The 72089-nt window shown below is 39.2% G+C and overlaps 1 pseudogene; it reads left to right on the top strand.

Annotated features, from left to right (window-relative positions):
• The first annotated feature begins 15020 nt into the window (after nt 1-15020).
• Nucleotides 15021-61729, top strand: LOC124231914 (fatty acid desaturase 2-like protein FADS2B; annotated as a pseudogene).
• The last annotated feature ends 10360 nt before the right edge of the window (nt 61730-72089 follow it).

The following is a 72089-nucleotide window of genomic DNA, read 5'->3' as shown; positions in this document are numbered from 1 at the left end:
CTCTGGAACCTGCCTATTCAGCAGAGTCACCTGGGGAGCATTTGGAAAATGCAAGCTCTGGAACTACTCCCCAGACTAATTGAATCAGAATTTCCATGGTTGATGCTCAGAATTCAACATTTACAAAAACTCCCCAGGTAACTCATGATTATCTAATACACTCAAATGAACTCTGGCCATGTTTTTCAAAAGAAAATATTCCAAGTTAAATGATGGAATCAGCTGTGGCAGTCAATTATATCCCTCCAGGATCTGTAAGACCTCCCAGCATCAAGCTAACTGGGACCACCTGTCCCTTTCCTTGCTCCAGCTGTTTCCTCTGTTTAGGACTCTACTTATTCATTCACTGAACAAATAATTATTAAATTCATACCATGCTAGACCTTGGCATATAATAGTGAACAGAATATAAATGGGCATTTTATCATGGAGCATGTAGATCTCAGTCACTGGAGAACTACAAGAGATTTATCCAGAAATTCTCCTGCATTTAAATCTTGACTTATTTTCCCTGGAATCTCGTTACTTTTCAAACTTACTACGGAGAAGTCTTTTTAGGTTCCTGGCCCAAATGGTGGTAAATAACCACTGCCAGCAACTCTTAAATTTAAATCTCCTCCATTCAAAACAATAGCCAATTTCCCAAAGAAGCTCACTGATGTGAGTTTGGTTGGGTAGCTCTCTTGGACCAGCCACTATGGCTTAGATGAGAGAGGTCACATTACAAGTTCATAGTTGCTCCAATGGAACCATATCATCAGAGAGATTTGGCAATTCCATTAGAAAGAGATGACAGACAGACAGTTCAATGCATTTAAACACATTTCTGTGAGGGCAATTTGTGCACTTCAGAGCACGAATGCTGTGTCATTCATTTAGTTTGCTCAGAAGCTGTATTCTACTTATTGTCTGAATTTCTCTCTCTTCAGAGAATTACGTTACTGAAGTCATTCTTTCATTATTCACTCGTAAAACATTTATTAGGCATTGACTTGGTCCAGGTCCTGAGGATAAGAAGAAGAAAGAAGCATAGTGCTTTTCCTCTTGGAGCTCACAGTTTAGTGAGAGAAAGAAACTTGTAGACACATAATGAGAATTAAGTGGGATAGAGGCATGTACCAAGTACCAAGGAAACACAAGAGAGTTAGAGAAATCTTCACAGATTTCCTTAAATGGGTCTTAATGGATACAAAGGATGTATCCAGGTTAGGTGCAATGAGGGGGCTCCCAAACACAGCATAGTATAAAAACAAGCTTAACGTCTGTGTAGTAGAAAGAAGTTTCAGAGTTGAGAGGTAAAGTAGTAACTGTAACAGTAACTAGGAGATTAACTCTGGCATAAGTCACTTCCCAGCTCTGCCCCTTATGAACCGTGTAAACCTGGACAAGTTCCTAAAACTTTCTGTTACGTTCTCACAGGGTTGTTGTGAGGATTAACTTTTCTAATGCATGTGAAGTCTTAGGAATAATGCTGGCACATCTTGAGTGAATAGTAAATGTTTTATTATTGTTGTTGTCATCACCATCATCACCATCATCATCATCATGTCAAACAAATGTACTACTCCTGGATGTGTTTGTTTTACTCATGAGAGAAGAAGCCATTTTATCATCATACCACAGAGATGGTGATTTGGACTTGGCCCAAGGTACAAAGCAACAACCTCAATGATCACAGGCATTATGGTGCTGGGAAGTTCATGGGGAGCTCATAGGATTAGCAGAGGAAATTCCAGTGTCACCATCTCCCCAAAAAGCTACGGGCTGCTTTTCCCTAGTTGCAGACTCTGATCATGAGATGACAGTTCCACTTTGTTTAGTGAAAGACTCTCACTGGCTACACATGTCATTCAGCCCAGTCCCCCTTGTAAGACTGTAAACCCAAATGCAATTACATTCTTCCAGAAAAGTCTTTGAAAACATGAGCCAATCTTAAAAAACACACCACCACACCACATGGACAGCTGCACCTGAACTTTAGAACAATTTCCTACATGTTCTTAGGACTGTGGCTCAAGAGATGAGATCAATATCTGCTTAGGTTTTGGTAGAAATTTACAGGATTCTTTCTATTCCGACCTCTCCTTTCTTTAGCTCTTCAATCAATTACCAACAATGAGTATGGTAACATGTTGAACCAGAACATTCTTCCCAGAGCCATATTCTTTGCTGATTCTATTCACATTTTCTCGTGGCTCGGCCCAGCATTCCTTCTTTTTCAGACTTGCTTCTTCTGCACAATTATTGTTTTCCCTGCTAAAATCTGCCAGTCACTGTTCAGATCTTTGAGAATGCAGATATGAAAGTCATGATCTCTGCCCCTAAGTGGAGGTCCCTGTTTCAGAGCAAAGACAGGTGGTTAAAGATAGACACATTCAATGTAGTAAGAACCAGCACAAGGCTGGCCAAAGTAGACGCTCATCAAGTGCATGTTCCACTGATATAACTTCACTTATTACATTGAACCATAAGAAATTCATACTATTTGACTAGTTTAATGTCCAAGAAATGGCAGTTTTGTATGATTCAACCTAATACAGGTTCTTATATGATGAATCATTGGGTATTGTGAGGATATAGTGGGATGATTACATGGACAAAGAGGCTGCCTCTCTAAAATTCAGTTTTGTTTTTTTCCTGATTAGAAAAGCAATGTATCAGAGCAGAATCCTGAAGAATGAGTCCAGCAGTAGAATCTCTCCATTTCCATGATCACTCTTATCTGATCCACCATCACCTCTTACCTGGACTATGGCAAGCTCCCTAACTGGTCTCTCCACTTAAATTCTTCTCCAACCTCACTCTACACAGCATCCAGAATGAATGGTCTTTGAATATCTCAAAGCAGATCACGTTCCCCAGCTACATAAAAGCTGTTGATAGTGACCAGTTGTACTTCAAATTAATCCAAACCCAATCAAAGTATGACCATGATATTGCATCTGTTACCTCTTTAACTCTCTCCATGCCATTGTTCCACTCACTTAAAAACTCAAGGCACACAGCCCTTCATTTTCAATTCCTCTTTCAAGCTTTTTTCAGATCTGTGGCTCAAGCCTCAGAGAAAGTTTTCTTTGAAGAATAGCAAAAAAATTATATGAATTTCAACTCCATGTCAAAACCTTATCAAATAGGAGTTATTGTTGTTATTACTTAGGCTGCACCAACAGAAAGCAAAGAAACATGCCATTTTTACTAATCTTATGGTAAAAGTACATTTTCCTTCAGGCATTTTGAATTGGTGAAGGTGGCTCCGTTTTTTCTCCTTTGTGTTCTCATCTTTGCTACACTGTTTTAACTTTTGTTTTGTTTTTTGCCCAGAATCAAAGTAACAAAGGGCATTTAATAAGCCCTGGTCTGGCAATCCTTCCTGCCCCTCTCCACCTGTATGACCTATGCTATCATTTGATCCTCCTTCTGACTTTTGCATAGACAGAATAGGCTGCTTAGATAGCATAGCTCACGTCACATCTCCCTTGCATACTACAGCATTGTCTGCATCAATGACTATTTGTGAAAAACAAGTTATGGGTTCAGCTTCAAACCCTATCTCTGTGGCCTATCAAGAGATCTAAGCTAAGAACCTACCTTCTAAGTATTTTTAGCTAGATGTGTTTAGGGTAGGGGGATCAACATACAAAAAACCATACAATATTTGGCCCAGGAAATATTTAACACCTGCTCTGTGTATCTAAAGCCCCAGGAAATAGCCATCAAGTGCAAAAATCTTAACTGGAAGGAAGGAAACTTGGGAGGAGAAGCATGAGTCTTGTATCAGAAGACCTATGCTTGCGTTTTCATGTAACAGGATGTGTGAATTTAATCAAGTATCTCTCTGAAATTGTTTCCTCATCTATACAACATCACTAACACCTACCTCCAAGGAAGTATTAACGTATGTGAAAGAGTTTTCTAAACTCCAAAACACTTGCTCTGATGGTGACAATGTGGATGACGAAGTGTTTGCTGTGGGGCAAGCACTGTGCTAAACATTTTAAATACATTATTTGAATTTAATTCTCACCAATATTTCTATGAATTAAATTCTATCATAACCTCCATTTTATAGATAACGTTCAGAGAGGTGACAGATTTTCCCCAAGGTCTCATAGCCTGTTCAATTGTGGAACTGAAATCTGAACCCACATCTATCTGGCTCCATACTTAACGCTTAACTACCATGCTATATGGCTTATCAAACACCCTTACCTTTGGGAAATACTTTTACTAAAAGGTCACTAACCCTGGATTATAGAAGTAGAGTATGCCCTGGGTCGAGCACTTATTCCATATATGACATTGAGTGACTCCCAATATCTCTATACTTCACCTGTTAAATAGTTGAATTCTAGGCCCTCTCAGGTTTATTCCTGTTAGCTCATTTGACATTCTAGATCTTTATTTGAGTTGGTACGCTAGACATATTTCGTTAGAGAATTAGCAATCCAAGGCTTCCTGACTATATGCCAAATGAATGGAGCAAAGTACAGATACCAGAGGGGTAAAAGGGAAAGATCTCTAAGGGATATAGCAGGTGGGGAAGGCTTTTTGGAGGAGATGGGCCCGAAACATGTATTACTTTCCTCCATATTCACTATATTTACAAAGATTTTGTTTTTACTTAAGCTAATGTGGTGGCATGGCCTGGTAAAAGTTGGCAATTACAGCCCCTTCAGTAGAGAAGAGGAATCCTATAAGCCACAAAGAGAGTCAGGCAGAGAGACAAAGTTGGTGGTAGAATGACCTACAACTAAAATATACAACTATTTACTGGGGGGATTTGGGGAAAAATAGCAGAAAAGAAAATAAAAGGTTGACAACAGTTGTTAGCTCAGGGGCCAATCTTTAAAAAAATAAAAGTATAATAAAGCTGCTATTAACTTTTGTCTTCAGGCTTCTATGTGAACATAAGTTTTCATTTCTGTAGAACAAATACCTAGGAGTGCAGTTGCTGCATCATTCATGTGATAAGTGTACATGAAGCTTTATAAGGATGTGCTAAAGGATCTGTACCATTTTACTTTCCCATCAGCAATGCATGTGAGATCCACTTGTGAGACTGATGTTGCAAATGAAAACTGCTGTATCTTAATAGCCCATTGGGATTATTTTAATACACTAAAATGACTGTACAGCTAAGGTATCTAACTGCAATCATATTAATGACTTTACTGCCCACCTGGAAAGAGCCATCCCAAAGAGCACAGTAGGTAGCAGTTATTACAGAAAATAAAACAATTTATTTTTATACCTCAACAAGTAGAGACTGCTCAATCAAACATTCTGTCAGTAAATATCATTTTATTGGAAAGGTAAATTTCTGTTCCCAGTTTGTCTTTCTTCATTTCTTAAGATTGGCACCTGAGCTAACAACTGCTGCCAATCTTCTTTTTTTCCCTTCTTCTTCTCCCCCAAACCCCCCAGTACATAGTTGTATATTCTAGTTGTGAGTGCCTCTGGTTGTGTTATGTGGGATGCCACCTCAACATGGCTTCACTAGTGGTGCCATGTCTGCGCCAAGGATCCGAACCAGCAAAACTCTGGGCCACCGAAGCAGAACATGCAAACTTAGCCACTCAGTCAGAGGGCCAGCCAACCAGTTTTTATTTCATAGAACAAAAGTTACTGCTACTTGGAGCTTCAGGTCACCGTGTGATAACTCACAGTATGATTCTGAGATCAACGAATTTCAGCCAAGTGTCAAGAACCTGACTTCTTAGTGAGTCTGGTTGACCTTATGTGAAAAATTAGTACTTTTAACAAATCTGGAAACAACTGGATCTGCCAGTTAATGATAGGAGTATGATTTCATACAAGGGAAGTTATTTAACCTCTCCAGTCTGTTACAAGTTGTAACAAGAAATAGTTCCTACATCATACTTTTTGGGAAAACTGATAATGTATAGAAAGCAGTTAACATTGCTCAGACATAGTGAATATTTAATAAATGTTTTCTATTTTTAGAAGAAAATGGCATGTAAGAGGGTGGAATTAAAGATGAGAGAGATTTTGATTCCTGGTGATGAATAAAGCATTAATAGTACAAGAAGATGTCAGAGAAGAAGCTGTTTTAAAAGAGGAGTCAATTAGATTTGAGTCAGATTGAGTATAATTTGCTGTTATCTAGCGGGTATGAGGAAATATTTAAATCTGCACTTATCCAATGCACTAGCCACATATCACTATTTATGTTTAAATTTGAATTAACTAAATGCAATTAAAAATGTAATCCGAGTAATCACATATCTACACTAGCCACATTCCAAATCCTCAATAGGCACAAGTAGCTAGGGCCTACTGTCTTGCACAGCACAGATATAGATCATTGCCATCACAGCAGAATGTCATATTAGACAAAGCAGATAGATCCTCAGACCTTTAGTCATAAGTTTAGTATACTTGAACTTTTTAATAGTATTATATGTTTTGTTTTGCGTGTTTAAAAAGTCTTTCCTAGAAGAATTCCATAGGTTTTACTAGAGTACCAGATATGCTTTAGAGTCACAGTAAAAGATCAGAACTGAAGGTAGAGATGTTGGGACACCCTTGTGGTGAGGTAATGAGAGTCAACACTGTTGTACAAGGAGAGAAGCTACATGCAAAGGAAGCAGAATCTTAGGAAATGCTGACCTGATGAGAGGAGAAAATCAAAAATGATTGGAGCAGGCCAAGAACCAAGAGAGTTCTGTATCCAAAAGCCAGGAGAGGAAAGAGTAGAAGTTAACTGGGCCAGAGGCTACACAGAGATGAAGAGGTTGAATACTGAGCAGGAGGTTGAAAATTGAGCAGCTAAGCAGTCATGGTAACCCAGGGGAGAAGTTTCTGTGGTAGTGGGGTAGTAGCCAGTTTACATGGAATTCAGTGGGTTCTTTGGAACGGTAGCAATACCTAAAGACTATTCTTTCAAGAATTTGGCAAGAGTGAAGGAAAAGAAAGGAAGGTAGCTTGAGGATATTGAATGAAACATTTTTTAATGGACTTGCAGTTATGTAAGACAAAGGAAAATGAGTTCATGGTCCAGGAAATACAAAGAAGCTTCTATTAGGGGTTGGATAGAGAGCAAGAAAATAGGCTGTGTCATAGCCTATTTCTCTACTTGCCTTTCATCTCCGTGTGAAGGAAGCCCCTGGTCTTAGGACCATCCCTGAAAGTTAGATTAGGCTAGAAGGCAGTGATCATGTCCCAGTATCAGCTTTGCAGGACACATCTTTCTTTTAGGAATCTCCATTTCCAAAAAGTCTTTTCCGGGGCCCTTTCTTTCTTCTAAGCTCAGCTTAGCGTCTCCTCCATCAAGGCTTCCCTCAATTCCCAAAGACAGTGTTGGGCCCTCTCTTTCTGTGTTATCATAACATCCTATAAATGTTTCTCTCTCACCTTGAACCAAGACTCTTGAGAGTTAGCATTTTGTCTTGTTCTTATTGGTATCCTCAACATCCAGCTTGTCAAAGGATCTTGGCAAATATTTAAGTAAATAAACTAATGAACACTATGTCTCAATATTTCTCCCTTTAGCCTTTCAGAAAGCCTTCCTGAGAAACATGTTCCATCTTTGCCGAGGGGAATTCCATTTACCAACTTGGAATTACTAAAGCAAAGAAGGGGCAAAATAAGAACTCTTGCAACCAATTGCAATGATTGACAAATCCCATGTCACCCAAATACACTTGGCATGAGTAATTTAACACTATCCATATTAAGTTACCTATGGTAAAGTTAACAGAGCACCTTGGATTCATATAGACCAGGGATCACATCACACTTCAGTCCCTTGCTCTAAGATCCAGAATGAGGTGTTTTACCTCTCAGACCTTCAATTTCCTCATCTGTAAGATGGGAGTGAAAATACCTAGCTGTCTATTGTGAAGAAAAAACAAAATAACAGATGTGAAAGACATAACCAAGAGTAGACACTCCATAAATGTTAGCTGAATATATGTACCATCTTGAGTGTTTAATCCAGAAGGTACCCCTTGTGAATAATGCCATAATGAACAAAGGGGTGCATATATCTTTTTGAATTAGTCTTTTCATGTTTTTCGGAGAAACACACAGACGTGGAAGAGCTGGATCATATGGTAGTTTTATTTTTGATTTTTTGAGAGCTCTCCAAACTGTTTTATATAGTGACTACACCATTTTGCATTCCCACCAGCGATGTACAAAGGTTCCCTTTTCTCCACTTCCTCTCCAATGCTTATTTCTTCTGTTCTTAACAACGCTTCTACTAGGTGTGGGGTGATATCACCATGTTTTGATTTGTCTTTCCCTAATAATTAGTTTTGTTGAACATCTTTTCTTGTACCTGTTGGCCATCTTTATATCTTCTTTGGAAAAATGTCAGTTTAGAATGAAACAACTTTAATTGTGATTTTTTGGGGTTTTGTTTTCTGTTGTGTTTTTTTACTGTTGAGTTGTATGAAGTCTCTAGACATTTGGTTATTAACTCTTTATGAAATATATGAATTGCAAATATCTTCTCCCTGTTGGTAAGTTGCCTTTTCCTTTTGTTAATGATTTCCTTGGCTACGTAGAAGCTTTTTAGTTTGACATAGTCTCATTTGTTTATTTTTTCTTTTGTTTCCCTTGCCTGAGGACACTTGATATTCAACAAGATCCTGCTAAGATCAATGTCAAAGAACATACTGCGTATGTTTTCTTCTAGGAGTTTTATGGGTTTAGGTCTTCCACTCAAGTCCTTAAACCATTTTCAGTTAATTTTTGTGCATGGTGTAAGTTAATGGTCTACTTTCAATCTTTTTCGTGGGGCTCTCCAGTTTTCCCAACACCATTTATTGAAGAGACTTTCTCCATTGGATGTCCTTGACTCCTTTGTTGAAAATTAGCTATTCACATATGTATGGGTTTATTTCTGGGCTCTCAATTCTGTTCCATTAATCAGTGTGTCAGTTTTTCTGCCAGTATCATGCTGTTCTGATTACTATAGCTCTGTAGCATACTTTGAAATCAAGGATTGTGATGCCTCTAGCTTTTTTCTTTTTTCTCAGATTGCTTTGACTCTTTAGGGTCTTTTGTTGCTCCACATAAATTTTAGAATTCTTTTTTCTATTTTGGTGAAAAATGTCATTGAAATTCTAATAAGGATGAAATTATTAAATTTTTAATGAGACAAATGAGCATAAATTCTCAAAGGATATTTGATAAAAGGTATGAGTAACTTAAAAATAGTCAAACACTTTGACAGAGCACTTCCCATTAAAGACATTTCTCCTATAGAAATAGTGCGGATATATACTTATCTAAAGGGATTTCCTGACTTCATTATTAATAATGGAAATAAGAATCACCTAATCAATAATAGGTATATTGAAAAATAAAGCATGTTACATCCTTAGCGTGGAAAATTATGTAGCTGTTTAAAGTGGTACTTTCAAAGAATATTTTACAGAGAGGAAATGATAAAGAAAAATATTTTAAGTAAATAAAACCAGGAAACAAAATAGCATATGTCATTTAATTGGCTCATTTTTATTAAAAAGACATACATACATATCTGCATATATATGTACGTATAAGTGTCCCTGTGCATAGGTGTGAATATGATGCCCTATCTAAAAGCAAGATGACCATCTCTGTGTGGTAGAATTAATGGTCATTTATTTTCTTCTTTGTATTTTCTATAGAGTCAGACATCTGTTGTTTCATTCTTTGTTCCACTGGCAATAGTACTCACACATTTTCCTTTGGGTAACTACCTCTCCTGGATTGACATGGTGTGACTCTAGGGAGTTAACCTCATCAGGTGGATTCATGACTTCTTGGGCTCAAGTCATGAGTGGGGTTCAAGATCCAGGTCTCTGAACCTGGTTTCTCTCTTCCTGGAGCCATAGAGTGAGAGTCAATCTGCGTCCCTTTTTTGGCACTATTGGTAAAGTGATGCACTTTATATGGATTTAAAGCTCAAACTGCTTGCATTTACCAAGGAATTAATATGGCTGAGAATGAGGGCAATATGGAGAAGAACCAAGTTGAAGGTTGAGGAAAAATGACAAGGACCAGGTCTTGAAAAATTGACTTTAGCCTATTAGATCTAGTTGTGCTTAAAGGCATGTGTAGTTCTGGACTTTTTTTTTTTTGAGCTAATGAATTACCTTTTTAACTTAATTTTGGGGGAAATACGTTTCATTTTTTCTTAAATCAATTTGATTTGTGCTTGTCTTTCAACTCATGGAGTCATTACTGATAGTACTGATAGAGATACTTCTTTCAGGAGTCTAGTTCAATTTATTGAATCATGGGAGAAATAGGTCACTTCCAGCCTAAGTGATTGTGAAAAGCTTCTCAGAGAAGAAACTATCTGAGCTGGACCTTGGAGAAATGAAAGAGACAGCAAGCATAAGAATCATGAGTAAGCTGGGTTCTACAGAGGTGTCATGTAAGGTGTTTGGTAAGTTGCTTCTTCTGAAGTAGAGAATATGTTTGGGAGAAGTAAAAGATAGAGTGGGGCCAAAATTTTGGCTGCCAGGCTAATTGGTTTAGAAATGATCCTATAAATAATGAAAGATCCACTAAAGGTTTTTAATAATGGTATGTGACCTTTTGAAAATTATCCTCCCAGGAAAATAGTTTATTGAGAGAGTCATACCTAATAAAAGTAAACATTGAGGGTTTCTCTTTGACACCCTCATTCACCCTTATTTTCCTTCTATAATCTCTTCTTAAGGATATTTACCAGCTAATCTCCTAGCCTTCCATCTACTGTCTGATTTATCCTCCGTAGTGTTTTTAGATTGACCTTTTAAAAATATCTCGAATTGAGACACCTAAAAAGCCAGGGTTTTTCTCACCATGCTGATAAGATAAAGTCAAACCACCAACAGGGAGATAATATTTGCAAATCATATATCTGGCAAGGGGTTAAATTCCATAGTATATAAAGAACTCGCACAGCAACAACAACAAAAAAACCCCATGAAAAAATGGGCAGAAGATATGAACAAACATTTCTACAAAGGTGATACACAGATGACTAATAGGTACCTGAAAAGATGTTTAACATCACTAACCATCAAGGAAATACAAATCAAAACTACACTAATATATCACTGTACACCTGTAAGAATGGCTATAATCACCAACACAAAAATAGCTAGTGTTGGAGAGGTTGTAGAGAAAAGGAATCTTCATCCACTGCTAGTGGGAATGCAAAATGGTGAAGTCACTATGGGAAACAATATGGAGATCTCTCAGAAAATTAAAACTAAGAAAACCATATGACCCAGCTATCCCACTATTGGGTATTTATCCAAAGAGCATGAAATCAACCATTCCAAGAGGCTTATGCATCCCTATATCTGTTGCAGCATTATTCAGAATAGCCAAGACCTGGAAGCAACCCAACTGTCCATAGACTGATGATTAGATAAAGAAGATGTGGTATATATATGTATGTATATATATACACAATGGAATACTACTCAGTCATTAAAAGGACAAAATCATCCCATTTGCAACAACACGAATGGACGTTGAGGGTATCATGTGAAGTGAAATAGGCCGAACAGAGAAATACAAAAAGCATATGATTTTGCTCATACATGAAAGAGAAACAAACACATGGACAAAGAGAACTGTTTAATGGTTACCAGGGGGACGTGGGTTGAGGGGTGGGCACAAAGGGTGAAGGGGCACACTTATATGGTGCCTGACAAACAGTAATGTAAAACTGAAATTTAGCAAATATTTAGTGAGAACCTAATACTAGGCCAGACTCTACAAACAGTGTGACAAACCAAACAGGCAAAATTACTGTCCTCCTGGACCTCAGAATTTAATTTCCTGCTCTGTCCTCTAGCAATTCTCATCTCTTCTTTGGTGAGTCCAAGAGAAAAAATCTTGGGTGTTCCTGTTTTCCTATTCGGGATTATGTCTCCAGTTCTCCATTCTCTGCATGCAATAAGGCAGTAGCTGAGACAAAAACCTAAGTGATTTTGATGAGGCTGTATGAATATGAGGCCATGCAGCCCCACTTGAATCCTGCTCATGGCAGGACGAGACCAGGGCCAGCCAATCACCAGCTGTCAGGAGTCCAGCTGAGTGCTAGGAGCCTCTGTGACTAAAGCAGTCCTTCCTGAATCTCTGCACTGAAACAACGAGACTCTTCAAAGCCAAAGCACCAGTAGCTAATTGGGGTGTTTTTCACACAAACTTTGTTGAAATGATAAGGCTCCTTGGCCTTAATAACCATGGTCATTTAAAGGACATTCTTTTGAAAAAGCAAACAAAATGAAGTGAAGCCCAGGGAGCTGAGAAAATAACTAACAGACACAGGTGACTACATTCCTGAGCAAAAATGGAACTGTTTCAACTGTTTCAGTTGAGCAAAAACTGAAACATGCACAATAATAATAATAGCAGCTGCTACATCTATTGAGTAACTCCAAGTATTAGGCAATAGCCAAGCGTCGTGCAATATATAACAATTTAACCATCTCTCCAAATTTATAAATAGAGTTTTTGCTCATCCTTTTTAACAGAAAGAAAGCTGAGGTACAAGGATGATAAGAATCTGGTGCAAAAACGCTCACCTTAGATTTTTCTGGCTCCAAAGTTTATGTTGTTTCCAGCATTGCAAACAGCCTCCCTGCCTCCAAAATAAAACCTGAGCAAATGTTTTAAAGGAATGGGTAGATATCTTTGCAGTCTAGTTGATATCCGAGCAGGCACAGACAGGAAACTAGCAATTCCAGAGCCCCTGCTATGCACCAAGTGTTGCCAATGGTAACACCAGAGGAGGGATGTGAAGGTCGTTAGATACCTCCCTCGAATAACACACATGCATGCTTCCCACCAGTGTGTCTGCATTGTGTGTTATGACAAAATGACATGATCTCAAGATTACATGAGGTGTCTGCCATCTCCCCTGAACAAGCCCCTTACCTGTCACCAACAAACTTCCAACCAGACTGTTGCCCTCAAATGTCACTTACACTGAAATCCTGGAGTTATCATGAATTGATGTATTTAACACACCAAGTGAACCGAATGTACATATGAGGGCTTTGTGAGACTCCTGTCCAGAAATCATGGAAACTACTGAGGGTTTTTGTAAATACCATGGCACTTATGTTAATTGACTATAATCCTGAAAATTGTGCTTATTCTTTCATTGTACAGATAGGAAAACCAAACCCCGAAGAAGTAAGGGAATTTGCATGATGTTCTACTGATAATAAGTGGTAGAGCTGAAAAAGGATCCCAGGCCCAACCAGCTCCAAACTCCATGCTTTTCTTTCTTTCTTTGGTGCCCTATTTTATTTTATTTTTAAAAACCTTGCTTTTTTCCAAATTATAAAAATAGCATGTATTCATTTGTAGAAAATCTGGAAAATACCATGGAGAATAATAAGAAACAAACTTCAATAACATTATAGTCCAAAGAGAACTAATGCCAACATTTTGGCATTTTCCCCTCCAATCATATACTATTCAGTAAATAGCATTTTATCAAATGATTTCTTCACTGGTTGTATCTCAAACATGAATCCACGCCATTAAAAATTCTTAAAGCTTTGTTTTTAATATCTATATAATATTCAATATATGCATAATTAATCAGCCTTGTTCTTTATTGTTAGACATCTAGGCCATTACTGATTTTTAACAATTATTTTATCATTTTATTTTTTTTGAGGAAGAGTAGCCCTGAGCTAACTACTGCCAGTCCTCCTCTTTTTGCTGAGGAAGCCTGGCCCTGAGCCAACATCCGTGCCCATCTTCTTCTACTTTACACGTGGGATGCCTACCACAGCATGGCTTGCCAAGCAGTGCCATGTCCACACCTGGGATCCGAACCTGTGAACCCTGGGCTGCGGAGAAGTGGAATGTGCAAACTTAACCACTGTGCCACTGGGCCGGCCCTGATTTTTAACAATTATTAATAGCACTAGAATAAAACCCTTAGTACATAAATCTTGGCCCGAGTTACTGCTCATTCACTTGGGACTGATTCCCAAATATGAAAATGGGCTTTTTCTATTATTTCATGATGCCTGTTGTCTTAAAATTAAGACCCTTGTCCTAACCCCACCTCCACCACCACCCTGGAATGTCTCTTTCTGCCTCTTTTCTAAACCGCTGAATCAAGTTGTTATTACATGTATATGTCTAGACACTTGGTTTGGAGAACAGAGTGGAAGTAGTTTGGGATTTTAATCAGAAAATCTGAATTCATGCCCCCGTTTACTTCTCACTGGCAGGGTGACTCTGGCAGATACCTGAGATCTTCAGCCTATTTTTTCTCACCTGGAAAATGGGACACTAATAGCACCTTCCTGAAAAGAACACTGTGTAAATTCAATCAGACACAGCATGTGACAAGGGTTGTGAAAATCATCCTGTGTGCTAGCAAATGTGAGTTGCTATTTTCTTTAGGCATATTGATAGATTTAGTCAGCTTTCAAAGGGAAGTAAAAGAGAGAAACTGGTTTACTGTTGATTTTCTTTTTGGGTAAACCTAAACCTGTCTTTGAAAAAATGTTTTTGAAGAAGATTAGAAAGACTCACATGTTCAATTAAGAAATCTAAATATCTCCATTCACATGCAGGTCAGAGAGCAGGTGAAGCCAACCCAGCAAGACACCTAACAGGGCAGTCATGTGACCCGAGCCTAGCCCCTCCTTCCTGGGTCACACCACAACATTCAGCCCCACTGCCATTGGCCTCAGATCCATACTAAGGGACATTTAATAAAGAAGGAGGATGCTACTAAGAGATCAGCCAAGAAGGAGAGAAGTGAAGAGAGACAGGTGGGCCAACCTCCCAGGAGAAAAGGGGACACAGGCTCCATCGGGGCAGAAAAGATTCAGGATAGAGAAGATAGAGGCCGGGAAAGTGTTTACTGTCAGGTTTGTGAGCAGACAACTAAGCTGAAATTTTTTCTGTGTAGGCATAACATGGCAATGGAATAAGAGGAGAGGAAAAGGGTCATTTTAATATTCCAGTCACAGGGGAGGATTAGAAATTTCAAGAGTCAACTCAGAAATCCCAGAGGTTCAGTGATGATGAAATTTGAGGAGAAATATGAGGGCAATGGGAGACTTGTAGGAAAGAGTCAGCCTTACCTGTATGAAAAACCTCAAGGGAACTGGAAACCAGTAGCAAATAAGAAAGCCAAGGCTTCTGTAAAGCAGGAGGCAAATGGGAAGTGCTGTGACACACCCAGAAAAATCCTTAACACATACAGCTGGCAGGAGATCCAGAGACACAATCAGGAGTCTGACCAGTGGCTGGTGATCAATCACAAGGTCTACGATGTCACTGGCTGGGCCAAGAGGCATCCAGGTGGCCGCTGGGTCCTCAACCACTATGCCGGGGACGATGCCATGGTAAGGAACTCAAAGTTCTGTCCTCTCTGTCTTCCAGCTGCTGTGTGATTAGGACATTGGTTCTCTTCCCAAAAGTACTTCGAGAACGTGTGCAGGCACCACAATCGCTCCTCTCCCCCAAAACCAATTTTTCAGGATTCCTATCCAACAGGAATTTGGGTGCAAATTAAGCCTTAAAATCTAGCACTAGTTTGGGGATGGACTCAGAAGTTGTGGATAGCATGTTTGTGTATTCTGAGTTTTGTTGTGTTCTTGACATTTTGTTTCCTTTTGAAGTGGAGTCACTTTTTTTGTAACAAGAAATTTACCAATAGGTGATTAAAATCCGGACAAATATGTCTACACACAAGTAAAAATTTCTCATACTCTTATAATTGGAGTGTCTAAAGTAAAGACAGAGGTTCACCTGTTAGGCATCAAAAGGTTAACATCAATGATGAAAACCTAGAATTACATAGGTTTTTAAACTTTCTAGAGCTCTCTTGCATCCTGCAGCTGATTCAGTGTAATACAGGTAATACAACGCTCTTTTACAGATGAAAAAATTGAAATGAGAGACATTACGTGACTGGCCCAAGGTCACCCAGCAGCAGATCTCAGATTCAAAACCTGTATCTTTCTGAAATTCTAGTCTTTCTACTTTTCTTCACTGCTTCTCCTCATCACCGTCCGCCACCAAAATGGCTAAGGAAAAAACAACTATAAGTTTATTGGATGCCTAGAATACTCTAGACACATTCAAATGATTCACCTCACTTTGACCTCACCATGAGGAAGGTGGATATTATCCCATATTACAGAGGGAAAATTAATATTCAAAGAGGTAAATAATGTGTCATACAGCCAGCAAGTAATAGTGCCAAATTTGGAATTAGGTAGGTTTTTGACCAAAGAGCCTTTTACAGCTGAGTCCTTACCAAATTAAATTTCCATTTACTCTTTCATAGGGAGCTCTCTCAAACCCTTAATTCACTTAGGAATCTCTTTTACAATATTCTACAAGTAAGTTTGTTTTATCCCAGTTAGGAATTTTATTCTGCACATTGTACAGATAGAGAAACAGAGAATTAGAGGAGCCAAATAAATAACCCAAACTCTGAAAATAATATGTAATTGGGCAGAAATATAAAACCTGGCAGTTTTTTACTTTATTACCTTTGTTTTCACAGTATAGTATATAAATTCTCCAGCTGGTTTCAAAGCATAGGATTGAAAACACTGATTCACTAAGCACTACTCTGCAAATGGTACTGCGCTAACAATAACAGACTAAGTATTCGCTGGGCAAATTTGCAAAGTAAGCAAGATTTTGTCTTTTGATGGGATCTGCATCTTTTTTCCACAATTCTCATCTCCTTTCTCTGGCCAGGATCTTCTTCTAGCTTTCTGTCTTGATTCTGCAGTCAGATTTATTCCTTCATGAACATACCTTGCTAGTTCCTCACCACTTCTGTCAGATCTGTTATTTCTTAAACAAAGTTCAACCTTTTCCTGGGAAAAGGAGCATGAGCTTGGAGCAAGAGAGGAGTATTGTGTGTGTCAGGAAGATACTTGCTGTGTAGGAATCCAGAAAGCTGAGGGTAGAAGAAGCAAGGTGGAAAGCAGTTGTGCAAAAATAATAAGAGAGAGGGGCCAGCACAGTGGTGTTGTGGCTAAGTTGGCACACTCTGCTGTGGTGGTAGGGGTTCACAGCTTTGGATTCTAGCCATGGACCTGTACACCTCTCATTAAGACATGCTGTGACAGTGTCCCACATACCAAATAGTTGAATATTGGCACAAATGTTAGCTCCACGCCAATCTTCCTCACCAAAAGGAAATTTAAAAACTAAAATAAAACAATAAAGGAAGAATATTAACAAAAATAAAATGAGAAAAAAATACTACAGATCCCTGTCTAACCCATCCCATTATTCCCACAACTCGGAGATAATGTGGATAATGCTTTTGTGACACAAGTCAGACCACCATGAAAATAACTGATACACTCATTCATCTTGAGGCAGGTCAGCTAATAAATCTGTAATTTGGTGGTGACTTTCATCTCCCAGAACTTAGGAAAAGACCATGATACTGAATCCAATTCTAGTCAACAGGAGGAATTGATTAATAAAATCAAATCATCGGAACCTTAGGGAAAAATATCCATTTTTTTTAGAATTTTCTTTAGAATTCATAACTTTAGAATGAAAATTCTGGGCATGGCCAGCAATGTACCTCAGACTTTAGGAATGTAAAGCCAAAAACGTTCATAGACAATCTACTCCAAAGGAAGGTGACTCAAGAAGAATGTGAAGGTGCAGGAGAATTCTGACAAGCACCGCACTCCAGGGCTCCTCAGAGTATGGGGACCCTGAGCTTTAGAATTGGTTATGTGAACCTGGGTAAGATATTAACAGGGTCTGAACCTCAGTTCCATAATCTTCAAAATGGCAATGACCTTCCCTATAACTGGTTTATGGTAAATATGACTAATGCTCATAAAGTGATTAGCATAATGTCAGACACTTAATAAAGTTTATTAAATTGTAACTATTATTATTCATATCACCACTATCCGTACCTCAGCTTGTGAATTTTACATCCTGTTTAATACCAGCTTAGAAATCTGATTATATTTGTTGTCATCTGATTGGGAACAGAGGGGTCCTGGAAGGGTGGAGAGGCATCGTGCTCTCTAGTGAAGGGGGCAGAACATAAAGTCAGAGGGCATGAGGTCAATGCTTACTCTAGAACTTAAGAGGTGTTTACAGGTTGCACCCTGAAAGGCAAATATGGACCAAAGTATGGACTCTGTGTGCCAGCCCTGGACCCATGGCTGCATCTTCCCAGAATGAGTACCCTTTTCTTATTTACACAGAAATATTCTTCAATCGTCCATCCTCATCAAAGGTGAATCATAATACCTAAGTACTCTGTCCCATAGGGTCATTAATTAATTCATTCATGTAGTCACCATTCTAAAATCCTTATTAGGTTTCCAGCCTTTTTAAGGATAAAGAGTAGAGGTTTGGGAATGAAACAGGACTGTTTTGCATCTGGGCTCCATCACTAGGAATCTCCTGAGGAGGTTACTAAAGCTCTTGGAGCCTTGGCTCCTTTCTCTGGAAAGTGGGAACAAGAATACCTTCATCTCAGTATTGTTATAAAAATCAGTGGAGATAAAATAAAGTGATCCCTTTGGTGCTTGGCACAGCTTAAACACTCAAAAAATGCCCCTCCTGTGTTTTATTATTACTTACTTCTCCTGAGATGGGTTGTAATTTTCTCCAAAGACCATACTGAGGGAAATAAGTTCATAAAAAAAATTGGCATATCAGCTCCTATTGTGGCACATATGAGTTGTCTGATTGTTTCCAAACTACATGATTTAAAGCTACCGACTCAGTGCCAAAAACTAGAGCCTAGGCCAGGTCTTCCTACCTGGAATAGCTCAACTCAGAAAAGTCAGAAACAACCTATAAGACCAAGAACTGATTATATGGATCACAATATATCCACATGTTGGGCTATTTTGTAATCATTACAATGAGGATCACGAAGCATTTGATGACAGGAAATACATATAAATAAATAGCCACAATAATTTTTTTTTGCTTCTTTCCCCAGAAATGCTTGAATTTAATCAAAGATTTTTTTAAGTGGGATATAATAACGTATACAAAACAGTTGCAGTTTTCTTAGAGAAATTTGGGCGCATGCATTTCTTTTCCTTTAAGTCATTTTATTGAGGTAATGTTGACTTATAAAATTGTGTAAATTTCAGGTATACATTATTATATGCCAGTTTCCATGTAGACTGCATCACGTTCACCAGCAATGGATAAAGAAACAGATAGATAGTTACCAGCGGGCAAGAGGTATGGGGAAGGGCAAAAGAGGTAAAGGAGCCCATACATAAACTAGCCGCAAGTTTTATATACAGGAATGGTGTGTTCCAGCCTCCCTGAAAGAGATAATTGCAGTCTTGTGATGTGTGTCCATGAGCAGCACGTTTGGAACAAAGGAAGCAGGTTTATGATCCTATGTGCTGATCAGCCCACACCTGTCTCTGGACACCACAGTCAAGGAGGGACACTAAGAAACTCAAGTTCTTTCTCATGACAGCCAAAGCTCAATATAATAGGGAAGGGAAGACAAAAACTTAGAGGAAATACAGCAAAGTCCATTTCAACTATTTGGAGGATTTATTGTGAAGGAGGGTAGATTTGTGTACAGCTCCAAAAAAGAGAATTCCAAATTGCTTGAAATGAGTAAAACCAATAGAGGCAAGACTAGGGCAGTGGGAAGAGAGGATGTGTACAAAGGTGGAGTACACATATGATTTGTGTCATGAGTAAGCACACAGCCAAAGTGGGCATCTCAGCTTAGACACTCCCATAAAAGGAAGTTTATGGATGCCACTTTGTCTTAGCACAATATCAGCAAATAGTATGTCCTTAGTGAATGTCAGTGACTGTCATGGTGTGAGTATGAAAAGAGGAGAAGGAGGAGGAGAAGATGAACCGAGGGAAGAGGTGGGGGAAGAGTAAAGAGAAGGAGGCGAGGGAGGAAGTGTCTTGGGTGCTGAGCTAAGCAGTCTGCATTTTATCCTGACTGTATGTCTTCCTCTCCTTCAGCTACACATGACATTTCTCTAGCACAGCATCGCCCCCTCCATCCACAATCATAACAACAAAATCCACCAAGGTTTCTAGGCTGTTGATGAAAGGAAAGCTATAAATGCATCTCCTCTGGGTTGTCAAAATGTCTTAAATACTCTGATTCTCGTTTGAACAGTGATTCAAACTGAAAAGTAGGTAGAGCAGTAGAGAGAGAAGTACCAAAGGGCTAATAGGTGAAAGTGAGCCATGAGAAGACGCTGCCTTTCTGACAACGCAGCCTGGCAGTTAAGAGAAGAGTCATTCAAAATGAAGGAAGGAGTCCAGGGAACATGTTGAAGGCCTGAGGAAGGCATGTGCAACAGGAAGGGAGAAGACGGGATAAGTGCCAAGGATATCTAGGAGACATAAATTATAACAAATGATGAGGGAATGGATGAGTAAACAGGCTGGAGGAGTCTAAACAGACATGAATATCTGGCTTAGATAACTTCACCATTCTAGTTAACCTTATTCACTCTAGGAGCACCTTCTTATGAATAGAGTTGTATATAATTCTTCTTATACCATTTGAAGATGGAGGACTCATTATGTTCACTAAGTCAGAACTCACTCTCCATTAGGCACTCAGGTTTAGGAGTAAAATCTCTGGATTGCTGTATTGAACAGATGGTAGGCAGTGAGTTCTTATCACTAGAGGTATAAATATAAGAAAGATAGCCATTATACAAGGAGAATTTACTATATGCAAATCAGATTCTAATTAAGTCACATAATCCTTACAATAACTTAATGAACTGAATTATTTTTATCATCACTCCCATGTTGGAGAAGACAAAATACAAGCAGGGACAGGGCAAGAGACTCATCCACCATTACAGAGCTAGTAAGTTGCCAAGCCAGATTTTAGATGTAGGAAGGCTGCGCCAGGTTACACTTTCTTAGTATTATGAAACACCAGCACTCCAGAGTAATGTCTGTGGCTTCCACGTACTCCAGTTACAACATTGGTCATATTTCATTTTTAATCACTACTGTCCCCAGTGCCATAATAGCAAGAACTCTAGCATCTTTCTCTTAGAGAATCAGCCTTCCCCCAAAGCCATTTAAATCCATAGGCTGGAAGAGAATTTCTCTTCCTTCCAAACATAAGCAGGAACCACTATATAGGAACCACTGCTGCTTCTCATAGGCACTTGTTGTTGCTACCTACCATGGGACCTGAGAGAGAAAAATCCTAAATGCAACAGAAATACATGGAAGAGTTGTAAACAACGGAATGAAATATAGTTGGTCAACTGTGTTCTGTGCCTGATTGTCACAAGACCCTGCAGAGACTGCCCTAGTGCTTTTTAGGAAGAGTGAGAAGACTCCCTCAATAACAAACTTAGCCAAGAATGTGCTATTTTGGACAACCTAGAGCTCAAGGGCTTTGCTCCTAGGCTCTCTTATGCATTTGTTTTAAGCTACCATCATCAAATTTAACCTTTCTTCAGAAAGAACTTAATTCAAGAGTCTCATTCCCCTGGGCCTTTGGCAAGACACAAGAGGGAGACTTTGGTGGGAGATATGATTTGCACAGACAGTCTTGGTTGCTGCATGCCTCAGATGGTGTAAGCAACTTCCACACCAACCATGATGTTGGACATTGAAGTTTCATCGTAGCCCATTAACTCAAGCCAACAATTTCTTCTGGTGCTCAATAAAATGAGCAGTGATCTCTTCTAACACTTGGGGATAACCTGGACTTGCCTAGTGAAGCAGTGAATTCAGTAGGTGGATCTCCACCATGAGGTTTTCAGAGAGGGTTTCCAAGGGTAACATTGATAAACTTGAAGCATCAACCTGCAGTGAGAAACAAATCCTCTATAACAGAGCTGGTATTGGTTCCGAAGTTGGGCAGAGGATGAGATAAGGAAGGGGACTAATTTGTGGATAAACAGGTCTCTTTTAAGCCTCTAACAATCCTCTCTGATTTACAGGATGTCTTCAGAGCCACACACCCGAAGCTTGACATTGTGCAGTTGTACCTTAAGCCCCTGCTCATCGGAGAGCTTGCTCCAGGAGAGCCCAGCCAGGAGAGAAACAAAAATGTGAGTGAGGTCTAAGGACTCAAGAGTATGGAGAGGATGGGGACAAGGTATATTTCAGGGCCAACTTATCGTTTTCTGTGAGAAATCAGTCAACATGCCAAGGTGGACCTACCATAGCATGAAGGAGTGGATTCTGCATGTATCAAAAACAATGTCCTCTTCCTTAAACCCTCAGAGCTCTTAAACCTCTGTAAAACAAAGGAATGGAATTTTTGGTTCCCACCCAAACAGTAACTGCAGGTCTCTAAGCACCTACTTGATGTCAGGCAAATTGCGGCTGTATTTTTTCCCGTGACTGGTTGTAATTATTTGTTTGACGTTTGTATCTATGTTTGCTGTGAAACAAAGGTCCGTGAAAGCAGAGAATATGTCTATTTTGCTCATCTCTGTCTTCAGGATCTATCGGTGCAAGATCAGACATGCACTAAGAACTTTATAAATAGCCATTGAATGAAAGATGTGAATATCTTATCTACAACCCTTTTTACATTTGAGAAAATATAGTTCAGGGCAAATAAATCACTCTCTGAAATTCCCATAGCTGGTGTGTGAAAGAACTGGGACTCCAAGTCACTTCTTTCTGGACCAATTCCTTAGATATCCCCAAGGCAAGGCACAACTCTTTCTTTGTCTAACACTTCAGCTACCTGATATATTATCTTTCAAAGGACAGGGTCACTAGAAGACTAAAAATTCCCTAGGATTGTTTTGCATTAACCTTGAAGGGATTTTTATTAATATTGAACATTTCATTTTATAACAATGTGTTTTTTGAATTAGCTTACATTTGTATAATTCTTGTAAAATAATTTTCACAAAGTGCTGATAATATATCACTGTGAGGCAGATAGAATAAAGATTATGTTTCTGCTGTAAGAAATGAGGAAACAAGCTCACACAGGGACAGGAGGCATCTGAGGTCACAGAGCTGGTTAGCTGCAGCCCTGAGAGGAACACTCAGGCTCCCTCCTTAGGTCCCCATGCATCCCGTTCATCCCACAAGGCTGTGTGTCAGGAAGCTCAGCTCTTTATTTAGATGAGTGTGCTCTGTGGGTGGACAGCCTGGACTCACAACCCAGCTCAGTCACAAGTTGTGTGCGTTTAGGTCGGCTACCAAACCTCTCTGTGGTTCTGTTTCTCTGCCTATAAAATCGCAACAACAATAGCACCAAACTCACAAAAGTTATTGGGAGATTGTTGAAAGAGTTAAAGGCCTTAAAAGCACAGGGTCTGGAACATAGACAATGCTAAACAAATTTTAGATACTGTCAATAACATGAACTCAGTGGTGACACTAGTAGTCGATAAACCTCTAGATATGTCCCTATCATTTAGGGCAGGTAGTCCTAGGTTAAAAAGGGAAGAGGATGCAAAGCACAATTATTTTTCAAATAAACTTTCTCTATGAAAAATAAATTACCACTAGTGGCTGAGAGCTATGAGATAATCATTCATAATCTAAAACAGTGTTAGACTCTGGGGCTAAAAGTCTACCATAAATTTTCTTTAGTACGTCTACATATATATATACAGACAGAAATATGTATATAGAGAAAATTAGTGTTTGAGCATGCAACTGGGGGTCAGGAAGCATAAGTTTAACTCCAGGATCTGTCACTGACTTGTTGAAAATTTCAGATCTGTCACTTTTCTGGGCTTTGGTGATCCCCTACTCCGTACAATAAGTGAGTTGGAAAAGATGACAAGGCTGAGAGGCACTCTAGACATGACATTATAATTATCGATGGCCATCAGAATTTCAAGGTTGATGGGGTCTTGAGAGATTAGCCCATCCAGACTTTTCCAAGGCAGATGTTTTAAAAATTGCATCAGTAAATTTTGAAATAAAATTTTTGCCTTCTAGAATTATGTTCATAACTCTTTCTCTTTTTTGTTTCAAATTTCTCACCTTTGTTACATCTGAACAATCCTGCTCTCTTTCTTATACCCTGGTCACTTTCTCAACTGTCCTGATTTTAAACCCATTCTAGTCATTAAGCTAAGATATAGTTCTTTCCAGCCTTTGCACTGACTCTCCAGTATAATGTGGCAAACTTGTAAATGAACGCTGGCATTATACCTACACACACACGCACATATACATACTACTTGCCCACAGGACCAGGACCCCTTCAGCCAGCAGACACACACTAATGTCATTGGATACTCTGTATCTTGTTTCTGTAGATCCATTGAACAGCTCACGGCAAAGGCATCCTTTGAGCTAATCTAAGTGAATTACATTTGTCTTGTTCATCTTCTATGCAAGAGCCATGTGCACATATAAACAGGTGATGACATTGAAAACGCTTTGTAAACTGTACCACTAACTACAGTAACACAGGTCCATATAGACAACAGAGTTCCCCAGAGCCTAGCCAGAGATCACTCGACACCTGAAATAATACTGATGATTTTATAGACAACTGTTAGACTTAGGTATGTCTTTACTGACCAACCCCCACTCAGTAAAAGAAACTAACAGAATTCTGTAACAGTTTGAGGACAGTTTACAAATCACTACTCATCTTTCTCTCCTCCAGAGAAAAAAATTATCATAACATTTTGTGTCCGCGTGCGTGTGTGTGTGTGTGTGTGTGTGATGAAGATTTGCCCTGAGCTAACATCTGTGCCAATCTTCTTCTATCTGTTTTTCAATTAATTTTATTGAGATCATACTCTTTATAACAATGTGTAATTTTGGGTGTACTTTATTATTTATCTATTTATGAATATACTTCCTTGTGTTCATCCCCAGTAGCCTGATTTTTGTCCATCACCATACATATGTGCCCCTTTATCTTTCGCCCACCTCCAAACACCTTTTCTGGTAACCACTAATCTGTTCTCTTTCTCCTTGTATTTGTTATCTTCTACATATTATTGAAATCATGCAATATTTGTCTTTCTCTGTCTGACTTATTTCACTTAATATCATACCTTGAATATCCATCCATGTTACTGCAAATGGGAAAATTTTGTCTTTTTTATGGCTGAGTAGTATTCCATTGTGTGTGTGTGTGTGTGTGTGTCTGTATATATACACACATCTTCTTTATCCATTCATCAGTCGATGCACACTTGGGCTGCTTCCATGTCTTTACTATTGTTAGTGCTGAAATGAACATAAGGGTGCATAAATCTCTTTGTGTTGTTGATTTCAAGTTATTTGGGTAAATACTCAGTAGTGGGATAGCTGGGTCATATGCTACTTGTATTTTTAATATTTTGAGAAACATCCACACTACTTTCCATAGTGGCTGCACCAGTTTGCATTCCCACCAGCACTGGATGAAAGTTCCCTTTTCTCCAAATCCATTCCAACATTTGTTGCTTTTTGTCTTGGTAATTATAGCCATTCTGACCCATGTGAGGTGATATCTCATTGTACTTTTGATTTGTATTACCCTAATAATTACTGATGTTGAACATTGTTTCCTGTGTCTGTTGGCCATCTGTATATCTTCTTTGGAAAAATGTCTGTCCATATGCTTTGCTATTTTCTGATTGAGCTGTTCGTTTTTGTTTTTTTTTTTTAAATATTTTATTTTTTCCTTTTTCTCCCCAAAGTCCCCGGTACATAGTTGTATATTCTTCGTTGTGGGTCCTTCTAGTTGTGGTATGTGGAACGCTGCCTCAGCGTGGCTTGATGAGCAGTGCCATGTCCGCGCCCAGGATTTGAACCAACGAAACACTGGGCCTCCTGCAGTGGAGCACGCAAACTTAACCACTTGGCCACAGGGCCAGCCCTGAGCTGTTCGTTTTTTTTATTGTTGAGTTCTATGGGTTCTTTATATATTTTGGAGATCAATCCCTTGTTGGATAAATGATTTTCAAATATTTTTCTCCCAGTTGGTGGGTTCTCTTTTCATTTTGTTCATGGTTTCCTTTGCTTTACAGAAGATTTTTAGTCTGATGTAATAACATTTGTTGACTTTCTCTTTGTTTCACTTGCCCGAGTAGACATGGTATTCGAAAAGATCTTGCTAGGAACAATGTCAACTTGTGTACTGCCTATATTTTCTTCTAGGAGTTTTACGGTTTCAGGTCTTACGTTCAAATCTTTAATCAATTTGAGTTAAGTTTTGTGTATGGTGCAAGATAATGGTCTAATTTCATTCTTTTGCATGTGGCTGTCCAGTTTTCCCAACATTTACTGAAGAGATTTTCCATTCTACATTGTACATTCTTGGCTCCTTTGTCAAAAATTAACTGTCCATATATATGTGGTTTTATTTCTGGGCTGTCAATTCTGTTTCCTTGATTTGCTTGTCTGTTTTTGTGCCAGCATGATACTGCTTTGATTACTATTGCTTTGAATTATATTTTGAAGTCAGGGATTGTGGTGCCTCCAGCTTTGTTGTTTTTCCTCAAGATTGCTTTGCCTATTTGGGGTCTTTTGCTGCTTCATGTAAATTTTAGGTTTCTTTGTCCTATTTCGGGGAAGAACGTCATTGGGATTCTGATTGGGATTGCAATGAATCTGTAGATTTCTTTAGAGTGTGGGCATTTTAACTATGCTTATTCTTCTGACCCATGAGCATGTGATATCTTTCCATTTCATTATATCTCCTTCAATTTCTTTCAATAATGTTTTCTAGTTTTGAGTGTAGAGGTCTTTCACCTCTTTAATTAAGTTTGTTCCTAGATATTTTATTCTTTTTGTTGTGATTGTAAATGGGATTGTATTCTTGATTTCTCTTTCTGGTAGTTCATTGTTAGTGTATAGAAATGCAACTGAGTCTTTTATGTTGATTTGTACCCTACAAGTTCACTGCAGTTATTGATTATTTCTAATAGTTTTCTGGTGGATTCTGTAGGTTTTTCTAGACATAGAATTATGTCATCTGCAGACAGCAAGAATTTCAGTTCTTCCTTTCCAGTTCAGATACCTTTATTTCTTTCTCTTGTTTAATTCTTCTGGCCAAAACCTCCAGTCCTATGTGGAATAGGAGTGGAGAGAATGGGCACCCTCGTCCTGTTCCTATTCTGAAACAGATGGCTTTCAATTTTTCACCATTAAGTATGATGTTCACTGTGAGTTTCTCATATACGGCCTATATTATGTTGAGGTAATTTCCTTCTATACCCATTTAACTGGGAGTTTTTATCATAAATGGATGTTGGATTTTGTCAAAGGCATTCTCTGCATCTATTGAGATGATGTGATTATTATTCCTCATTTCGTTAACGTGGTGTATCACATTGATTGATTTGCATATTTTGAACCATCCCTGCATCTTTGGAGTAAATCTGACTTGACCACGGTGTACAATCCTTTTAATGCATTGCCATATTCGATTTGCCAATATTTTGTTAAGGATTTTTGCATCTAAGTTCATCAGCAATACTGACCTGTAGTTTTCCGTCATTGTGACATCGTTGTCTAGTTTTGGTATCAGAGTAATTTCAGTCTCATAGAAAGAGTTAGGAAGCATTCCATCTTCTTCTTTGAAATAGTTTGAGAAAGATAGGTATTAAATCTTTGAGTGTTTGGCAGAATTATCCTGAGAAGCCATTGGGTCCTGGTCTTTTGCTTTCTGGGAAGTTTTTGATTACTGTTTCAATCTCTTTCCTCGTGATTGGTCTACTCAGATTCTCTGTTTCTTCTTGACTCAGTTTTAAGTGGTTGTATGAGTCTAGAAATTTATCCCTTTCTTCTGCATTATTCAATTTGTGGGCATATAGCTTTTCACAGTATTCTCTTATAATCTTTTGTATTTCTGTAGTACTGTTTTAATTTCTTTTTTTCATTTCAAATTTTATTTATGTGAGGCTTCTCTCTTTTTTTCTTGGTAAGTCTGGTAAAAGGTTTGTCAGTTTTGTTTGTCTTCACAAAGAAACTGCTCTTAGTTTCCTTAATTCAGTTCTACTGTTTTTTGGTCTCTATTTCATTCATTTCTTCTTGGTTTTCATTATTTACCTCCTTCTGCTGACTTTGGGCTTCTTTTTTTCATCTTTTTTTTTTTCTACTTCTATTAGGTGCATTTTAAGAGTACTTACTTGGGATTTTTCTTGCTTGTTGATGTGGCCCTGTATTGCTATGAATTTCCCTCTTATGGCAGACATTGCTGCATCCTGTAAGACCTGGTATGTTGTATTTTCATTTTCGTTTTTCTCTAGGTATTTTCTAGTTTCCTTCCACTTTGATTTCTTCCTTGATCCAATGGATGTCCATAGCATTTGGTTAGTTTCCACATATTTCTGTCCTTCCCAGTTTTTTTCTTGTAGTTGATTTCTAGTTTCATAGTTTTATGGTCAGAAAAGATGGTCAGGATGATTTCAACCTTCTCAAATGTATTGAGGCTTGCCTTTTTTCCCAACATATGGTCTGTCTTTGAGAATGATCCACGTGCACTTGAGAAGAATGTGTTATCTGCTGGTTTTGGATGGAAAGATCTGTATATATCTGTTAAATCCATCTTATCAAGTGCTTCATTTAAATCTACTATTTCCTCATGGCTTTTTGTCTGGATGTTCTGTCCCTTGATGTAGTGGGGTGTTGAGATTCCCTACTACTATTGTGTTGCCGTTAATTTCCTCCTTTAAGTCTGTTAATAATTGCTTTATGTACTTTGGTGTCCCTGTGTTGGGTGCATATATATGAATTAGTATTTTGTCCTCTTGGTGGAATGTCACTTTTATCATTATACACTGCCACTCTTTGTCTCTCATTGTCTTTTTTAACTTGAAGTCTGCTCTGTCTGATGTAATGATGGCAACCCCTCCTTTCTTTTGTTTGCCATTTGCTTGGAGTACTGTCTTCCATCCCTCCACTCTAAGCCTATATTGGTCTTCAGAGGTGAAATGTGTTTCCTAGAAGCAGCATGTTGTTGGGTCTTATTTTTTAATCATCCTGCTACTCTGTGTCTTTTGATTGGAGAATTCAATGTATTTACATTTAGAATGATTATTGATATATGAGGTCTTAATACTACCATTTTATCCCCTGTTTTCTCATTTTTCTATGTTTCCATTGTTTCTCTCCCATTGTATTTCTGACTGCAATTTCATTTTGGTGGTTTTCTAAGGAGGTTTTCTCACTTTTCTCTCTTTTTGTGAATTGTAGCTCTGCTCTGATTTTTTCTTTGGTGGTTACCATCAGGATTGTATAAACGATCTCATAGATGAGATTGTACATTTTCTCATAGCCTCTTACCTCCAGTAATCTAAGCAACTTCCTTCCCTTTCCTCTCCCCTTGTGAGTTATTGCTGTTACAAATTGTTCTGTTTTTAATGTTGTGAGTTTTTGAGACCAAGTTGAAGTGTTTATTGTTACTTTTGATGCCTAGTTCCCCTTTATCTTTTAACTTACAATTGTATCTTTGCCTCCCAGTTCTGATACAGGGCTGCAGTTTTATGATCATGTCTGTCTATTTGTCTCCTTGCTCAGAGCTTTGTAGACCTTGCCTTTTTGTTTCTGGTGTGAGAGCATCTTTAATTATTTCTTGTTGGTGAAGTCTAGTGGTGATAAAATCCCTCAGCTTTTGGCTGACAAAACTTTTATTTCTTCATCACATCTAAAGGGAAGTTTTACTGGATAACGTATTCTTGGCTGAACGTTCTATCTTTCAGTATTTTGAATATATCATTCCATTCTCTCTTAGAATGTAGTGTTGGTTCCAAGATATCTGCTGAAAGCTTGATAGGATGTCCTTTGCAGTTTATTTTCATCTGCCTTGCTGGACTTAATATTTCTCCTTTGTAACTGACTTTTCCCATTTTTAGTATTATATGCCTTGGAGAAAGTCTTTTAGCATTGATGTAATTAGGCATTGTATTAGCCTCATGTATTTGTAAAGTTGGAACCTTCCCCAGGTTTGGGAAGTGATGAGCTATTATTTCTTAGGTCAAGCTCTCTGCTCATTTCTCCAACTCTTCTCCCTCTGGAATACCTGTAATCCTTATCCTGCTTTTTCTAATTGTGTCATATATTTCTCAAAGAATTAGTTCTTTCATTTTAAATCTTAGTTCTATCTCCTCTTCCACTTATAGAATTTCTATATTTTTATTGTCTAAATCACTAATTCTTTCCTCCATACATCAGCTCTACTTCTTAAGGAATCTAGATTACTTCTTTTCTCATTAATTGCATTTTTCATATTAATTTCTGCTTCATCTTTTTTTATACTTTCAATCTCTTTGTTGAAGAGGTTCATTTTATTCCTGAGCTGCTTGAACTGTCTTTCTGTGTTCTCTTGTAAATGGTTGAATTTCTTTATGACAGCTATTTTGAATTCTCTGTCATTTAGGTTGTTAACTTCTATGGCTTCAGGGTTGGTTTCTGGAGAATTGTCATTTTCTATCTGGTCTGAATTGTTGTTGCTTTTTCTAATAGTGTTTGATGAACTAATCTTTATTGATTGATTGATTGATTGATTTTTGAGGAAGATTAGCCCTGAGCTAACACCTGTCACCAATCCTCCTGTTTTTGCTGAGGAAGCTTGGCCCTGAGCAAATGGCTTACCCATCTTCCTCTATTTTATATGTGGGATGCCTGCTACCGCATGTCTTGATATGCAGTGTGTAGGTCTGTGCCCAGGATCTGACCCAGTGGACCCTGGGCCACCAAAGTGGAGAACGTGAGCTTAACTACTAGGCCACCCTGTTGACCCTGAAACCAATCTTTTGTCACAGCATTTGTGGTAGTACTGGGTCACAGACTCCATCTGTCACTGCTGGGAAGAAGCTGGAACAGAGTTTCTTGCCCCACCTCATCTGCTGGGAGCTGTGGGAGTACAATGGGTGCTTGCCCAAGCCTGAGGTGCATTCAGGTGCTTGTGGAGACTGTGATTGGTCGGCAGGATTTTCTTTCTGGACTGAGCTAGTGCCATTCCTTGGTAAGACTGGGCCATGGTGGGCTCCCCCTCCCTGCCATGAAAGTGATCACCAGCAGGCTAAGGGATGCCGCTGCCTTTTCCCACAGCCACACTGGGACACATTTCCTCTTTTGGTGCTCACTGTGGGCACTTGCATGGGCCTGGAATGTGCTTGCCCCAGCATGTATATCTGATGTAGTCTCTGCTTGCAGTCCACGGGGCTCCTGTGCTTGGCAGGCAGGGCTTCCTCCCTGAGACCAAGCTAGGGCCAGTCTTTGGCACTGTAGGGGCCCAGTGGGCACCACCTCCCTGCTGGGAAAGTGATCATGAGCAGGCTAATGGCTGTCACCACCTCCTCCTACAGTCGCCCTGGTGCATGTACCCATTTTCAGAGCACTCGTTCCAGGTTGGGAAGTGTTTCTGTGCACACACAGGGCCACCAGGGGAGAGTAGGCAGTGCTCACCTGTCTGTCACTTCCCGTGGGGCCAGTCTATCCATGCTCAGATGTATAGCTGCATGTCTCTCAGGCATCCTGTTGTGCTGTGTGGACTTCCTCTATTGGTCAGTGAATGTCAATTTACTTGTAATTCAAAAGAGGGAGAGACAAAGGGAACAGTTCACTCTGCCATGTTGCTGCTGTCATAGCACAAGAACTTAACCATAACAACCCTGGCCGGCCCCTATCATAACCTTTTTAAAGGTTTTATTTGTTCATTGTTTCTTGCTTATACTTCTTCCCAATTAAATTTATTAATATTAACAAGTTTCTATTCACAAAGTTAAGGCATTAGTAAGTTAATAAAATAAACTCTTAATTATGTTCATTTGTGTTTCTTTTCCCCTTATAGCACTAATTCATTCCTTGAACATTTATTTCGCAGTCCCAGTTGGTGGAAGATTTCCAAGAATTGCGGAGGAAATTAGAGGCTATGAATATGTTCAATGCCAATCTCGGGTTCTTTTTCCTTCACCTTGCCCAGATCTTGATTTTGGAAGCCCTGGTTTGGCTAATGTTGTGGCATTTTGGCAATAGCTGGACTATTACAATATTCATTTCCTTTCTTCTCACAGTTTCTCAGGTAAGTGGCACCCTAAGCCCAGGCAATATCTTCAGGGGAAAGCTTAGACATTTTTCTTCTCTCTTTAGGTTGGTTTCAGCTGCTGCCTGCTGCTTCCTAGCAAGCTACTCATCAGTGTCTCACACCAGCAAGTCACGAGATCTTACTGGGCCCCAGTTCTCTTGTCTGTAAAGTGGGCATAACAATTTTTTTATGGAAATATTCTAAACAGAGCTAACCAAGTTAATGTGTAAAAGACCTAGTATATGGTAAATATTTAATTCATGACTGTTGCTACTCTCTGCCCAATTTTATCCACACCACTTCAGTAACTGAAGTTCTACTCTCAGCCAGGTAACACTCATTCTTATTTTTCATTCATTTAGCAACCAAGATTTATCAATGCATCGAATCATGAATTGTTCAAGAGCAGAGGTTATATCTCATTATACGAAAATTAAGAATGCATAGATTTTGCCATAAAGGACAACCAGCAAGTGGCACATAGCAGGACATTTGATGAATCCTTGTTGAATCAAATATGAATTGCTGGGAGCCGTGGCTACATCATTTGATCGGCTGTTTGACAGGGTCCAGCCAATTAACGCCGAGGGGTGCAGGGTCGCCCCTTGGTGAAGAATAACCGGCCAGCCTCTCACGTAGTTCTGAAACCTGTGCTGCTTCTAATTGCCCTTCATTCCTTTTCCTTTCTGAGCCTCCCGTTTTCACTCCTTTGGGTGGCTGCTTGGGAGGCACTACCTCCTGGGAAAATTAAATATAGTAAGAGAATGTGACCACCTGCAAGTAACTTTCAAGATATTTTTCAGTTAATTAACGGAGGAGCACACAGTCCCACTTGAGACAAGCAGAAAGGAATCCTGTCCAGATAAGATGTCGAATTAGGTTTATGGCCTCTGTCTGGTTAATGTTTCCTTCTCCCTCCAGTTCTTTGTCTAAATATATATATGCATTGTCCTTCTAAGTTTGTTGGTTAATTGGATGATCAAGAAGTATCTATATATTATTCTTGACCTTCTGCTTTCTGTTAAAATGTTATAGAGGTTTTCTCCTAAAAGCAATAAATAATAAATAATTGATGAGTAGAAGGGCCGAGGGGTGCAAGGATGCCCCTCGGTGAAGAATGGCCAGCCAACACCCCTGATATTTTCTGAATTATATGCATGCTTTCTAGCAAGGTTATGTCTATACTTATTTCTGTTTTTTATTCTTGAAGATATACAGTTTAGCTTAGCTTTTCAGCCCTTTACTTTACTAACAAAATGATACTTTCTCCGGCAGTGTGCTTAAGGGACTGTTAGCTCCACAATCTAAAAGACAAAGGAATGCTTTCACCCCCTAAAGGGCGCAAAAATGTAAAGAGGTTTAACTGCCCGCTGAGAATGCAGATAGCCCTGGGGATAAGACACCCTGGAGTCGCCTTTTGTTCCCATTAACCATCTACACTAATGGCATAAATGATTGAGGGAGGCAGGGATGGCTCCACCAGGATGTAACCAGATAGACTGCTGTCCTGTCCGGAGGCCTGGACCTTCTCTCTTTGATTTAACTTTACCGTGAATCACAACAGATGCCTAGGTACCTATCTCCTTTAGCTTAGAGACAACAAACACTAGTTAATTGCGGAGAAGACTACCATTAACCATATGCTCTATAGAATAGAATGCTAATAAATATTCTTGTGCTCGTCTTCTACTTCCTTATCTCTCTGAGAATATTTGTAGAACTATTTCTGTACTAATCCTGAAAAATATATAAACGACACTTGTGCACAGTAAAGTCGGACTTGCTAACACTAACCCAAGTCTCACGTCCCCTTTATTTTCCCCTCATTGTGCTGACGCTGTCCATCCCTCAGGAACCTGGACTCCGCCGGGGCGGGACCCCGGCAATGAATCTCTGAGCATGGCCTTCTATGAGCACAACATGGTATTAGGGAAAGAAATACCAATGCATCTAGACCCTGCCTGTGGAAAATAAGTCATCCACTGGAGGAGACCATCATTTAAATATCTAACATACTATATGACACAATGACATGGATGTCAAAGAGAGGAAAAAACATGTCCTATTGTGGCAGAAAGAGGCTTTTAGTTCTAATTGGAATAACTGTGGAAGGTTTTACGGAGAATTAACACCAACGTTCATTCCAGAATTTCATACGTTAATTTTTTTTTGAAAAGCTAACTTGCTTTATTCCTTGAAAAGCAACTTTTGGAAACAAGAAAGGAAGCAAACATTTGTTTGGTGGTTAGCATAAGCCAGTCACTTTACATGTATTTAAGTTGTGTAACAGCTCCATCAGTAAGATGGTATTATCCCTGCTTATCAGATGAAGAACTGAGGTTCAAGCTACTAATGACTTACCAAGAGTCTTACAGCTCATAAATGGTGAAGAAGGTTTAGAACCCAAATCTGCCTGACTCCACAGGTCATGCTCTTTCCACTCCACACTGAAAGATTCTGACGGTGGCAAGGAGAGCACTGTCAGCTGGAGAATCATCTGTGCAAAAGCACGGAGGTGGGAAAGAAAGCGACATATGTGAGAAATACAAAGTAAACTTAGCTTGAGGTCAGAGAAGATCTCACACTCTTGTTCTCAAACTGACTCCTGAATCTACTAGCAGGCGGATTTATTAATTACCTCTTGACTTCCCAATTTCTCTAACCACAATTTGATCTCTTCTAGGTTCAGAGTGCGTTTTTACAGCATGATGCAGAACACCTATCCATATTTAAGAAGTCCAAGTGCAACCGCCTGATGCACAAATTTGATGTGTCATCTCGAGGTATGAGATGTTCAGGGAGTGTGATGGGATTCTTGAATGTCATTTGCTAAGGCACCAGTTTCCAAGCTTCCTTGACTGTTCACTGATCTCAATAAAAACTGTTTTTACAACCCCACAAATAAAAATAAATATGCTAACAATGTAGGTATTATATATACATATATTTATATATACTAATATGTAATATAACATTATAATATATATGCTAAAATTAGAATTTTATAAGGATAAGATTTATTTTTATTCAAGAAATTCTAATATTTTTCCTTATCCCAGTAAACTATTTGGCCCAATCCCTGGTACCTCATTAAGGAGCCACCTCACGGGAGAAGGATTGCATCTTTACAAATGAAGGTGTGCCTGTAAAATCATGAGAGGGAGTATTCTTAGAACGGGTCTGGACATTTATCGTTGGGAAGCTGAGGGATGCCAGCAAACGTGATTAATTCCAGAGGGCTGGGACTATGAAGAAATAAAGGAAAAAATGCAGGAAAATAGACAAATATGAAGAGAAAGAGAAAGGATGGGCAAGAAATTACAGATGGCTCTGTTCAAGATTCTTGGGTTACAAAACCTAGACTGCTGAAAAAAAGGTGATGATGATGGCAGTTGGTTTTATACCCCCTAACGTAGCTCCAGGAGGGGAGGCACACACTCCTACGCAATGCACATTGCAGTGCAGCACCTAGCAGATTGCCTGGCACATAGGAGGTCTTCAATAAGTATTTGTTGAATGAATGAATGAATGAATGCATGCATGAATGAAGAAACTTTGGTAACAGAACAGGACTGCTAAGAATGGCTTCTAGCCCTGCCTCTGATAATGCTTATCGTGTGACCTTGAGTAAGTCACATACTATCTCTGGCCCTCAGTGTTCCCATCTCTCATATTAGGAGCTAATATTGAGGAGTCATTCTGGCTCCTCCTTTCTGGCTGTCATTTACAGTCATCTGAAGAGCTTTTAGAAAACACTGCTGCCCAGGTACAGGTACCCTCTCTAGAGGTTCTCATTTAATTCATCTGTGGTGGGGTCTGGACGTCAGCACTGTTTTGAAAGCTCTCCAGGTAATTCTAACCTGCAGCCAGGATTAAGAACTGTGGCTCTAACATCAGACCTGCCTTCTGTAGGAACTCAGCCACTAGTTAGCTGGGTCACTTTGATCAAATTACTTAATGTCTATGAACCTCAGTTTCCTCAGTTGTAAAATGGAGATAGATGATGGCTTCAACCCGACAGGGATATTGTTAGGATTATATGTCATATACCTGTGTTGTGCTGAACACAAAGCATGACATATGGGAAATGCTCAATAATGTTCAGCTGTTACTAATATTATTAGTAACAATATTAAGCACAATCTTTCCATAATCAAAACAAGAACCGAGAATCATTAAGAAAAATGTTGAATTATGTCACTAAGAAGATAGGGAATTAGACCATAAATCATGGCATCATTAAATTGGAAGAATCTTAGAATCACCTAGTCTTCTCATCTACTCTCACTCTGGTTGAGCAAACTGAGGCTTAAGTAGATTAAACAACACAGGGTTGGATCCAGATTCATATTAGAAATATGTCTGCCACTCAAAGTGGTTAAAATGAATAATATATTGTCATTATATGTGACAAGCTTCATTTTACCAGAAAATTTATGTAGGCACCCTATTCTGCCCTTTATCCACCAGTGTAGGATAGTTGAAGTGTTTCTGGGTTCACTCAAAAATCCTTATCACAGAAATAATGCAGAGATGGTTTCTTACGTCATCGTGAGATCCAGGTAATGGACACCTCCACCCTCTCTCCCCAGTTCTGAGGACGTCAGAGGAAAAGTGAGACTCATCTGCCCTGGAGTTGGTTTGGTGCCAATGTATGGAATATTTCAGATCAGCCCCACTCTTGCTGATGCTTTTTAAAAAATCCCTGCTTTCTCATTGGTTCAAATTTGTACACAGTTCTCTCAATCAATTGTATTTTCAGAAATAAGTTTGCTCTGGTTGAAATAAATATGACTTTGATGACTTGTGAACAGAGTAATGGGAAATAGCTCTGAAAGTAAATCAAGTAAACTCTGCCTTTTTGTAGAAAAACCAATGATTCATGAGCAATATGAACATAGGCTTCAGCTATGTGAGGAGAGCAATTACCTGTCAGAAGGAAAAGTGAGCGGAAGGGAGGTATCAAGGAAAATTAACATATAAGCATCAACTTCTCTGCCTTATATACACATCACAATTTCAAATTTCAAAACCTGACTTCGTATCAATTTGCCCTCCCCCTGAAAAATGCACAGACATGGAAATTCTTAAAATTTTCATTCAGTAGCTGTGCAAAAATATGTATGTTCTGTTCTTTGCAGTGTTTACACAATAAAAGAGCCCTTTTGAAAATAAAGCAGGAAATGTCACCCATTAGGAACTTCTGTGCAATCCTAAAATCAAAATGGACTCCCTGTAGCATATTTTTCAAGTCCTCCCCAGTGTGTATATTTCAGAAACTATAAAAATCTATTGTTATTTTAGGGATAAAGAGGCAGAACCTTTAAAATGAACCTTCCTTGAAAATCTGGCCCATACTGTTTCCATGACTACATCCTAAAACATTTTTGGGGGGAGGAGTGTTAAGCATGTCATTTCCTGTAATCCTTCCGGTAACCTCATCCATTTTATCGATAAGGAAATTGCACGAGGCCATGCACCTAGTAGCAGAGATTTAAACTCAGGATGGTTTCAGTCCAGAGTCTAGATTCTTTATACTTTATGAAGAAAGGATCTACCTTGGAAATAAAGAATGACTTAGGGTGATTTCTGCATGGAACTTGGTGCAGAAACAGCCCATTTTGCATGCAGCTGATAATCCTTACTTCCTTATGGATCACACTCTCCTTGGTCTCCAGCAAGAGTGCCTTCCAGATAGAGGGGCAAGGGTGGGGCCAGCAGCTTTAGATCACACCAATAATTACTCTGATCACTGTTCTAAGCTCCAGGACCTTGAGTTGTCAAGATCTGCTCCCTGACCTATCACGAATCAAAACGTTTTTCTCATATTAGCAATTTCCACAGTTAGTCATTAGCTAAAAGTGTGCAATCAGCTAGTGGAAGAGGCCAAATGATAGCTCACAGAAGATTTAATCGAAACAGAGAATCATTGCTTATCATACGGTCCTTGTTTAATTGCCTACTACTCCCATTAGATTGAATGTTTCATAAGTGTGGGAACACTATTTTATCATGTCTATATTCCAAATGCCTAGCTCAGTATCTGATGTATGAGACATACTTCAGAATAAATAATGAATGGGTGAATAAATGAGTGAATATGCGATTTTAAGAGTGAGTGTGGTATGCTCTTTGACAGCAGTGTGGAGTGCAGTGGGGCCTCAGAAGGGGGAATAGAAATTGAGTAGCACACGTTGATTTGAAATATCATGAGACATCCAAAAGAAAATGTTTGGAAAGCGACTGCCATTCAAGCATGAGATTCAAGAGAGACATCCGGACTAGAGAGACAGACATTCCACTGTAAGGATATTAGAGAGTGTTAGAGGTGAGAAGAGAATCCCTCTCCCAATGGATCGGGGTAGGGGGGTGGGTTGCTAAGAGAAGATTCAACGAAGACTACGAAAAGGCAACACTTGCAGATTTTGAAGCATACTCACCCCACTCTACCATAGATGAATCAACCAACATCAGAAAAATGGTGCCAATCACACTTAAATGACATGTCATTTTAAATTTTCTAATAGCCACATTTTAAAAGGGAACTTTATTACCATATATATATTCAAATATTATCATTTCAATTTGTAATCAGTATAAAAATTTCTAATATGATATTTTACATTCTTTTCTCATCCAGAGACTTCAAAATCTAGTATGTATTATACACTTCCAGGTGACCTTAATTTGGTCACGTTTCATGTGCTCAATAGCCACATGTGATTAGTGGCTACTGTATTGCACAGTGCAGATCTAAAACACATATTGGCCACTTATTGAGAGACATCAAATCCTCAATGAAAAACTACTGCTACTGTTTATTTTTCTGTAAATGATTAACATAATGGGAGAAAGGAGGAGAAATTAAATATTTCAATGTGCCAACATTTTATGTACAGCGTATCAAGTCTCCCTAAACGACCCAAGGATATAAATGTCATTATGCTATATTTACTGGAGATGGAATTGAGCCTCAAAGAGGGTGAGTAATTTGTCCAAAACACATAGCAGTATTTACACATCTAGTATACAAAACTAGGTTGATGCGCCTCTAGATCCTTTGCTCTATTAAGATCTTCAGACTTTCATTAAGAGAGATAAAACCACAAACAACCTCGTCAGAGATGACTCAGGCTTGACATCGCTGAAATATTGTTATTCTAATTTATTTTTATATGAAAACATTGAAGCCTGTGAATACAATGATGTGAGCCAAGCTCCCCTAGGGGATCACTTCAGATCCATACTTCCTTGAAATATTCATTGAAGTAGGATTCTTCAAAATGATTGGGCCATTTTTCCCCCAGAACTAATTCCAGTCTTGGAGCTGAGCTTGCTTTATTTGTCAAATGGGAAGAATACTCTCTGCCCCACCTACCTTCAGGCTTTCATTTAAGTGAGAGTCATGAAACAGAAATATGGAAAAACATTTTATTTCAACAGGTTTTTATGATTTTTCATTATCCAGAGTTGTTTAAGCCTGAAATTATGTTCCTGAATCAGATAATTATTTGTTTGTAGGCTTGGAGAGCCTCCGTCTAGTGAATCATTCTGTGACCCAGCTGTGGGGATAAGTTTGAGAAGGTCAAATATCTTATTTTGACTTTGGAGATGCATTCAGAAAACTGCGGTAGTGAAGGATATTTCAGGAAATAAATCTTGCAGCTAATGAACTCTCTCTTCTCCTCAGGGTGTATCAAGAAATTTGTGGATTTCAGCACACCCCCAGCATCATGGAAAACCGAACATCTACTCCAAAGACCCAGATATTAGTTTTCAGCCACTGTTTCTGTTTGGAGATTTACTACCTGTTGAGGTATATTTTGAAACAAACAGCATCAGAGAAATGTTCCTGGAAGTGGTTCTTGGAAAAGCCTACAGCCTTGTCTTGGAAAGATCAAGCTGGAGGTTCCAGCTTCAAGCATATTCTGAGGACGTCACTCCTTTGAATCCAAGTTACAGATTTCAAATAACTGAATCGGGGGATGTAAGAATAGGAGATGTGGAGCGCATGACTCTATGACCATACAGGTCATTAAGTCCAACCTGCTACAGTGGGGAATATGATAACTCATATCACTCTGCTTCAATCCTGGTGGCAGAGGGATGCCTGCCCAGTGCCTGTCACTACCTCTGAGAGAACTCAAGATAATGTTAGATAGTGAAACTAGATGACTGAGGTTGACAATGACTCTTCAAAATTTAACAATCATATAGAAACATTCACTTAGAGAAGACATGTCAGTGTATTCAACAATCGCTAAATCACAAACAACTAAATATCTAGTCATCTCACTAATTCCAGCTCAGCTAGAAGATACTGTGCTGTTGTTTTTAGTTAATGTTCCTTTTGGTTCATTTACACATAAACCACAGACCAAATGCCTTGTAAGACACTTAGAGACCCCACCTCTGGACTTCTTAAACCACAGGAATAAAAGGGGAAAAGTCAACTCCAGAAATTATCACATGTTGATTTTTTTTTAAACCTCAACTTAAAGTCATTGTGTAAAGGACAATTGCCAAGGTTGTTAGGAGGTAGTCTTCTTTCAACTCCAAAGGAGGTATAAAGACAGCCACAGAAGTATCACTCCTCAGGAAGAAATGATAAATCTTGAGGATCAGGTACTGAGGACAAGGGTGCTATCTCTTTCTAGAAGAATTTAGGACTTTTATAAAAATAGGAGAACATAGTTTTACCACTTGCTGCCCAAGCCCTGTGGTAGGTACGTAAACCACAAATTATGTACAACTCTTTGAAAATAGGCTTTGTCAGCTTTGGGGAACTCACCCTCTTCCCCAGCTGAATTAGGAGATGAAATATGCTGCCTAGATTTAAAAAGAAAATCATTGGGTGTGATCACAAATCACTTGCTTTTGACCATGGCTCCGCAAACAATTTGGACCAACTTGATGTCACTGGACTCCTATGCACATCACAAAACTGTGACATTTTAATTTCTCTAATCATTCCCCCATATAGTGAATCTGTGAGATTCATCTCACTGAAGTTCATGAAGCGACCTGACCTTCTCCAGAAGTTCCTTCATTAGAGCCATATTCAATACACATGCTGGCCCTTCACAAATGATGGTTACCTCTCTATGTTTTACAGATGCTCTTGGGAGTTTTATGCCTTAAAACATAGACATCTGTACATTATAGTTTCAAAGCTACCATACCAGACATTACTTAAAATTATTTAAACTCTAAAATTCAGTTATTTCACATCAAAAAAAATAGTTCTGATGAGTCTTGAACTTATTCTTTCTTCTCATTTTACTGTGAATCTTTCTACCAGTTTCTCCAAACATTCAGTCCTTCAACAAGTATGAATTAAATCTTCAATGTGCCATGTCATGTGCACCTGAAAGACACAGAGTCCTCCTTTGGAGTGATATTCAAAATCAGCCCTTCACCTCGGTTTGCTAACTCCCAAGCATTTTCTACCTACTCTTTCTTCCATGCTTCCCACTTCTTAAATATTTGTAAGTTTGAGAGTAACTGAAATTAGCTATTATTACTTCATCACCATGATATTTCTTTTTGTTTTTGACAATAAGAGAAGGATGGAAAAACTCTACTATCCACAAGATAGGAAATCTGTTCGTAGGAGTGAAGTTATCAAGGGAATAAGGAAAGCAAGATCTCATGGTGTCTTGATGTTGTAACCACCCATGGTGTTGTAACTCAGTGAACACACAGCAAAAATACAGAGTGAATGTGAATTATCATTTATTCATTCATTCCTTCAATTCAGCATTGATTGAATGCCTGCTAGTTACTGGAGATATAACCATTACTTCTATGCTTCCTCTCAGGGTATTTGCTGTCTTGTGCACTGAAAGACTAAATTAACTGAGGAGACCGCAAGAAAACTAATCAAATTCCCTGTCATGAGATTATATATAATATCATCATGTCTTAGAAATAGAAAATCACAGCATGAGATCCATGATGATAACACAAAGGAGGAAAGATGAGATAAATAGGAAGGCCCATGCCTATATCTTTGCTGACATTACCATTCAATAAATATATTTTGAATGAATAAATATAGATGGAGACTCAGCCTCAAGAAGAATTCTATACACCCCAGTTAAAGAAGAGCTAGGAAAACTCATCAGAAATTTCCCTTCCCAATCACCACTCCTCTCTACAGAAGGACAGAAAATTTCAAAATGGCTTCCATGGGAATAAAAAAGAAAAAAATGATTGCAATCCCCATGGTCAAATTTAATAACCCATCCATGCAAGAATTTCCCACATTTAATTAAAGCAAAAGATCCTACAATATTACCTCCCATTCCAGGTCTGGTTCTTCTACTACCTCAAATTTGACCACCAGTGAACTTCGATCAGATAGCTCTTTCCATAGTGATTTTAGACACTCACATACACACTCATTCACACACACAGATGTCCTTGTGTGTAGTGCTCAGAAGTTGTCTTTTATGTTTTCTTCTCTCTCCATTCAGTATGGCAAGAGGAAAATCAAATACATCAACTATGAGAAGCAGCACCTGTACTTCTTAATGAGTGAGTCTTTTTGCAGCCACATTTCTTGTCATCCTATTTCCTTGAGGCAAGCAGTTGTCAGGCCAAAATGCAGACTGGAACCCTCTGACAAAGACCAGCCTATGTCTTATTGTGACTGAGAAAAGCAGCATGTCTTCTTTCAGACTTTTTGGGGTGAAGACCTGAAAAGGAAAATGGAAAGGCAAATAGGAATATTTAATAGTTGTCTCACCACTCTGGGTATGTGGCAGGGAAGGAGATACTCCAATAAGGATGGAAAGAAGGATGCCAATCAAGGGGATTTGCATCTGGGACTTTCATCCTGGATGGACTAAACACCTGTCAAGAGGAAAAGAATATTGGTATTTGGATCAGGAGGAAAGAGAAATAGGAAAAGAATGCCAAAGCATTGACGGGATGATGCCAGAAAAAGCAGAGGCCTGGGAATAAAAGATACCTGTAGAGCTTCTGTGTGAAAGAAAACTGGCTGTTCCTAGGGCTTACACACAGCTGTAGAAGATATCTTGGTGGACAGTTGTATATATATAGTTCTGATATACATATATGTACCTGTTTTATATCTATCTCTATTAATCAATTGATAAATAGGTTAATAGCTAGGCATAGATATAGATTTATATAATAGGTCTGAATGTGGTCCAGGTTTAAAAGAAACTAGCGTAGCTGAATAATGCTGGTACCAATAAAGAACATCAGCAGCAAAAATGCTTTCCTCTTAATCAAAATCAAACTCATAACAGCTCACAAATAAAGGTCTCACGGGACCCCAAAATATGCTTGTCTAAAACATCCAAGAGATAAGCCCCAATCAGGGAAAGTCCAAAACATTTCCTGTAGATCAGTGGTTCTTGACTAGGAGCAATGTAGCCCACAATGGGACATGTGACAATATCTGGAGACATTTTTGGTTATCACAACAGAGACAGAGGGATGCTACTGGCATCTAGGGGATAGAAGGTCAAGGATGCTGTTAAACATCCTACAAAACATAGGATAGCACCTAACAATAAAGAATTGTCTGGCCCAAAATGCCCACAGTGGTAAGGCTGGGAAACTCTGTTGCAGACAATCCAATTTGCCGAGATGTTGACTGCCACTGTTCAACTGTAACATGCCTGAACAGAGTGGCCTGTAGGCTCAATTTTTGTGATATGGGGGCAACTGGCCCTGCTGCTCCTGCTGGAATTCTGCAGCCTCTGCCTATAGTAGTCACCTGCTCCTTTTCTTGCATGACCAAAATGAGGGGTGAGGACATTGGTGCCCCATTTTGAAAAACAGTTGACTCCTAGCCTAACTAGATGTGTGTTCACATAAGAAAAAAGCAGCTGGAGTTTCTTTTCTGAACTCACGTCCCATGTCTATAGTTCTGCAATACGCCCTTAGCTTATGAAGAATGAATGAATGGTGTGGATTCACTGAGAATGCCCACCTCACAAACCATAGGGCTCTCAGCAGCTGTTTCACTGTGTCCTTTCCTTTCAAATGTCAACATAGCAACTTGGGTACAAATGAGTCACACTCAAACTGTCAAAGAGAAACAGAGCTGAGTGTTTTCAAAGGTGGCAAGACAGATTTTATTCAAGCAACTGCCGCAGGAAATAGAGACTTCATTATAAGCTGAGATCAACTCTGGCGAATCAAAATGTGGGAGACTTTAAAAGCTGGGGCATGCTAAAGGAAACTACTGAAAGATATTGAGGGGAAGCAACGCTGGTCACTGTGATTAGGGAATCTGTGTTAGGCTCCTACCCTCCCAGAGAGACATGGATGCAGGGCACTATCTTTCCTGATGATTATATTTCAAAAGGATGACTCCTATGTCCTTGAGAAAGATATTTCTGGATTGTAGAAGATACATCTCAAAGGGACATAGGAAAGATTTATAATTTTAAATTTTCTAACAGAAATGGTCCAAGAAAAGGGAAGTCAGAGGCCCATAGTCAGGTTTTGGCTTGAACAAACAGTACCTTTTGTTGACAGTGTTGAACTTTCTTAGGCATGATCTTTAAGGGGGCTGCGGTCATCCTAGAAATTTGGCCTTGAGCTATTAGAAACTATGCTAGTGTTTGTTCAAGTCTCTTAGTGTGGAGGGTAGATGAAATCATTTATGTTGAGAATTTGCAGAGTTTGAGAGTTTGTAGACCAATGCTGAGGCCTAGTCAAGAAGAGGATTCAGAGAACTTGACTAAAGTTTGGTGAAGGAGAGAGTCAGTCAAAACCCAAAGGGTTTCCATAAGATGCCCTTGTGCTCCGGACAGCCTCATTGGTCTTAGGGGAGAAGCAGGTACATAACCGTCTACCGAGGAAATGAGTAAACCTTCTTTATCTCTGCCACCTTGGTATATTGTGACAGGGCTGAATCCTAGAGATTGTGAAGGACAGAAGGATTCCACAGACCATGAGAAAACTTGAAAGCTGGCAGAAGAAGCTCTTCCAGGATGCTTCCATCAAGAATGACTCAAATCTTCAAAGCTTGTCTAGTCTCCTTGAGGGAGTATGAACCAAATTCCTGGTTCATCCTCGGAGACTCAAAAAACCCCAGTGGAGTCTAGGAGGTGGTTGTGGATCTCCACCTTGCATTCCTTCTCAGGGGCAACATTCTAGGGGTGGTATGGGGAAAAGATAGACTCCTGCTCATCTGAGGTCACAATCTGCTCATTTATTCACCATCTTTTCTTCTGGACTTCTTCAGTTGTTCTTCCCTTCTTCATGCCTGGATACATCAGCATGCAAACCGTGCGACATATATACAGCCGAAAGCGTTGGGAGGTGAGTAACGACTCATTCTCTAAAGCTAGATCAGGTAGAAAATGAAATATGAAAATGCTTGGTCCCTGCCAGATGTAGCTTCCTTGAGTAACAGGACATATTATTTAGCCAGTATGTGAAGGGACCCTAGCCCGATGAAGGGGAATTGCAATTGTGTTCATGGCATCTAACTTTCAAGCGCTTCTTTCTGCAGGAATTGCCCTGGGTCAGCAGTTTTTACATCCACTACTTCATCATATTTGGCCCTTCCTATGGAATCTTTGGAAGCCTGTTGCTCATCTATTTTGTGAAGTAAGAAAGCAAGAATCTCCTCTTATTCCCATAACCTGGATGGGCCTTTACCTTCTTCGTCTAATGAATTTGTGATTAGCACAAGATTATGACACTATGCCCCATTCTCTATAACAGTGACATTTCCAAGAAAATGTGAAAAACATTGGTGGAAATAGTTTAATACGAAGAGCTCCTTGGAAAAAATGTTACCCAATCTTTTTTTTTCCCACTTTCTTCATTCACAATAGCTGTGTTCCATCTAATCCCAATAGATATCATAACCCTTCCCAAAGATAACGGAATGAGAGGAATATTTTAAAGTTACTTTATGACTAGAGAATTTCCCTAAACTAAAATCAGAGAGATTAAATCCCTTTCCCAAGTTTATAGAGCCAGTAAGGGCCACTGGCAGTGCCAAACCAGACATTGGAACCAGCTCTAACTGATGACAAAGCTTAGGCTGTCAATCACTTTGTATGTGCAGTTAAGTTCCCTAGATAGCTTTTGATCCTGCATCAATGTTTACAGCAAATTATTGGGGCACTGTTCCCATACATTAGACAGTATGACAGGTTATGTGACCAAATTCTTAAAGTGTCATCTCCTGATATAAAGGCCTCCTGAGAGGAAAACACATGACCACCATTTTGGGGGAACTTTTGGGTCTCTTCCATTTCCTCCATTGCTCAGCCATCTCTTCCAGCCTGGTGATTGGAACCATAACACCCCAAGGAGTCATTTCTTCCCCTTTTTATTCTCTTAAAGGTTTCTTGAAAGTCCCTGGATAATATGTGTTACCAATTTGAGCCACATACCAATGAAAATGACCAAAGAAGAGAATCAGGACTGGCTCAGTACTCAGGTAATAAGGGAAATCCTGGAAGAAGATACTTCAAACAACACTGATTTAGAATGTGGTTACCTCAAATAATAATAATTCAGGAGCTGACCTGGTGACATGGTGGTTGAGTTTGCACGCTCTGCTTTGGGGGCCCAGGTTTTTCGGGTTCAGATCTCGAGGGTAGAGCTACACAGTGCTCATAAGGCCATGCTGTTACAGCATTCCACATACAATATAGAGGAATATTGGCATAGATGTTAGCTCAGGGTGATTCTTACTCAAACCAAAAGAGCAAGATTGGCAACAGATGTTAACTCAGGGCCAATCTTCATCATCCCTACACCCCCCCAAAAATAATAATAATATGTATTGAATACTTTCCAGGGGCCAGGCAGTGTCTACTGCTTTGCATCTAACTACATGAGGTATGTGCTATGATTACTCCCATTTTATAGATGAGAAAATTGAGGCATGAAGAAGTTGAGTAACTTGCATAAAGTCACACAGCTAATAAGTGGTAGAAGCAGGTCTTAAACCTTAGCAGTTGTATTTCAGAGCTCTTGCACTGAAGCAAAGGTCAATAAATTTCAGTCCAAGGGCCAAATCCAGCTCACTATCTGTTTTCAGAAGTACAGTTTTATTGGAACACAGCCATGCTCATTCATTTATATATTATCTATGACTGCTTTCATGCTATGACAGCAGAATTGAGTAGCTGTGACAAAGGGTTAAAATATTTACTGTCTGGCATTTTGCAGAAAAAGTTTACTGACCCCTGCTTTAAACTGCCACATGACACAGCCTTTCAAGTGAATCTGAGACTCCTAGAATTACAGAATGAATGTCTCACCTAGAAGGACCCTAGAATTCACCTCATTTCATTGTATAGATAGAGAAGCCTAGAGAGGAGATATGACGTGGTCTTCAAGCATGCCATTAATGATTAACAGAGAAGTGACTAATGCACAACACCCCTGCCTCCTAAGCCTTCCACTGGCTGTGCTGTGATTGACTCCAGAATCCAGTCATTATCCTGCTTCCTTCTCCAAACTCTTTCCCAAACTGAGTGGACATTTCAGGGAGCATAGAGTAGTGATTCTCAAACCTTTTGGTCATAGAACTACTTTACATTCTTAAAAGTTACTGAGAACCTCAAACAAGATTTGTTTGCATAGGTTATATAATAACCTATATAAGTACATATATAATATATCCGCTAACATTTACTGTATTTGAAAATAAAACTGAGAAATTTTAAAATATTAATTAATTTTAAAATAGCGAGAATAAAACCATTGCACATAAACATCAGAGTCATGATGCTATCCCATGTTGAGTGACCTCTGGAAAAATCCACTGTATGTGGATGAGAGAATGAGAATGAAAAAGGCGAATAATGTTTTTGAAGAATTACAAGAATAGTTTTGAAACTGCAGATCCCCTGAAAGAATCCTAGGGAACCCCAAGTTTTTCTGAAGTACACTTGGAGAAACATTGACATAGAGCAACCACAAAAATCGCATTCAAGATGACAGCAATCCCAACTGCTAATAAAGCTTAGAAAGGCATTGAATAAAATGACATTCATGAAGGTTCTTAATCTTGGCTGTCTGGAAAAGCCTATGAACTCCTTCTCAGAATAATCTTTTTAGAATACATTAGATTACAAAGGAAGCCACTTGTATTGGAATGCACTTCTTTGCACAGAACTATTGAATGCCTTCCTCTCAATTTAGAAGTCACTCAAGTCCACCTGATGGAAATGGTATTCTAACTCCTACAATCTCTACCAAAATCTTACAACTCCACTTCCGTCTTCCAAAGTCTTCATTCATGACACCTTAGTCTTCTGTATCCGAGGGCAGATAGTGATTTAGCCCCCTTAAATCCTACGTACGTTTTCATATCTATTGCCTTGCATATACTTCTTAGCAAATGTCTTATTGCCTTTTTAAATTGTAAACTCCTTGAGACCTAGGACTGTGTATCCTTTTTATCTGGCGTAGTTTCTTACACAAAATAGGTACTCAGTCAGCACTTGTTGAATGATTGACTGAATAAAAGAATAAGTAAACATTTTCTCTGTTTGACCCTTGGGCTCATTTACATCTAATGTAAGCTTTTTCTTTGCAGGTCTTGGCCACCTGTAATGTTGAACAGTCCTTTTTCAACGACTGGTTCACTGGGCACCTGAACTTCCAAATTGAGCACCAGTGAGTAATAGGAAAAGTGATAGTAGTGATCACAGGGCCCAGGGCTGTCACTTATCACGGCATCCCCATAGAATCCAGAGCAGAGCCCTAGGCTCCAGATCTCAGCAGGAAAAAATGAACCAGAATTCTCTAAAGGCAGGCTGCTCTCTCTGTCTTAAGATCAATGGTAAGGAAGGGAAGAAAGAAAAGGAGGTAGAACAGTTTTGAGTAAATGCAGTGAAATCCTGGAAAAATACCAGCACCTCAGTTTCCAGATTCCTATGGACTTAGGAATTGGTGATTGTTTTAATTGCATTTGGTTTGTTGACAAAACCCAAGAAAGATTATACCACTTGAGTAAAAAGTTTGGTTGAAAGTTAATTACAATTTAGTTTCTTTATCTATCTATACCTATATCTTTAGAGCTAAGGTTACAAAATAATCAATGAGAGAATCCAATCCCTCCTGCAAGTTGCAAATGATACCTGGAAATACTTTACCAATGGGTCAGTTGTGTAGACATGCCCTAAAGAAAGAGAAAATGGTGATACTTTGAGAGTCAATCTGTCTAGAATATTCAGGAGGGGCACTTGCCAGATCCACTCTGTCTAAGACATACTGCAATAGTCAGAGAGGGAATGAGATATTATATCTATTCATGATATTTTCTCATTCTTTCTCTCATGTTAGTGTTATAAAATTTCAGCAAAAAAAATGATAGGATGATTATTCAGATTTTACCAAAGAGGAGGTTAAAACCCTAGAAGGTCATCTGGTGACTAGTGAAAATCTTAGGTAAAAACCCACCTCTCCTCACTTCTTATTCATATCTTAGGACTTTTCCGCACATATCATGACTAGAGCTCATTGAATACTCAACTATTCATGATACAACAGTTAGATGGATAGAGAGAAACAGAGACAGAGATGGAGGGTGGTTATAGCCACGTCTATAGGTCATTCAAAATGGTGGAAAACTGCATGCTTTCATTTGACCTGGCCAAAAATAAACACTTTTAAGGGAGCTAATATTTATTCTCTTAGCTCTTCCTAAACATTTGCCACCCACAGGGCTCATAGAGGGTTAAGAGCTAAAATGACAGCGCTTTTCCAGGAATTTTTGAATTTGCCAGAACAGAAGTATTGCTCAAGGTCAAGATTGGGTCTGCATTGCTGATATAATTTTGTTAAGTAATAGGGAAAAGGCATCTTTCCTTCGAGTTTCTCCTTAGGTCTAAGTTTTATATCTCCTGTCTCTGTTTCGCTAGTCTGTTCCCTACAATGCCACGCCATAATTATCACAAGGTGGCACCTCTGGTGAAGTCACTGTGTGCCAAGCATGGATTGCAGTATGTGAAAAAACCCTTGTTGAAGGCGGTTGGAGATATTTTCAGGTAATAGAGTCTCTTTCAACTCACAGCCCTCATTTCCCTTCACAGCTGGTCCCCAAACTATTCCCTGGCTTAAGATTCATTCACCCAACAACCATTCATCACGAACACCTGTGTATGCCCCCTATGGACATGAGACTCTCCAGGGCACAATATCAATAACAGCAATGATAATAATAATTCTTACTGTTACCTAATGCCTTCTAGGTGCTACCTTGCTGCCATACTAAATTTCAAGCTTCTTAAAAATCAGGGCTGTGTATTACTTGTCTTTGTATCCACCTGCAGAACCTCTACCTGCTTTAGATTTAAGTGGTGGAAGAGACGGCGAAGTCATCTGGTCCAGGGTGGCAAACTCAGATGCCTGCAGGGTTTGGTGGGACATAAGTCTGTGAATCAGGCACGGATGATTGACCACCTGTATACTGACCCCTGGGATGACTAAGCAAGAGTGATGAGACCTGGGGAAACTGAAAATCCATACTCATCATAAAGCATTCACAGTTCCTAAGAGAAAAGTGTACTGCTCAAATTAACAGCCAGTGCTCTAGGTTTAATAACTTTCTCTTTCTTTTAGGATTGCAAAATATCAGAACAAAACAATATCTTGAATGGGGCCAACAGGGCCAGGCCCAGTCTGATCTGAGCCCCGACTAGTGCTCCAGTTTCATACTCTCTACCACTCCCCTCCTCCTTCTCTGCCCTCCAGATATCTGGCCTCCCTTCAGTTGCTACATAATTCTTTGCTCTGTGCTATTTTATTTCTTTTCCCACCTTTTCTTCTGCTTATAAGTCTCTTCCAACCTACCACCTCCTTTCATATCATCTGCTCAATTTGGATTCATTCTTCACAGTTCATGTCAAATGCCTTTTCCTCATCTCAGTCATCCCTGACCCCCAACACTAATTCCATCCCATGCTCTTGTAGCACCTTGATCTCTTCATTCATGACTTTTATCACAATCGTGATTAAATAACATATTGGTTGGGCTGGCCCGTGACCAAGTTGTTAAGTTTGTGCATTCCACTTCTTCAGCCCGGGGTTTCACTGGTTCTGATCCTGGGCGCAGACATGGCACCGCTCATCAGTCCATGCTGAGGCAGCATCCCACATAGCAGAGCCAGAAGCACCTACAACTAGAATATCCAACTATGTTCTGGGGGTCTTTGGGGAGAAGAAAGAAAAAAAAAGATTGGCAGCAGATGTTAGCTTAGGTGCCAATCTTTAAAAAAAAATAAAGAAAAAAGAGAAATAACATATTGGTTAATAAATTATTTAAAATGAGTCTCCCAATCTAGATCAGGACCTCCATGTTAACAGGACTTACATCTGTCCTGTTCATTGCTGTAGCTCCAGAAACTAGAAAAATATCTTTCACATTATAAAATAGGATGCATAGGTGGATATCAGATGGAGTGGTTTATAAGTATCAGCTTTATCTTATAGTGACTCAGAGAAACCTTTTTATTTTAAGTGATAGAGAAAAGGGTAGATGATGATTTGGGGTACAAAAGAGAATAAAATGAAAGAAAAGCTCAATATCCTCCATAAAGGAAAGGTGAACACATCTGCTAAAAAACAGTTCAGTGTATTTGTCTCCTACCACTGGGCAACAGAGAAAGACGTTATTCAGATATAGTTGAAAATGACAGCATTGCCTTGAACCAGATAAAGGAACAAATGATCTGTGGAGTAACTTCTTTTACCTTAGGGTCTCACCTCCTGATGATTTTTTTTACCCCTCCCACAGGACTTTGAAGAAATCTGGAGCCCTCTGGAAGGATGCTTACTATGAAACACAGAAACATGATGCAGAATCTCAGACTGAATATGCATGTAATTGCTTCTCTGAAGGGGGTTGGTGAATGTGCAAGAGATCTTTGCTGCTTAACTGTGAGCACTATTGGCATACCTGAGTGTGCCAGGAGTGTGAGTTCCAAGGACACATGATAACCCCCTTCCCTGAAGATTTTCCCTACCAATAAGAAGCAGAGGAAACACAAGGTGGCTTTGGCCAGGGTGACAAAAGGGAAATGGGAGCCACCGTTTTCATTTTTTCAATAGGATCTTGAACTTAGTTCTACCAGTATACCTTAGTCAGATTATCTTGGTCACTGGGCATAAATTCAGGGAGCAGGTAAAGCTTTACTGATGAAGAGGGAATAGGCAGAAATGGGCCAAAGCAGAGACTTCTAATGGGGTATTTTTGAAAACAGTGCAATCATTTTTAGAAGAGAATCATGTATTTAAGAAGTTCCTAATGAAGTACAAATTTTTGCTTATTCTTCTTTCAAATGTGTCAACTTCATTTTCTTTAAAATTGAGTATAATTGACATTAAACTCTCTTTAAATGTTTCAATATTCACTTTAGATTTTCATTATTGTACATGCCGATGTGTAATTAATGTGTATAGATATACACTTTCTGTCCAAGTTATAAAAATCTCTTAAAGGAGCTTTCTACATGCAGGACCAATAGCAACTGATCAACCAGGTTAAGGTTCAACATTTAAAGTTGACTGTTGTTCTGCTAAAGAATAGAGTGTCCCTGAGTGTAAGATTTGTTTGCCTAATCTCTACCCACCAGAGCAGAAATATTGAACCTCATTATTGGGTGACCTGAATGAAAGAAAGAGATTTGTTTTCTATAATGTAGACCCAAGGCTGTGTCAAGTTATTTTTCAAGCTTGGCATCGAATTAAGCTTGGCTTAGGATGAGAAAGTTTCAATGCTAGAAGAATGAGTGGACATTCTCAGTACTATACAGATATATAGTGTCTGTGCTTTTGCTCATCTATTCATGAGGGCATATTAAAGTGGACCTTAGCTGCAGGGAGGGAAAGCACAACAGCACAAACCTCCATACCTAGCTGCAAGCAAGTCAGCATTATGGGTTTCTCTGTTGTCTAATATTCTACCAGGGGAGCATTTCATTCCATTACTCTCAACCCCGCAAAATACTCTTCTTTGTTTGTTTAATAATTAAGTCCCTGGATTCATGAACAAAGACCTTGTGGCAGAAAGGAGTGCAATGACTTGAAAAAAGCCATTGGGGATGAGGCAGAGGACACAAAAGCCAGAGTGCTACAAGGTGGAGCAATGAAGGAAAATGCATTAAATTGCTCACCAGTCCTGGGGAGCATGTCAAAGCTAAGAAAACAACAACTGGCTGTCTTGGAGAATTGGACACTGAAATGGTAATAATATCAAATAGAGAAACTGGGCAAAGCATGAAAAGGAAAAAAGGGTTTGTTGACTTCAGCATTCTCATAATGCAGCCATGCACCACATAATGATATTTCAGTCAATAATGGACTGCATATGCTGCAGTGGTACCATAAAACTGTGATGGAGCTGAAAAATTGTTATCATCTAATGATATCATAGCTGTCATAACATGTAGCACAACATGTTACTCACATGTTTGTGATGATGCTGGTACAAACAAATCTACTGCTCTGCCAGTCAAATAAAAGTATAGCCTGTACAATTACATTCAGTACATAATACTTGATAATGACAATAAATGACACATTACTGGTCTATGTATTTACTATGCCATATTTTTATCCTTATCTTAGAGTGTACTCTTTCTACTTAAAAAAAAAAAGTTTACTGCAAAATAGCATCCCGTGTTAAGCCAGCAGCAGCTTCATACATATCTTGTTGCCTAGGTGCAACAGGCTATGCCATATAGCATAGGTATGTAGTAGGCTATACCATCTGGGTTTCTGTAAGTATACTCTATGAGGTTTGCACAGTCATGCAATCACCTAATGCATTTCTCAGGTTTCCCTGTTGTTAAGTGATGCAGGACTGTATAGCCCTGGGTGGATCTGGCAAGAGCCCACATTCCTCATGCTGGTGGATCTATACATGATTTCTCCCACATAAAATCAAGGTTGCCAGTGGGAGTAGGGTACAGTGCTTGGTTTTCTTTGTCTCATTTGGTCCAACTTCCAGAGATGGTCAAGCATCTTTTGTTGTCCTAGTGACAAGAGATATCAACCAGACCACTCCCTGGACAAACTTACCACCTCCAAGGTGTTCCTTCCTCAGTGTCAAAGCTGGCCAGCTTTGTAGCTGCCTGAATGGAGTAGTTTATGTGTAACTGAACGAACTTGGGGTATTTAGACAGATTACATAGGCAAAATGTGAAATCAGTTCAGAAATGTGCTTGATGAGAATAAAAATGTGTGATGGAGTAAATTTTAACTTGCTTTGTGCTAGTCAATAAAATAATTGTTTTTCAGTTTCCAACTGATTTCTTTCTCACCTATGGTGACAGATATTTGCAGTTAGTGAGGCAAATGACTGCATTTCTATTGCTTGTTCAATAATCCTCCCAAAGGAGGAGAACCAACGCCTGTTACTTTCACAACTTCCCGGACCACTAAGCACTGAGTTAGAATTAGCTAATCCTTCCTGTAGGTCATTTCATTTCTGCCCTCTGTACTATAAGGCTCTGCTCTATGGTTGTATGCATGAAGGTAGCTTAATCAGCCAAGTTTCTGCCTCTTTAAGCTAAATGACTCCTGAGAGTTATGTTACGGCCCTACCTAAAACTCTTCAATGGATTCCCATGGCTCTGGATGGACCAACCCTGAAGATTGCTGATTGACTTTGCCTGCATTAGCCCTTCCCTATGCACCCTGCTCCACCTTGTACTATTCTGGCCCTTGCTTCCTCTACTTCAGCCCCAAAGGCTTCTTTCAAATCATCACACTCCCTTCTGCCACAAGGTCTTTGCCCCTGAACCCAGTGTCTGAACTGCTCTGTCAGCCTTCCTGCCCTTTCCTTCTCACCTGGTTAGCTGCCACTCACCTGCAGATCTCAGTACTATTATCACACGACCAGGGAAGCTTCTGAACTAAATGAAGGTCTCCTGTAACATAAAATTATTACAGGTATAATCTTACATTTATTTGTGTGATTCCTTAATTAACCTCTTTGTCTTCCACTCTAGCCTGCAATACTTGTGATGGCAAGGACAGGCTGACATATTAGAGACACTCAATAAACACAGGTAGAGGGAAGGAAAGAAGGAAGAGAGGCAGGAAAGAAGAGAAAGAGGAAGGTAGGGAGGGAGAAAAGAAGAGAGGGAGGGAGGGAGTAAGAAAAGAATAGATGTATATGAATATAATTCATTCTAATTACCAATTATAAAAATTTACAAAGGTAAATTTTATCAAATATATGAAAAGCACTTTTATATCCTAACTCTAAATTATTAAAATTCTTACCAATACTTAAGAGCATCCATTAAGAAATATGTACTGAGCTACATTCTTCATTGGCATGGTTCCATTTAATCCTTATAACAGCCCCGTGGGGCAAGCCTTGTAATTAAACTCATTTTACAGATGAAAACCTTGTGGCTTAGAGAGACCAAGCGACTTCCTGATGTCACAGATAGGAAATGACAGAACAGAGTTTCAGACCCAGGAATGACTGACTCCATAGTCAATGAACATTAATTACCACGCCAGGAAATTCAAAATAAAGAGGAATTAAGAGGCATTAAAAGACAAGGGCAATCACTTCATGGCCTTTTGGCTAAGATAAAATGCAGAAGACATGAGCAGTTGGCATTTCTGCAATATCTGTAATAGCTTCCCAGAAGCTGATGGAATAAGCATTAGGTGGTTATCTTTCCATCTCAGTGAGAACAGATGCCTGGGGAGGGGAGGAGCACATGACAGGCACAGCAGCAACTTAGAAAGAGTCACCCCATGACTACCTTCTACTCAACAATCCTGAAAGAGTACGCAGCTCAGAGAAATTTCACTTGGGAGGAGTCAAGGTGAGATTTAACCTCTCAGAAAGGACAGACACTGCATTAAACATGGAAGAACATTATAAGAAATAGATTTGAGATTTTTGTGATTGCTGAGCATGAATTCAAACCAAGGGAAATTCACCTTCCTTGTGGCTATTTTCAGGAGGTCTTTCCTGGATCCTGTATCCTCTAAAGCTTCATTCCTCTTGGCAAAATTAGGCTGTGAGAAAGTGTGTGCATATTCATTTTACCATTAATTAAGGGTGCCTAAATTAGAAGTCAGGAACCTAGCTTCCAATATCTGCTCCTTCACTTAATACTCCATACTGATATTGGCCAGGCCATTTATACACTTCTTATCTCAATCTGTTAAACTGACATAGGGCATGATATTACCCAACCTCTGTGCATCACAGCATGGTTGGGACAATAAAATGAAATAAGGCAAATGGAACAGTTTTGTAAGCCAAGAATGCTCATTCCGATGCTGGTTACTGTTGTTATTATAATGATTCCCCCCATCCTAGACAGACCAAAAGCAAGAAAATCCATAGAGTCACACAGACCTGAAGGATGGAAAGACACTGAATCTTTTCAACCATGACAGGAGTGCTTTTCCATAGATGAGAGGCTTATGAGTCACAAGGGAAGAAACAATTTCTTCTGTTACAAGTAACACCCAGAGTCACCCTCCTTGTCTGACTATATTAAATCCCCTGGGACCAGCATGCACATCTCAGGCCTGCTGGACAGTAGAGAGCCAGGGGTTCTAATTATCCAAACTTCTGGTTAACCGTGTGAGCTCATAATTCTTATTGTTGGAAATCATACGAAATACAACTATACCATTTGTTGCTTAACTGGTATATTATAAAGGACTTTCTTGAGTATTTCCCTGCTAATCACCAACCACAAAGATGCAGAAAGCATAGGAGGCTGAGGGCAGGACTATACTCAGAATGTACTTGTTCACTCTCAACTTCATTTATGAAACTGCAAACACAGCAACGTTGAAAGAATTTTACAGTGAACATCTGCATAGCCATCACCTAAATTTCAACTTGAACATTTTAGTAAATTTGTTTTACTTCATATTTATCCATCTACCTATGTCTCTATCCATTAATCCCTCTTATTTTGTTACGCACTTCAAAGTAAATTTCCAGAGGCTTACTTTTAAAAGTAAACCTCAGATTATGCAGACAACAAAGTATGTTTCTCCTCTTCAATAAAGAAGTAGTGAAAATTGTGTATCAGTTTCATATTTAAGAGAATTTTGCTATGTTAAGGGAATATGTTAGGGGAATATAAAGTAGTTAACTTTCTGAAAAAATCAATTATTAACTCAAAACAGAATAAACCTTCTCATACATACACTTCTCTTCCATTATTTTTCATGTATTCATATATATATATATATATATATATATATATACCTTCAGTCTCTTTCTTTTGGCAACATTAATTAAGCACCTACCATGTGTTAGACACTGAGGCTAGGTGATGTGAAGAAGAGAGGCAGGAGCTCAGCCTTTTGGAGCTTACAGTGTACTGGAGAAGAGAGTCAATAAACAAGTAAATGGAATAAAACTCAGGATGATTACCTATAAAGAAAATAGAGTGTTATGAGAGAGAATGATAAGGAGATCAGGGAAAGATGAATGTGAGAAGAGTGTGAAGGCTCCTGCCATGAGATCCTGGTGAGTATGATCATGAGAAGCAAGTGCAAAGGCCCTGAGGCAAGAATAAGCTGTTCAAAGAATAGAGCAGGAAGCTGTAGGGCTGTGGAACAGTGTGCTAGGTGTTGTCCTCACTGTCTCTTCAACTTCATTTCTTCATGAGCATGTTTCACTGTGGCTTTACAGCAGCATTCAAAAATAATTTTCTGTTACTTGTATGAACCTAATTTTCTCTTAGAATTCTTCCCTGATTTAACTGACCAGGTTAATTCTCCCGTTATAAGCTGTTGTGCTCTGTGCACCTCACTGGTAAAACTTTTTTCTGCCTCTACACCCACTAGACTGAATTCCATGAGGACAGTAGGTGGTTGCTCACCATTTTATCACCAGCCTTAGTCCATTGTAGCACGTTGACTTGGTGTTCAATAAATATTTTGATGATTACTTAAATAAATAATTAATTAGAGCAATGCTAGATAAGCCTGGAAACTTAAATTGGGGTTCATATTGAACAAAATCTAAAATGCCAGGCTGGAAAGTATATGCTTGATTAAGTAGATTACATGGGTCCATAGAGAATCTTTGAACTGGAGAGCAGTGGAATTGGAATTGGGCTCTGGAAAGACCCTTCTGAAAGCCACACAAAGGGAAGATTGGAAGAGTAAGTGGCATGGAGGTGAGGAGACCAGAGAGGTGACCATTGCAACAACCTGGGTGAGAGATCAAAGAAACCTGAGTTTGGCTGGTGCTACAAATATGAAACACAAAGGAATAAATAGAGACACATTGTAGAGTCTGGGTCCGTGAAATGATATGTAATAAAACATTTGGGAAACCTAAGTACAAACCAAAGTTTGGATTGTAGATGGTGACATTAACTAGGGGAGAAAAAGTAGAAGATGAAGGAAAAGTGAAGGGTTTCTTTTAAATGTCTTGAGTTTATGATATTGAAAGAGAACCTAAGTGGAGATGTCTAGCAAGTATTTGGAGGAAATTCCCTTCTGGATCTTGGAAGAGAAATAAAGATAAAAGATACCAGCTTGGACATAATCTCCAGAGAGATCATCAAGAAAAAGAGTAGAGGGAAAGAGGCTTGATTTGACTGAGAATGTTAAGGATGTTTTCCTTAAGGATTGTCCTTAAGGATATTAAGGAATTTCCTTAAGGATATTAAGGATTAGGGAAGATTCCTTAAGGATGTTAGATTTGAGGAAAAAGGGGACAGCAAAAATAAATGAGATTAGCTGAGCCCTAGCAGCAAACACAAGATAATGTATGAGGCAGAATAGGAGAGGATAAAGGTTAGAGAGAGACTAATGAACAGTCAAATACTGAAAGAAGTTAATACAGAGAAAAGTCCATTTAACTTCACTTAACTTTGTTCAGTTTGCCAAAGTTGAGTTGGGTTCATCTGAAGAAGGAACTAAACATCCAGATGGAACAATGTGTACTTGAACATGTTGCCATGATATTCTAAAAGGACTATTTTGCTAATGTTTGAAAGTTGTGTTATCATTTTCACAAAAAGTAGAGATAAAGATTTTGTATTTGCATACCATCAAAAATTTTTCTGTAATGTCACAAACATAAAATTAGAATGTTTATATGAAATATAAGAGTAAATAGAATAGGATGCTTATCCACCAAGATGACCCACCTGGGAACTATGGCTTCCCCAAGCCTCATCCAGCTAAAGGGAAAGATGGGGGGATGAATATCTTAGCATATCAGAATGTCCCAGCATACAGGTTGGAAAATTGTGATTCACATCACCTCAAGCAACATGTCTGGATTTTACTGCTATTCTGACAGGGAGAGATAATAGTCAGCCCCTTCGGCTGTATCATTTATTAAAAGATTGAGACATTACCACTGTTGTTGTTATTAATGCCATCTTGTCAATTCTGACTTCATGTACAGCAGAACTGAACCCTGCCCAGTCTTTTTGCACTATCCAGTGATCTATATCAGACTATACTCTACTGCTATTCATGGGGTTTCCATGACCAATTTTTTTGTAAGTGGGTGGTTAGGTCCTTCTTCCTAATATGTCTTAATCTGGAAGCCCCACTGAAACCTGCCCACCCTGGTTGACCCTACCAGTGGCACAGCTTTCAGTATCATGGCAGCATGCAGCCCCCACAATATGACAACTTACAGATGGGTGGTGTGGTATCCTGACTGGGAAGCGAACCTGTTCCACTATGGTAGGAGCTCCAAATCCCTAGACCACCAGGGCTGGCTAGAGACACTACCATATCAGTTGGCAAATAGCCACTACCCTCTCTCCTAAGTCCCACAACTCTCTCTCCCTGACACCCCACCTCTTCTCCAAGGACACACTTACCATCTGCCTGGAATGGGAATGAGTGGGTGGTGGTAAATTTCCATATCTTTTAAACCCTGTTCAATGTACTGAGAAAGCAGCTTATTTACAAAAGACAAGTATCCTGTCCAAAATAAAATTTAAGCTCTAGGCCTCAGATTATTTGAGCTTGACCATTTCAACATGACCTAAAAAATCTCCCAATAAAGAGCAACAACCAAAGACACAAAATGTTACTACCTAGTGATGAAAAGTATAAATAATCTTCCTTCTCATGAACAGCATTCCAAAAACTCCTGGTAATTGCTGCCCGGAATGCAACTGTTATTCTGGTGCTCCCTGTTCAATAGAGGAATCAAAAGAAAATGCCTATGTGGATGAAATTGTTAAAACCTGTAATTTGGAATCCTTTGCTCAGGCAGTTGCAAAAGGATGCACAAGAGCCATTTGAATCCTCTTCTCAACAGGGCAAACTCAAACGTTGACTCACACCAAAATAATTTTTGTTCTGACATATGATTTATTGACAGAAGGAATAGGCAGAGCTGGAGAGACCAGAAAGTGAGGCTGCCCTAAGCCACAAGGGGGAGTTTATAGCCATGAGGATTCACTGAGCAGAGCCCTGTTCTTGGGTTCTGTTAATAGGTACACATCTAGTCCTAACTAACAATGTGCTCATGAGCCTGCCCATTCCTTTCCAGAGACTCCCTCCTTCATCCACAAATGATGAATGAAATACAAGGAATCATTTTGAGTTTTAAAAGTACAATGTATGTTAAAGGGTCAGTATCTTGCCTGGCACTGGTCAGATTTCAGGGCTACTGCAATAACTTCCTAAGTCTTCGTTCTGCTTCCCCTCTTCTTTCTCATCAGCACCTTTGAACTTGATGTTCTCTCTACCTGAAATCCCCTGGATATTTGCACAAGTGCTACTTACTCATCATTCTTGTCACCTTCTATCCAATCCAATTCATGCACAGAATCCCTGTACACTCCCCCACCACAATTGCCTGTCATTCTCTAATTGTTAGCCACTTTTCTTTCCTTCATAATATGGAACACTATCTGAAATTATCTTATTTATTATTCATCTCATCTCATTGCAATATAAGTTTGTGGAACTTAGTAAAAGAAATGTTAACTAAATTGGGGTTGAGAAGGCCTGTAGGGTGAGCTCTCATGCCTTATAACACATCATCAATTACAGCAAACAGGAAGAGACTGGAAGCTTGCATCTTTGACAGGAAGTAAAACTACTTTACTACTGAAGGAAGATTTCTCTCCCCACCCAGCAACAGCCCAGCCAATGAGAAATCCCACAGCTCAGTCAATGAGAAGCCGTTACCACCCTGAACTAGTTTCCCCCAGTGAACTTTCTATTAGAACAGCCTCTCCCTACTCCCTTAAAGGCAGTTCCCCTCCTTTGTTTTCTGGATTTGCCTGTGGATTACCATAGCATGAACATCCTAAACTACACTTCTTTTGGCTATTCTCAAATAAATTTATTTTGAAATAAAATACCAGGCAAATTTGCTTTTTAAGTTGACAAGTTTTAATACAGAAATCTCGAAGGGTGCTTCACAAATTAATGAATGAATTTAAGTATATCCTTGTCATTTATAAATGAGAAGAAAATTGGGAAAAAGACTTCAACTCCTTGAGAGCAGTGATTTTTGACTGATTTGTTTACTACTATTTCTCTGGCACTGAGCATGGCCCAGAGTGGGTGCTCAATAAATAATTGTTCTTGAAGGTCTGTTCTGCCTTTTTCTCCCTTCAAGCCATCAAACACATCTCAGAGTGGTTTTTCAAGGGGTACAAAGTCCAGGCCTGGCTGGAATTTCCAAGGGCGGAGCCACCAGTACCATCCAGTAGAGTCGTATTTGGAGAAGAACTTCTGATGCCCGGCTTCAGAGAATTCAACAAGCAATTATGGAGAACCTATTTTGAGGCTAACGTGTACTGCAGGTGCATGAAATATGAGCTGAAGGGGCATTAACTGACATGCCCCTTTAAAAACCATGTGTCCTTGAGGCTCCTTGTCTGGGCTACATGCCAGCACTCACAATGATAAGTCCTCAGCTTGGCCAAACCAGCTGCTTTCTCTTGGGGTAGTTAGCCCAAAGACCTTCACTGTCTGATGGAACACAGAGGCCTTCCAGGGGTGGGGTCTGGTCCTAGGAATGCAGGTCGTACAGGGACAATCCAACTTGGGAAGCACACAGCCTTTGTTCCTCTGTCTACTTAGGCAAGCTTCTCTCAGGCGGTTGTAGCAGGTGCACATTGCTTGTCCAGCCAGCTGCCGCTGGACCTTCCCTGTAAGTAACTCCCCAATAAACCCCTATGTCTCATTTTCTGTCTCTGGGTCATTTCTTGGTTCTCTCAGAAACCTATCCCACACTGCTCACCCAGATGGGCATGTGGTGGAACATGAGCACGCCATCGTTCTGCCCTAAAGGAGCGGACAATTTCATTAAGAAACCAAGGCTAACAAATTTAAAACGAAGATAAAATTAAGGTAATCCAGGGCTGTTGTTAGAAATAGCAGTGGTTAGGCGGCTGTACTGCTGGGCGCCTGTGCAGTGGCTTCCTGTATCTGCTATTAGGTCACAGGGCTCAGGCCCATCTCTCGAGGCCAGCCTGGTGAGGTGAGGTGCCTGAACAGAACATGGGCAGGACTTGAAATGCTCGGTAGAAAGAAGTTGCCTGTTGAGCCACAGGTGGGCCAGCCCCAGGCCTGGGAACCCTGCTGGGGAGAGGAGTCTCCCAGGCTCCTGCCCACTGGTCCTGAAGAAGCTGACAGCGAAACCCCCACCAGGCAACCCTCTATAGGGAAGGGAGGAAGGATAAGCTAGAGGAAGACCATGGCAGCCAGCTGTGTGGCCACCTCAGCCTCCCTCAGGCCGTCCATCTGGGATGAGACCTTCTCATATGAGGGTGAACCATTCCACCTGGGGACCATGGGCCTGGATGAGCTCCTGCTACAGAATGTCATCCCCGCTGCCCACCCCCCCACAAGGCCCACAGCCTGCTGCTGCCTGTGGCCCCGCTGGAGGGAAAGACTCCAAGGCGTCCTCACCATCCTCCTCCACCATCGCCTTTCAGCTCTCTGTAACTGTGTCCAGCACAGGTTGGTGATGGCTCTTTGGCAGGGCCACCTGCCTCATCTGACGAAGTCCACTTGCCGCTGGGGACTGCTTGTGTCCCCACACCCCGGGAGCCCCTTCTCTCAGGGGAGGTCCTGATTGGCCTGCAGTGTGGACGAACCCTCTGCTCCCCACCCTCAGCACAGTCCCCCAAGGCTGGAGGCAAAAATAGCAGTCACATCAGTGGCACGGGGAGCCTTTCTTTTGGTTGGTGTGTCGCAGATGGTCAGGAGAGTAGAATGAGCCCTTCCAGCCTGAGTTTGAGGCTGCGCAGCACAGAAATCCCATTCTGTGTTTCCTCAATGCTGTCTTTACCCCCACGTTCCCTTTGCCACAGATTTTTGGGAAGTTCAGGCAATAATAATAGTAATAATACCAGCTAACACTTATTTAGTACTAACTCTGCCAGGTGTTAACACTTAATCCTCACAAAAAATTGATACTCTTATGCCTGCTTTATAAATGAGGAAACTGAGGCACAGAGAAATTACATAGCTTTCCTGAGGTCACACAGCTGGTAAGTAGTGGAGACAGCACTGGAACCCAGGGTGTCTGTCTCCATAGCCAAGTACTGCTTAGGCACTGGCACGAAGAAGGTATTCCCACCACCCAGAGAGAAAAAAACATCACCTTTTGGATTCCTTCTTTATCCTCTCATTCTTTTTCTGTTTTTACCTCTGGGAGTTAATTTGTTTGTTTGTTTTCATGCCCCTTGGACATGAGCCCCCCAGAGAAAGCATATCCTCTGTTTCAGGGGGCTCTGCAAAGCTTTTTGCAGCCTCAGTTAGAGGTATATACAGATATTCCTTGAATTATTAGGGAGTTGCATCCCAATAAATCCATTATTAAGTTGATAATATCACAGGTTGAAAATGCATTTAATACATCTAACCTACTGAACATCATAGCTTAGCCTAGCCTACCTAAAATGGGCTCAGAACACTGACATTAGCCTAGAGTTGGGCAAATCGTCTAACAGAAAGCCTAACTTATAAGAAAGTGTTGGATATTTCACTATAATTTAGTGAATACTGTATTGAAAGTGAAAAAGAGAATAGTTGTCTGGGAACAGAATAGTCGTCAGTGTATTGGTTGTTTATGCTCATGATCGAGTGGCTGACTGTGGGAGCTGCAGCTGTCCAACATCATGAGAAAGTACCACACTGCATACTGCTAGCCTGGGAAAAGATCCAATTTCAAAATATGAAGTACAATTTCTACTGAATGCGTATAGTCACACCACTGAAAAGTCAAAAAATACAAATCAAACGATCTTACGTTGGGGACTGTCTATAGGCAGGTGGCTTCTGAGAAGGACTTCAGGAACTGGGGTACCCAGGGAACCTGTACTCAAGAAATTCTCAAGCTAAATTTTTTTTACTTTCTATCATAGAAAATTTTTTCAAATGAAAAAGTAAGAGACTATAATGTATGAAGTAAGAGGCTATAATGAACCTCCACATAACCATCACTCAGCTTCCATAATTCTTTTTTTTATTATGGTAACATTGGTTTATAACATTATATAAATTTCTGGTGTACATCATGATATTTCAATTTCTGTATAGATTACATCAGGTTCACCACCCAAAGACCAATTACAATCCATCACCACATCAATCCAATCTTAGTTTCTATGTGTTTGTTTGTTGTTGTTTTAACCTCCTATTTATGAGAGATCATACACTCTTTGACTTTCTCCCTCAGATTTATTTCGTTTAGCATAAAACCCTCATGGTCCGTCCATGTTGTCACAAATGGCCAGATTTCATCATTTTATATGGCTGAGTAGCATCCCAATGTGTATATATACCACATCTTCTTTATCCGTTTGTCCCCTCGTGGGCACCTAGGTTGCTTCCAAGTCTTGGCTATTGTGAATACTGCTGGAAATGAACATAAGGGGGCATATATGTTTAAGCATTCATGTTTTCATGTTCTTTGGATAAACCCAAAAGTGGAATAGCTGGATCATATGGTAGTTCTATTCTTGATTTCTTGAGGAAGCTCCGTACTGTTTTCCATAGTGGCTGCACTAGTTGGCACTCACACCAGCAGTGTATGAGGGTTCTCTTTTCTCCACATCCTCTCCAACACTTGTTATTTCCTGTCTTAATAATAGTCATTCTGAGGGGCATGAGGTGATATGTCATTATAGTTTTGATTTGCATTTCCTTCATAGTTAATGATCTTGAACATGTTTTCATGTGCCTGTTGGCCATCCGTGTATCTTCTTTGGAGAAATGTCTGTTCAGATCTTTTGCCCATTTTTTAATTCAGTTGTTTGTTTTATTGTGGTTGAGATGTATGAGTTCGTTATATAGTGTGGATATTGACCCCTTATCAGATATATGGTCTCCCAGTATCTTCTCCCAGTTGTTAGGTCATCTTTTCATTTTGTTGGTGATTTCCTTTGCTGTGCAGAAGATTTTTAGTTTGGTGTGGTCCTATTTGTTTATTCTTTCTATTGTTTCCCTTGCCTGGCCAGATATGGCACTTGAAAATATGCTCCTAAGACCAATGTCAAATAACATACTGCCTATGCTTTCTTCTAGAAATTTCATGGTTTTGGGGCTTACATTTAGTCTTTAATTCATTTTGAGTTATTTTTTGTGTAAGATAATGGTCTACTATCATTCTTTTGCATGTGACTGTACCGTTTTCCCAACACCATTTGTTGATGAGGCTTTCCTTCTCCAATTGTGTGTTCTTGGCTCCTTTGTTGAAAATTAACTGTCCATAGTTTTGTGGGTTTGTTTCTGGGCTCTCGATTCTGTTCCATTTATCTATGTGTCTGTTTTTGTGCCAGTACCATGCTGTTTTGGTTACCATGACTTTGTAGTATATTTTGAAGTCAGGGAGTGTGATACCTCCAGCTTTGTTCCTTTTTCTCAGGATTGCTTGCTTTCTGGGGTTTTTGTTGTTCCATGTAAATTTTAGGATTCTTTGGTTCCATTTCTGTGAAAAATGTCATTGGAACTTTGATAGGGATTGCATTGAATCTGTAGATTGCTTTAGGAAGTATGGACATTTTAAATATGTTAATTCTTCCAATCCAAGAGCATGGAATGTCTTTCCATTTCTTTGTGTCTTCTATTTCTTTCAACAGGGTTTTATAGTTTTCAGTGTACAGATCTTTCATCACTTTGATTAAGTTTATTCTTAGGTAACATTCTTTTTGTTGCCATTGTAAACGGGATTGTATTCTTAATTTCTCTTTCTGCTACTTGGTTGTTAGTGTTTAGAAATGCGACTGTATGTTGATTTTGTATCCTACAACTCTACCTCATTCACTTATTATTTCTAAAAGTCTTTTAGTGGATTCTTTAGGGTTTTCTATATATAAAATCATGTCATCTGCAAATAGTGACAGTTTCACTTCTTCCTTTCCAATTTGGATTCCTTTTCTTTTTCTTTTTTTTCTTTTGCCTGATTGTTCTGGCTAAGACTTCCAAGTCTATGTACAATAAGAGTGGTGAAAGTGGGCCTCCTCGTCTGGTTCCTGTTCTTAGAGGGGTAGCTTTCAGTTTTTCTCCATTGAGAATGATATTAGCTGTGGGTTTGTCATACGTGGCCTTCATCATGTTGAAGTGCTTCTGTTCTGTAGACATTTTATTGAGAGTTTTTATCATAAATGGATGCTGTATCTTTCAAATGCTTTCTCTGCATCTATTGAGATGTTCATGTGATTTTTACTCTTCATATTGTTAAGGTGGTGTATCATGTTGATTGATTTGTAGATATTGAACCATCCTTGCAGCCCTGGAATATATCCCACTTGATCATGGTGTATGATCTTTTTAATGTATTTTTGTATTTTATTTGCTAGTATTTTGTTGAGGATTTTTGCATTGATGTTCATCACTGATATTTGTCTTTAATTTGCTTTTTTTGTGTTGTTCTTGTCTGGTTTTGATATCAGGTTAATATTGGCTTCATAGAATGAGTTAGGAAGTGTCCCCTCCTCTTCAACTTTTTGTAACAGTTTGAGAAGGATAGGTATTACGTCTTCTTTGAATGTTTGCTAGAATTCACTAGGGAAACTGTCTGGTTCTGGATGTTTCTTGGGTGGGGGGGGGTAGGTTTTTGATTACTGTTTCAATCTCCTTACTGGTGATTGATCTATTTAAATTCTCTATTTCTTCTTGAATCAGTTTTGGAAGGTTGTATGGTTCTAAGAATTTATCCATTTCTTCTGCATTATCCAATTTGTTGTCATATAGCTTTTCATAGTACTCTCTTATAATCTTTTGTGTTTCGGAGATGTCCATTGTAATTTCTCCTCTTTCATTTCTGATTTTATTTGAGCTTCCTCTATTTTTTTCTTTGTAAGTCTAGCCATAGCTTTGTCAATTTTGTTTACCTTTTCAAAGAACCAGATCTTCGTTTCATTGATTTTTCTCTATTTTTTTGGTCTCTATTTCATTTATTCTTTCTACTGATTTCGGGCTTTATTTGTTCTTCTTTTTCCAATTCCTTGAAGGGCACTGTTAGATTGTTTATTTCAGATTTTTCTTGTTGTTGAGGTAAGCCTCTATTGCTGTAAACTTCCTTCTAAGAACTGCTTTTGCTGTATCCCATACATCTTGGCATGTCGTATTTCCATTTTCATTTGTCTCCAGGTAATTTTTTATTTCTCCCTTGATTTCTTCATTGACCCAATCATTGTCCAGTAACATTTTGTTTAATCTCCACATAACTGTAGCTTTTCTGATTTTCTTCCTGTAGTTGATTTCATGCCTTTGTGGTCAGAAATGATGCTTGATATTATTTCAATCTTTTAAATTTACTGAGACTCATTTTGTGGCCTAATATGTGATCAGTCCTGGAGAGTGTTCCATGTACATTTGAAAAGAATTTGTATTCTGCAGTTTTTCGATGGAATGTTCTGTATATATCTACTAAGTCCATCTGGTCTTCTGTGTCATTTAAGGCCAATGTTTCTTTATTGTTCTTCTGTTTGGATGATCTATTCATTGGTGTAAGTGGAGTATTAAAGCCCCTACTATTATTTTGTTACTGTCTACTTCTCCTTTTATGTCTGCCAATAATTGCTTTATATATATATATATATCTATGTGCTCCTATGTTGGGTGCATAGATATTTACACGTATTGTAAGTATTATATCCTCTTGTTGGATTATTCCATTTATCATTGTGTAGTGCTCTTCTTTTTCCCTTGTTACAGTTTTTATCTTAAAGTCCACTTTGTCTAGTAATAAATATTGCTACCCTAACTTTCTTTTCATTGCCATTTGCATTGAATATCTTTTTCTATCCCTTCACTTTCAGTTTGTGACTGTCTTTAAGTCTGAAGTGTGTCTCTTGTATGCAGTATATACGAGTCTTGTTTTTTGTTTCCAATCGGCCACCCTATGCCTTTTGATTGGAGCATTTAACTCATTGACATTTAAAATAGCTATTGGTAAGAATGTACGTACTCCCATTTTGATACTTTTTTTCTGAGTGTTTTAGTAGTTCTCCCCTCTTCTTTTCTTCTTCTCTTGCTCTCTTCCCTTGTGGTTTGATAGCATTCTTTAGTATTATGTTTGAGTTTCTTTCTCTTCATATTTTGTGTATTCATTACAGGTTTCTGGTTTGTGATTACTGTGAGGTCCATATATAATAACTTATGTATATAGCAATCTATATTAACTTTATGGTCTCTTTAGTTTGACCTCTTGCTTAAAGCTCTATTCTTTTACTCCCTTCCTCCCACATTTTATGTTTTGGATATCATGTCTAACCTCTTTTATTGTGCATGTGCATCTAGTGCCCTCTTACCATGGAAATAGATAATTTTAGTACTTTTGTCTTTTGACCTTCGTATTAGCTTCATAGGTGGCTGATCTGCTACCTTTACTGTATATTTGCCTTTGCCAGTGATTTTATTGCTTTTTTTGGATAATTTTCTTATTCTTTTTTGTAGTCTTCTCTTTCCACTTAAATAAGTCCCTTTAGCTTTTCTTGTAAGTCTGGTTTCTGAGTGGTAAAGTCCTTTAGTTTTTGCTTGTCTGGAAAAGTCTTTATCTCTCTTTCCATTCTGAGTGATAACCTTGCCAGGTAGAGTATTCTTGGCTGTACCTTTTTTCCTTTTCAGCACTTTAAATATATTGTGCCACTCCTTTCTAGCCTGTAATGTTTTTTCTGAGAGTCAGCTAATAGCCTTATGGCATTTCCTTTGTATGTAACTTGTTGCCTTTCTCTTGCAGCTTTTAGGATTCTCTATCTTTAATTCTTGACATGTTAATTATAATGTGTCTCAGTGCGAGCCTCCTTGTATTTATCTTGTTTGGTGCTCTCTGTTCTTCCTGTATCTGAATGTTTCTTTCCTTTCTTAGGTTAGTAAAGTTTTCAGCTATTGTTTCTTTAAATAGGTTCTCTGCCCCTTTATCTTTCTGTTCTCCTTCAGGGACACCTATAATACAGATGTGAGTGTACTTGATGTTGTCCCAGAAGTCCTCGTTGTTTTTAATTCTTTTATCTTTTATCTGTTCAGCTTCAGTGATTTCCACTAGTCTTTCATACCCAGAGTCTATCAAGTGAGTCTCTTTTCATCACAGGGCTACGCACTTTTCTTCCTGGTGATTTTAGGTTGCTTCCTGAAATGGGTGAATTTGTGCATAGGCCTTTTAAGAGCAGACTTTTTTCCCCTTGTGATTGAAAGCTTTTCTAGGGATATTCCCCACTGTAGTTAATAGCCAGCAAATCCAGATATGACACTTGTCTTGGTTGTGCTGAATTCAAAAGCTGCTTATAGTGGTAACGCTTCCCCTCAGGTCCCCCACTCCTGCAGGGAAGGTTTCATACCTTAAGATTGCTCCCAGCTGACCATGAACCGCCACCACTCAAAGGTGACTTTTTTCTCTCCAGAGGAAAATTTCTGCCTCACCCCACCTCAGTTGTTGTGGGGGTTCTTTTTATCCAGTTTTCAGTTCTTTCTCAGAGGTAATGTTTACAAGAGGAGTTGTAAATTTGTTGTGTCCATGGGAGGAAGTGAGTTCAGAATCTGCCTACACTGCCATCTTGACACATCCCATAATTCTTAATTCATAACCAATCTTCCTTTCTGCCACCCTTTCTAGTCCCCTCACCTGATTATTTTCATACATTTCCTATATATCATATCATTTCACTCATAAATATTTCAATATTCACGTAAAATGTAAGAGTTCTTAAAAACAACAGAAATACTAGTTTTACATCTGAATTTGACAAGAAATTCATCAGATTTAAAATTTTAAAAATGATGTGATAGCAACAATTAAAACTCAGAGAAGGAGTCAGTGTGGTCTTCCAGAATAAGAAGGCACAGACAACAATCCCTACTGGGCTTTGGCCTCTGTGTGTTGGATTTCTCATGTGCTAAATTTAATGAGGAAGTTAGATGGGGAGATAGCAAAGTTTTCATCTAGCTCTGACACTCTAATAGTTTTTATAGCCAGATGGATTATCCTGTACCTATAGGTCTGTGCACCCTTCAACATGCTTGCAAATTTGCATTAATAATTTCAGTAGTACTTCCTATAGCAACCCTACCAGAATGCAGACTTCTTGAGAGTCAAGAATTTTTCTCTTCTTCACTACCACATCCTCAGTACTGTGGCAGAATCAAATCAGGTACTTGATAAATATCTGTTTAATGATTGAATGATTGAGCCTCTTCCACCTTTTCTAACAAAATCACTGGGCCACTTAGGAATTATGAGGCATCAATCATTTTGGACAACAGAAAAATCCAGTAAAACAGTATCACTACAAATCGTACGTTTTCCTGTTCATAGAACTACTTAAATGATTATGGTGATATGAAACTAGGAAATGTCCCTATCAAAGATATATTAGGGGCCAGCCCAGTGGCATAGTGGTTAAGTTAGCATGCTCCACTTCAGTGGCCCAGGGTTCATGAGTTCAGATCCCAGGTGCAGACATGCACACCACACATCAAGCCATGTTGTGGTAGTGACCCACATACAAAATGGAGGAAGATTGCCACAGATGTTAGCTCAGTAATAGTTTTTCTCAAACAAAAAGAGGAAGACTGGGGGACATGAACAGATATTTCTCTCAAGAACATATACAGATGGCCAACAGACACATGAAAAGATGTTCATCATCCCTAATCATCAGGGAAATGCAAATCAAAACTACACTAAGATATCACTTTACACCTGTTAGAATGGCAAAAATAACCAAAACAAAAAGTGACAAATGTTGGAGAGGTTGTGGAGAAAAAGGAACCCTCATACACTGTTGGTGGGAGTGCAAACTGGTGCAGCCATTATGGAAAACAGTATGGAGATTGCTCAAAAAGTTAAAAATAGAAATACCATATGACCCAGCCATCCGACTACTGAGCATTTATCCAAAGAACTTGAAATCAGCAATTTCAAAAGTCCCATGCACCCCTATGTTCATCGCAGCATTATTTACAATAGCCAAGATGTGGAAGCAACATAAGTGCCCATAAACTGATGATTGGATAAAGAAGATATGGCATATATATATATGATGGAATACTACTCAGCCATAAGAAGGATAAAATCATCCCATTCACAACAACATGGATGGACCTTGAGGTTATTACGTTAAGTGAAATAAGCCAAATAGACAAAGACGAGCTCTGTATGACTCCACTCATAAGTGGAAGTTAAACATATAGACAAAGAAAACTGATTGGTGGTTACCAGGGGAAAGGGGGAGTCGGGAGAGGGCACAAAGGGTGAAGTGGTGCACCTACAACATGACTAACAATAAGGTACAAGTGAAATTTCACAAGGTTGTAAACTATCATAATCTTAATAAAAAGTTTTAAAAAAAAGACAAAGACTGGCAAAGGATGTTAGCTCAGGGCCAATCTTCCTCGCCAAAAAAAGAAAAAAGATATTTTAGGAATTTGGGCTACAGCATAGTATCAGCTGACATGAAGAGGGTGAACAAAATGAATCAGAGCCAAGTGTCCAGGTAAGCCTGACATTCTTTGTATAGTAGTATGGAGTATTAATAAATAGGCAGATGTTTCAGCTGAAATGGATCAATGCACCTTACTTATGCTGCCTCAGTAACAGACTATAGACTGTCAGAAAAGAAGGGATATGGAAACCAGCTATTCCTCCTCCTTCAAAGCTTTTGGTCTCACTGTGGGTCACCTGCTAATTTCCACAGGAGGCTGGAAAGGACTCAGCTAACCTTCCCTAGGGTAGTTTAAGCAG

Source organism: Equus quagga, unplaced genomic scaffold, assembly GCF_021613505.1.
Source record: "Equus quagga isolate Etosha38 unplaced genomic scaffold, UCLA_HA_Equagga_1.0 HiC_scaffold_118_RagTag, whole genome shotgun sequence".
NCBI classification, from domain to species: Eukaryota; Metazoa; Chordata; class Mammalia; order Perissodactyla; family Equidae; genus Equus; species Equus quagga.
Note: the sequence above shows the minus strand (reverse complement) of the source record. Positions and strands in the feature narration are given on the sequence as shown.